Source organism: Bufo gargarizans, unplaced genomic scaffold (assembly GCF_014858855.1).
Source record: "Bufo gargarizans isolate SCDJY-AF-19 unplaced genomic scaffold, ASM1485885v1 original_scaffold_818_pilon, whole genome shotgun sequence".
In the NCBI taxonomy this organism is placed as follows: domain Eukaryota; kingdom Metazoa; phylum Chordata; class Amphibia; order Anura; family Bufonidae; genus Bufo; species Bufo gargarizans.
In genome coordinates, this window is record NW_025334708.1 from 31,867 (window position 1) to 103,955 (window position 72,089).

Here is a 72,089-nt window from a genome sequence, read left to right on the forward strand (position 1 = left end):
CCCTTTAGTGTCGTCCACAGATCCCCCCTTTAGTGTCGTCCACAGATCCCCCCCTTCAGTGTCGTCCACAGATCCCCCCCTTCAGTGTCCTCCACAGATCCCCCTCTTCAGTGTCCTCCACAGATCCCCCCTTCAGTGTCCTCCACAGATCCCCCCTTCAGTGTCCTCCACAGATCCCCCCTTCAGTGTCCTCCACAGATCCCCCCTTCAGTGTCCTCCACAGATCCCCCCTTCAGTGTCCTCCACAGATCCCCCCTTCAGTGTCCTCCACAGATCCCCCCTTCAGTGTCCTCCACAGATCCCCCCTTCAGTGTCCTCCACAGATCCCCCCTTCAGTGTCCTCCACAGATCCCCCCCTTCAGTGTCCTCCACAGATCCCCCTTCAGTGTCCTCCACAGATCCCCCCTTCAGTGTCCTCCACAGATCCCCCCTTCAGTGTCCTCCACAGATCCCCCCTTCAGTGTCCTCCACAGATCCCCCCCTTCAGTGTCCTCCACAGATCCCCCCCGTTCAGTGTCCTCCACAGATCCCCCCCTTCAGTGTCCTCCACAGATCCCCCCTTCAGTGTCCTCCACAGATCCCCTCTTCAGTGTCCTCCACAGATCCCCCCTTCAGTGTCCTCCACAGATCCCCCTTCAGTGTCCTCCACAGATCCCCCCTTTAGTGTCGTCCACAGATCCCCCCTTCAGTGTCCTCCACAGATCCCCCCTTCAGTGTCCTCCACAGATCCCCCCTTCAGTGTCCTCCACAGATCCCCCCTTCAGTGTCCTCCACAGATCCCCCCTTCAGTGTCCTCCACAGATCCCCCCTTCAGTGTCCTCCACAGATCCCCCCTTCAGTGTCCTCCACAGATCCCCCCTTCAGTGTCCTCCACAGATCCCCCCTTCAGTGTCCTCCACAGATCCCCCCTTCAGTGTCCTCCACAGATCCCCCCCTTCAGTGTCCTCGCACAGATCCCCCCTTCAGTGTCCTCCACAGATCCCCCCCTTCAGTGTCCTCCACAGATCCCCCCCCTTCAGTGTCCTCCACAGATCCCCCCCTTCAGTGTCCTCCACAGATCCCCCCCTTCAGTGTCCTCCACAGATCCACCCCCTTCAGTGTCCTCCACAGATCCCTCCTCAGTGTCCTCCACAGATATCCCCCCCACCTCGAGCCGCTTCCTAGCTAATTTATTCACTGCACTTGCCTCTGTGAAATTGAAGAGAAGCGCCGTAATCTCGCACAGGCGCACTGGCAGAGGCCAGGAAGACGGTGCATGCGCACTTCGAGGCCTCTGCCAGTGCTCCTGTGCGAGATTACGGCGCTTCTCTTCAATTTCACAGAGGCAAGTGCAGTGAATAAATTAGCTAGGAGGCGGCGCTGGGCGGGGAGATTGCAGGCACAGGCAGCATCGCTTTGCTGCCTGTGCCGTTCGCAGCGCGCCCTGCGCTGATAAAGTTCGGTCACTGCGTGGGCCGCATGAGACGGCTTCGCGGGCCGCATTTGGCCCACGGGCTGTAGGTTGGGCATCACTGTACTATACTGTATATGTGTGATGTAACTCTGTTGAGTTCTAATGTTGGCTGAAGGATCATTCAGCCAACAGTTATCTCTCCCTATCCTCCCATACATATGCATTGTTAGCTTGGCCAAGAACAGATATGGAAATGAGCAGATATGCATCGCATTGTAACATTTCACTCTTTGTAGGAACCATCAGAGCAGGGTACAAGGATGGAGTATTCTGTCAGTGGAATATATACAGAGGGAAATCCGCTTGCTGATTTTATGTACATTAGTGCAGTATATGACATTCTCTCATTGTGCAAATCTGATTGTTAGGATGACTTCCATGTTACCAGCGTATGGGAATCCACAGTCCCACTAATGCAGATCTGCTTCATGAACAATATTATAGGTATCGTTGACTGTTAATTTGGGCATAAAATAAGACATGGATACCAGCCAGGCTCTCATAGTAGTAAGTATTCTGACTATAAAGGGAACTCTAAAGGACACCATAGTGTAGTGACAATACATGCTGATCTCTGTGGTCTGTCCCTTATGGATTTGTATATTGGTTTTTAACTTACATGCACATGTTATACGCCCCAGTTCCGGCCCCCTCTCCACCGCCTACCTCATCTTCTGCGTTCTGCTCGTGCAGCAGTGCGCCTCGGGCCCGCCTACTCCAGTCCTGACCTGACTACTCCTTCCTTGGCTTCCCCCCCAGCCAGGCCCGAGTCGCGGACCGCCCAAGCCCCGCCCACTACAGCCACGGACCGCCCAAGCCCCGCCCACCTGGCTGCCTGGCTGTGTAAAAAATAAATAAAAAAATGAATGCAGTCCGGGATGGGCCCCCAGTGGCGTAGGGCCCCATAGCCACTGCTATGGTTGCTATGGCAATCCCTACGCCACTGGTTGGCTGTCTGTTCCTGCTCTCGAAGATAAGTGTCATTTCTAGTTTGGTTGTTTGTGTCATCTATCCCATCCAGGTTCTGTGCGAGCAGGCTGATCCTATTTCCCCACTTCACCATCTCAGGGAATTCAGGGTTTTGTCAGCCCAGGGCTGGAGGACACATCACACCTACCTTCAGAGGCGTAACTAGAACTGACTGGGCCCCATAGCAAATTTTTGTACGGGGCCCCCCACACACACTTCTTCACAAAGACTTTTTATTTACTGTATTTACTGTCATTTTTAGCACGACTTTGTTTTTTGACATTTCCAGTTGCTGACGGAGTTTATATTCAACTCAACCCCTTTAAAACCTGCGCTGCAATTGTAATAGACTAGTCTGATTTACCTTTACATATCCACAAGTATTTTAGCCTCTGTACCTTTCATACTACAGCCATGGACGCACTCTCCACATACATGGACGCACTCTCCACATACATGGACGCTGTCATACACGCACTCTCCACATACATGGACGCAGTCATACACGCACTCTCCACGTACATGGACGCAGTCATACACGCACTCTCCACATACATGGACGCTGTCATACACGCACTCTCCACATACATGGACACAGTCATACACGCACTCTCCACATACATGGACGCACTCATACACGCACTCTCCACATACATAGACGCAGTCATACACGCACTCTCACCATACATGGACACAGTCATACACGCACTCTCCACATACATGGACGCTGTCATACACGCACTCTCCACATACACGGACGCAGTCATACACACACTCTCCACATACATGGACACAGTCATACACGCACTCTCCACATACATGGACGCTGTCATACACGCACTCTCCACATACATGGACGCTGTCATACACGCACTCTCCACATACATGGACGCAGTCATACACGCACTCTGCACATACATGGACGCTGTCATACACGCACTCTCCACATACATGGACGCTGTCATACACGCACTCTCACCATACATGGACGCAGTCATACAAGCACTCTCCACATACATGGACGCACTCATACACGCACTCTCCACACACATGGACGCAGTCATACACGCACTCTCACCATACATGGACGCAGTCATACACGCACTCTCCACATACATAGACACACTCATACACGCACTCTCCACATACATGGACGCTGTCATACACGCACTCTCTGCATACATGGACGCAGTCATACACGCACTCTCCACATACATGGACGCAGTCATACACGCACTCTCCACATACATGGACGCACTCATACACGCACTCTCCACATACATGGACGCAGTGATAGAAACACTCTCCACGTACATGGACGCAGTCATACACGCACTCTCCACATACAGGGGCACACTTATACACACAGTCACCACATACATGGACGCACACATATACAATACACATATATAGACACCCAGCTTTCCTGCTGTGCCTCTCCCCCATACTCTAATGCCTCTGCACTTGTGCCATGCAGGATAGCAGGGAAGCTGGATGACATCTCATGATATAATTCACCCAGCTTTCCTACTGTACTGCAGGTCACATGTGTACAGTCTGGGAAAGCTGAATATAACCCCAGTTCCCCTGCCACTCACATCACTGGTGCAGTTGTGGCAATCCAACTGGTGTTCAGCATGCTGGGCAGGGAAGGTTCAACTTCAGGCAGCAGGAATCGCGGGCAGAAAAGGGGGCGGGGCTATTATAGCTCCGCCCACATCGGGCCGTCCTGTTGCTGGTCACTGTCATGCTGATGTCACTGATGTCAGGTCAGTGACAGAGCGACTCAGATAGAGATAGCGCTAATCTGACTGGCGCCAGTGCAGCAGCACTCCCTCTCCCTCTCTAGTCCCTCCACAACAGGTGGTCCGGACGGGCCCCCAGTGGCGTAGGGCCCCATAGCCACTGCTATGGTTGCTATGGCGATCCCTACGCCACTGCCTACCTTCAAGGTCTGCTGTGGGCTGAGCAGTGCAGGGAAAGAGGTCAGGGATTAGCTAGGAGGTGACCCTTCCCCTGTCTCTCGTCCAGAGCCTGGTTGGTGCGTTATCTGTTATACTGAGTGCACGTCCGCCGTGACACTTGTAATGAATTACGGCGCACTTACACTCAGTGGAGGTGAAGCCTCCATGGTATGAGGACGAGGGATTGCTATTGCGATCATTACAGCTGAATTGTTTCTGGGCAGCAGATCGCTGTTTAACCAGCACGATCTGCTGCCCAGAAGCGATTATTTAGGTGCCTGAAAGTCAGGATCACCCGATGAACGAGCATTTCGCAGAACCTGCACAGGCAGATTGTCAGGAATGAGCATTTGCAGGAACGTTCATTCCTGATAAACTACCCAAACATCTGCCCTTCTTAAATCCACATTTACTTGCTGGACATCAATCAAGCCAGAAGGGGAATAGGTGTGGCACTTCCATGAAGAAGTTCCTCCTCCATGACTCTTGAACACCACTAGAATACAGCAATCAAACTTCAAAGGATAGGGATGCTCAACCTGCGGCCCTCCAGCTGTTATAAAACTACAACTCCCACCATGCCCTTCTGTAGGCTGATAGCTGTAGGCTGTCCAGGAATGATGGGAGTTGTAGTTTTGCAACAGCTGGAGGGCCGCAGGTTGAGCATGCCTGGCTAAGGAGATAAGATGAAACGATCCTGGATTACATATTAGTGGTAGTTTTGAGGGGTGGGGGGTGGGGTAATCCTGATGACATGGTCCCTTTAAAACATAGCCCATAAATTAAATACTAAAATTTATATTGTAAATCATGAGGCACAATCTGCTGCACAGGTCAGATTTACCAAAAGATAGTCTGATAATTTAGGCTCATATGGTCCATATTACAGACCCAGGTTGTACACGGCCATGTGATTATACTGTTATATATACTATTATACCTCTTTGTGCCTCTGATGTTATAAATCATTCCATGCGCCATAGTTTTCCTATAGAGGAGAAAAGGTGCCTTTTAAAGGCATCGTATGCCAGCACGCAGAGGGGCAGGGTGTAAAACAGCATAAACCTACAGGCAGTCTAAAGATGGGCCAAATTAGGCACATGTTGGATGATAAATGCTTAACTTTACACCACCTATTATTTGCCTTACTTTGTGACACTTTTTGGTGCAATTTTAACCCTTTGGTACCACCCCTTTTTCAAGCGGCTCAGCGGGTACATGCCAATCCTGCACACATGACCACTGTGGCCAGTGATTGACTGCAGCGGTCACATGAGTGGAAACAGCACAACATGACTTCTAATCCTGTGGGGACTGGAAATGGCAGGGACAGGAGTAGTGCCAGTGGATCAACATGACCTCCCTCCTGCCTTCTTAATTCAAGCAGATTTAACATGTCGTTAGATGCTGAAGCCATTGTTGCGTGTGAACAGGAATCAGCTGTCAGCCTAAGAGTGATTGGCCTCCCAAGGTTAGATTCCGGTTCATGTTACAAAGAATGAATTTGCATCATTTCCAGTCATAATTCATAAAATATTATTAAACCATCCTAGAATTCTACATCAACCAACTTTGAACTGCAGTTTTTTCACAATTAGTATATCAGAAGAGAAGCAAATCCATTACACTGAACAATACATTCACCAAAAGTAACATTTTCTAGCTGAATAATGTAGAATGATTAGCCTTAGGAATGCTACATATAGAAAATGCACACAAAGAAATATTTCAACATCCCCCTTCCTTCATCTCCTTCTTTCTGTTGATCCAATTTTGTCTCATATTACAGCTGAAACTAATAAATATATAAAGAAATCTTCTCTATGTGACACTGGAATATAGCCATGTCCCCCTCCTCCTCACAATGTTATATCTGGCTGTAAGACAACTGGCTGGAGCATGAACCTCATGACTGTCCTGTCTGCAGTAGGCCACAAATACCTTTAAGATCCGCCTCTTAGATATCCACTTCCACCTTCAGTTGGTCTCCTGCAGGAGATTAAAGAAGTTTTCAGCATAGCTCATTAATATCTGATCAGCAGGAGTCCAACTGTCCCCGCTGATTATCTGTTGGAAGGGGACAAGGATCTCTGGCGAGTGCAGCATCCTCTTCCTTGGCCTGTGACGTCATGTTCTGGCCATTATGCAGCTCAGTCCCATTCAAGTGAATGCAATGCTGCAATACCTAACACAGCCACTATACAATTTATGGCACTGCGCTTGGTATACTATGAAGAGGTTGCATTGAGTGAGCACCAAGGCCTTTTGAAACAGCTGATCGACTGGGATGCTGAGAGTCAAGTATTCACCAATCTGATATTGATGATTTGTATCTGATTCAGGATTCGTGGGATTCTATATCTCCTTATACTGCACTTAGTATTAACCAATAGGCCTGACAGAACAACAGACCTGCAGGTTGGTGGACACCTGGGAAATAGTGACCATAAAGTAATAACCTTCCAATTATCATTCAAAAGAGCGTTTCTACAGGGAGGAACAAAAATACCAAACTTCAAAAAAGCTAAATTTAGCCAACTAAGAGGCCATAGGCCTAACTAACTGGGACAAAGTCCTCAAAAAAATAAAATACAGCCACAAAATGGGATATCTTTAAAAACATCCTAATCTCATTGTGAGAGGTACATACCATATGGGAATAAAAGGTTAAGGAACAAAAAGAAACCAATGTGGATAAATAGAACTGTAAAGAAAGCAATAAAAAAAACAAGGAAAAAAATAGAGCATGTAAAAAACAAATAAAAGCGGCCAAACTAGAGACTGAGAGATTAATTGCCAAAGAGAGTAAAACTAACCCTAAAATGTTCTTCAATTATATAAATGTTAAAAAGTATAAATCTAAAGGTGTCGGCAATTTAAAGAGTAATGAGTGGGGATTTGCAGAGAGCGACGAGGAGAAAACAAAGCTGTTAAATATTTTTTTTCTCCAATGTATTCACTGAGGAAAATAAACTGTCAGATGACATGCAGAATGTAAAAATAAATTCCCCATTAAAAGTGTCCTGTCTGACCCAGGAAGAAGTACAACAGTGACTTAAAAAGATTAAAATAGACAAATCGCCAGGACCGGAAGGCATACACCCCCGTAACCTAAGGGAATTAAGTAATGTCATAGACAGACCCTTATTTCTGATATTTGCGGACTCTATACTGACAGGGAATGTCCCACAGGATTGGCGCATGGCAAATGTGGTGCCAATATTCAAAAAGGGGCCAAAAACAGAGCCTGGAAACTATAGGCCGGTAAGTTTAACATCTGTTGTGGATAAACTCTTTGAAGGTTTTCTGAGAGATGCTATCTTAGAGCAACGCCATATCAGCATGGCTTCATGAGGGATCGGTCATGTCAAACTAATTTAATCAGTTTCTATGAGGAGGTAAGTTCTAGACTGACAGCGGCGAATCAATGGATGTCGTATATCTGGACTTCTCCAAAGCATTTGACACTGTACCACATAAAAGGTTAGTATATAAAATGAGAATGCTCGGACTGGGAGAAAACGTCTGTAAGTGGGTAAGTAACTGGCTCAATGATAGAAAACAGAGGGTGGTTATTAACGGTACACACTCAGATTAGGTCACTGTCACTAGTGGGGTACCTCAGGGATCAGTATTGGGCCCTATTCTCTTCAATATATGTATTAATGATCTTGTAGAAGGCTTGCATAGTAAAGTGTCAATTTTCGCAGATGACACTAAATTGTGTAAAGTAATTAACACTGAAGAGGACAGTATACTACTACAGAGGGATCTGGATAGATTGGAGGCTTGGGCAGATAAGTGGCAAATGGGGTTTAACACTGACAAATGTAAAGTTATGCACATGGGAAGGAATAATGCAAGTCACCCGTACATACTAAATGATAAAACACTCGGTAACACTGACATGGAAAAGGATCTAGGAATTTTAATAAACAGCAAACTAAGCTACAAAAACCAGTGTCAGGCAGCTGCTGCCAAGGCCAATAAGATAATGGGTTGCATCAGAAGGGGCATAGATGCCCGTGATAAGAATATAGTCCTACCACTTTACAAATCGCTAGTTAGACCATACATGGAGTACTGAGTACAGTTCTGGGCTCCTGCAAACAAGGCAGACATAGAGCTGGAGAAGGTCCAGAGGAGGGCAACTAAAGTAATAACTGGAATGGGGCAACTACAGTACCCTGAAAGATTATCAAAATTAGGGTTATTCACTTTAGAAAAAAGACGACTGAGGGGAGATCTAATTAATATGCATAAATATATCAGGGGTCAGTACAGAGATCTATCCCATCATCTATTTATCCCCAGGACTGTGACTGTGACGAGGGGACATCCTCTGCGCCTGGAGGAAAGAAGGTTTGTACACAAACATAGAAGAGGATTCTTTACGGTAAGAGCAGTGAGACTATGGAACTCTCTGCCTGAGGAGGTGGTGATGGTGAGTACAATAAAGGAATTCAAGGGGGGCCTGGATGTATTTCTGCAGTCTAATAATATTACAGGCTATAGTTACTAGAGGGGGGTCGTTGATCCAGGGAGTTATTCTGATTGCCTGATTGGAGTCGGGAAGGAAATTTTTATTCCCCTAAAGTGGGGAAAATTGGCTTCTACCTCACATATTTTTTGTTTTTGTTTGCCTTCCTCTGGATCAACTTGCAGGTTAACAAGCCGAACTGGATGGATAAATGTCTTTTTTCGGCCTTATGTACTATGTTACTTATGGAGAGTGCCTAATCGACATGAGGAGTCATAGACCAGGCAATGCTCTTCTGGAATTCTAGGAAGATGGTATGCAAATCAGCTCTTAGCAAGCCTGCCTCTATTGCTACCAGATGTAAGGTAGCTTTCCTAGAAATTAATGTTTAGGCCTTGAGACATTAATTAAGCCAGTACCTCATCTGCAGACAGCTGTTTCGGGAGCATCTAGAAAACCCTACAGAATGACAATGGCAAGAACATTATATCCTACTTATTTTTACAATTTATTATTAGGTTTAGGGTTCCATTAAAGTTCTAAGATGTATTAAATGCTCGTAAGCTGCAAATAAAAATTTAAAAAATGTTCAGTCCTAGATACTGTATGTGGAAAATTCAAATGTCATTTTGCTGTGTACCACCCTACAGGCAGCTTTAGACGGGCAGATATTTTACCACCATGACTAGCCAAGGAGATGTCTGCTGATACCTCTTTGTTAGTTCTTCCATACTTTACTATGCATAGTCCAGGTGGCAAATTGGTGAAAAAACACATAAAGCTATTTGTGGTCAATTTTTTTGTTTCTATATATATAAGGTTTACATTTTCTTATTACACATAAAAAAAGAAAACCACTGAATATCATAATTCACTGATCTGTCATGGTAGTAGGTATTACAAGGTGCTTTTGGGGTTTTGTCTAAGGTAGTGCCACTACCATTACCTCTTGCTATCTGTAGAAGGCTGTTGGGATCAGTAAGACACTGCAGATGGTATGAGTGGCTGTATGACGGATAATTGAGGAGAACATGTACAATTCTCTGTTTATGTCTTATACAGTAGCTGGTTTAATAAAGTGGTCCCCAACAAGAGACCTCTACTGACAAGCTATGCATGATTGTCTCTTCAAGCAGAGAAGAAATTCATGCTAGGTGCATCCTTATAGAAAGAAGAAACTGCAAAATCTCCTCTTAAGTTCCTCTACTGAAGAGACACCATATTACCAAATCAGGGTACAGACATTACTCTACTTAATAAGCTAAACTAAAGCTATAAGAACTCTTTAAAGGGGTTCTACAACTGCGATGCCACTATAGAAATAAAGTTTGTTGACTATAATATTGTATCTGGTCACATTTCCTAATATTTTTCATAAAAACTTGGACTTTGGGAGCAGAATACTAGGACTATGTCACGTTATTCAAATTGATGATATTTAGCATTGTTGGACATGTTGTAGATATCTTTCAATTGAATGATGTTCAGTAGTGAACTTTATTGGAAGTTGGAACATGGAGTGGGTTGGAGAAAATAATTCATTTTATGGCAAACTTAGAAGGTCTACTTGAGATCTTTTTTCCTATCCCTCCAAAATGGGTCCCCTATAAAAAAAAAACTAACAAACAAACAAAAAACTTTACTTCCTCTTCACCCTCTCAACCACTCTGTTGTGAAACATGATGTGACAACTAGTGGTGTTTCATCTATAGTGCTGCCATCCGGGATGGTTGCCATAGTCATGTAAAGAGCAAAGCAGAAGGACTTGAACCACCAATGGTCAGAATTGGGTGAAAATTGTAGTAGGAATATTGCACATTTTCATTCTTTCATGTATGAATGACTGCTTTTGGAGAGAGAAAAAAATAAGATCTCAGACAACTACCTTTAAGTCCAGTTCCAGTTCTGTAGTATACTGTTTCCCCCAGACAATAAAGAAAGTGGAACAGCTGAGAAACTGATCTTCAAAAGCAAAGTAATCATAGCACCTGTATTACTTGCATCACTGGTTCTTAAAGGGACAGCCCTTCCACTCTCAGCACGCCCGCCACTCCACACTGCATAACTAAACACAAGCTGTCAGTGATGTTGAAGACAGAGCTGCTGTGCCAAAGCCTGAGGGCAAAGCTACAGGGCTGCATGCCAGTTTCTTTCTGTCACAGTCCTTTGGAAAAATGGCTTCAAGGCTTATATGACTTAGGTTTTATTGTTGTTTTTCAGTTTTTACAATGTGTTAATATTCATTTGACGAGTGCTAAGCTGTGTACTTGTATGGAAGGAACGTATGGATTTGTGCACAGACAGGTGAATGTGCCCATTGTATTGATTTGTTGGCACTTTATAATAGATTCAATTTTTCATCTGTTTTTGGAAGGGTCTATTAGGGTAGAGCCAAACGTTCAGGGTTTTGGTGCGGTATTTGAAGCCAAAATGAGGAGTGGATGATAGGAGAGAAAAAGTTAGTACAGACCCTACTTCAGTTTTTTTCATCCACGGTAGGTATTGGCTTGAAGAACTGTATCACGTGTGGCCGTTCCCTTAGGCTAGTTTCACACCTGAGCTAATGCGATCTAGCAGGCTGTTACGGCAGGGGAACACCCTGTCGGAGTTAACCATACCTAGCCTAGCCGGATAAGGCCGAGCCTGTTGGCTGTAATGGGATCGGGTGGGGATCTGGCCGTTTTCTGGCATGATTGCCGCGTTTTGGCTGCACAGAAACTGGTGTACCCACGTGTTTTTTTTCTGTCCGAATCCCAACATTCAAGCAGGACACAGTCTGAAAATTCATGGGATCAAATTATAGGCAAGAGGCTCTGGTGGTGCACGGCCCTATCCAGCTTGGCCGTATATGGTGAACTCTGCTGGAACAGCCTGTCTGATAGCTTTAGGCCGCTTTCACAGGAGCGAGTTCAACGCATTGAACTCGCAGAGTGTGTCTGCGAAAGCTCCCACACTGACCTCCTTTGTACTGACGTGGAAGCATAGTATTATACTGACATAATGCTGTCTGTGTTATACAATACATTCCAGGACTCTAAGGGTTGCAAAGCATCATAAATGAATATAATGCAACCCCCGTCAGTGCTAGGGAGGTCAGCACGGCAGCTTCCGCAGACTCACGCTGCAAGTTCAATGCGTTGAACTCGCTCTTGTGAAAGCGGCCTTAGTGTATGTGTGAAAGTAGCCCTAGACTACCTGCACACGATGCATATTTGGATGCAGAAAACACAACAACCGCATATAAATCCACACTATTTATCAGTTTTGGTGCATTGTTTATGCATTTTCGTAGCGGATTTTGTTGTGGATTTTATTTTTATATTATCAACTCTATTGTAGCCTTTGGGGAAATACCACTGTACACACGGTGTGGAATTGCACAAACGATCGACATGCTGCGGAATCCGTTCGGCAGGTCAATTTCAGCATGGAGCTAAATACGCAAAGTGTACATGAGATTTGTCAGGTCTTGTTCACTTTGCTGGTACTGATTTAGGCTTCATTCACATTTCTGTTTTTCACTGATGTGTGATGTCTGCATTTTCCTTGGGCTGAACATTGTCCATTGATTTTAAAGAGGACCTTTCATTACAATAAAAAATCTAAACTAAGCAAACAGACATGGAGAGCGGCGCCCAGGGATCTCCCTGCACTTACTATTATCCCTGGGCGCCGCTTCGTTCTCCCGGTATAGGCTTGGGTATCTTCAGATTTTCGGCTCAACTGGGAGGAGCCTGCTGGCATCTCCTTCTCCCAGGCTGTAGCGCTGGCCAATCGCAAGCGCTCAGTTCATAGCCTGGGAGAAGGAGACGCCGGCAGGCTCCTCCCAGTTGAGCTGAAAATCTGAAGATACCCAAGCCTATACCGGGAGAACGGAGCGGCGCCCAGGGATAATAGGAAGTGCAGGGAGATCCCCGGGCGCCGCTCTCCATGTCTGTATACTTAGTTTAGATTTTTTATTGTAATGAAAGGTCCTCTTTAATGTGTCTGTTCACACAAAAGTATTGCACTACTTTGGTCTGTGATATGGACTAAATGGGCCCATTGTAGTCTACGGGTCTTTGAAAAAAAGATGAACACAACACGGATGGCTTTTCACTGACCACTGGTAGGAGATGATTTGGAAATGAATCCGTGTCCGTGGTATACGGATGATACACGGAGGGCAAAAAACAGACACATGCACCAAACGCAAACATCTTCACTGACTGATATTTTCACAAATGTCATACACACACGGAAATGTGAATGAGGCCTTATGCTGTCATTTTTTCCACACGAAAATCCACGTGGAAAAACCGCACATAATCCTTAACATGTATAGATCCCCTTAAGGTGCCTGTACACATTACATGGGGTCTTTGATGTTATTTGTAAAGCCAAAACCAGGTTTAAAGGAGAAAAAACATATTTTGGTAAATGCTTCTCCTCTTTTTAAATCTGGTCCTAATTTTATCTTAAAAAGCCTGACGGTAATGAGCCCCCTAAATGTCAGAGCTACAACCATCTAGTTCCACTGATGGCCAAATGTTTATTTGACAACATAGTCTTGCATTCATTCTCTGTGAGAAAAGGGAACGATATACAATGATGAATGATGATACATGGCTCTTATCGTCAGAAGCATTCATTACGTGGCACAATTATCAGCCTGATCTTTGAAGCAAGCAGAGATGTTGGACTGTGGGTGGCCGGCTTTATACATGGAATCAACCAACCCTCATGTAGGAGCTTGAGTCAAAATCCGGGGAAGTGATGCAAAATAGCGGAGCAGAAGTACCGTGCTGGATTATAAACATGCACGGGTAAATGGATGGATGAGGCATAGTTACTGTACAGCTCATCATGATGTCGCAATGTGTTAGCTCCATGTCTTTTGCACTTAAAAAGATTTTCCAGGAAACATATTAATGCATAGGTAAGAAATCCATGTATGAACCGTGGAGGATCCTGGGGGTCATCATATGTGGCTGTTCCCTTAGGCCAGTTTCACATCTGAGCTACAGCTATCTGGCAGGCTGTTCCGGCAGAGGAACATCCTGCCGGAGTTCACCATACCCAGCCTAGCCGGATAAGGCCAGTGCACTGCCAGAGCCTATTGACTATAATGGGATTGAGTGGGGATCTGTATGGTTTCTGGCATGAGTGCCCGACACAAAACTGGTGTACCCACAGGTTTATATAATGCGTAGGTAAGAAATCCATGTGTGAGCCGTGTTGGGTCAGACCAGAAGAATGGAGGACCATGGGCCTTAGCTGCACACTTATGGATATGTCCTATTACGTTATGCACTAAAGAAACCATCTCAGCAGTGGTGTAACTAGAAATGACTGCAAATTTTTGAACGGTGCCCCCCCCCCCAGCAACTTTTTTGCAACCCGTTCGCAACCCCATCCTTCCGTGCAACCACCACTCCTATGGCTAGTCAGGATCATTCTCTCAGACGAGGCCCGGCAGCCGATCAGTCCATTTCCTACGGTGTCTCTGTATATAATGTCATTGTATAATACTATTGAGGGGGTCCTGACAATAAAGTCTTTTATTCCTCCTCCCGGGTGGGCCCCTTCTGAGTTCTGGCCCCAATGCAGCCGATTCCCCTGCTTACCCTATAGCTATGTCTATGATGAACCCCAGCTCTGCTACATCTGTTCCTGCAATGTTTTATTCAAATGTTCAGACCCCAAGCACTGAAATAGTCTTTCCGTGAGGTCATGAGCAGACAAAAACCAAATAGCCATAAATATTGTGCAAAGATACAGGTACTTTTGTAAGTTAATGAATCATGATTATTAATTCACCTGACTCTCTATATACTTGCTTAGAGAACTGGATAGAGTAAGATGTCATGCTGTACATTTTGGCTGCAGGGTGATAGAAATCCTGTGGTGTTATTGGAAGAATTTCATCAGCGCTGATGTCATTTGCTGGAATGGTGATAATATGCAGGCTCCCCCTAGTGGTGTGCAGGTACATTACCTCCTAATTATTCCAAGATTTTACTATCCAAAATACTTTTATTACTTAGCCTGGCATAATACAAATGCTATACTAGTGCTACATGGACTCACTGGCACACTAATGAGATTTATCCCTGTACGACAACCTGATTTCAAACAGTATCAGTAGTTTCACTTTAAAGGGGTTGTCCAGTAATAAATAATTTTTTACCGATGCCTGCAGCCTGTCTCTGCTATGGAGAGAGTCATGCTTTTCGGTTATGTTCACATCTGCATTGGAGTCAAGAGTGGTCAGCACTTTCAACCTCGTGGGACGCCCATCAAGGGAAGGAAGAAATTACATAGGCTGACGAAGGCTGGACGGGCCGAAACCGTCCATTGTTACATTGTTACAGAGATGAAATAAAGGATACATGAATTAAAGATCAAGCGCCCGCTCGAATTTATTTGCCACATCTGCATTGGAGGCTTCGTTCTTGGCCTCCATCACAGAATTCGTTAAAAATAGTGGAGAGAAAAGACTTGCATGCATGACTTTATCTGCCTAAAAAGAGGTCTCCTGAACGAGTCCCATTATAGTCAATTGGGTCTGTTCAGCTCCATTTGCCTCAGTTATGTACAAAATCTGGCACTTCTGTTGCTCTGCTCCTATAATGGAGTAGAAAACCAGAAAAAAACTTACTCTGATATGGACAAGGCCTACCTACTCCTCCTTACTCTGGTCCTGTACGCTGTCTCCTGCATGCCCATCTTCTGGTTTACAGTTTACTAGCTTTCTCCCCGGCATTGGTCAGCCAATCACTGACTTTAGTGGTGTGGTCACTGCTGAAACCAGTCATTGGCTGCAGTGGAGCAGGTTACCATGCCCATGCTGGGAAGGAAGTAAACAAGCCAAGGCCTGGATGATGGACACTCTTTCCATAGTGGAATCAGGCTGTGGAAAAACTGGGCTTCACATATAAAAACACAAAGTATTATATTCATGCCCCTCCATACGTCAGGAAACTGGCATCAAAAAGTGACCAAGTTCCATACACACCATGAGTGCGCAAAATGTGACTTTTTGGGGGTTTAAAGACCATCTTGGGGTAGCTATAGTTGTCTCAGAACATTTATTATAATATCTGTGCCGGGAAACTGGTGTAGATTTTAACGGAAATCTACACCAACCTTGCTGGTGAAGATTTCCATTTTGACACATGGACCTGCACAGATTTCCAACAATTACATTTTTTTAATACTTCATCAACTTCTCACCCTCCCATCTTCCCCTGAGACATGTGCAATCCATTGCAATCCATCGCAAATCAGGACCTAAAATATCCCAGTAAGATGCAATAATTATTAAGAGGCTTGCTTTCCTTAATAATTGTGGGACATCTGATGCCAGAGGGGGATAACTTAGGTCATTTAATACAATAAATGTCCCCCAAAATACTTTATGTAAAACGCTAAAGATGGAAATATGCAATCTTAAGTGTAGTGTAAGTTTAGCCTAAACATCCTGTAAACACTGACTATTTCACAAGGAAAGGTTTTCATGACATAAAACTTTTTTTCTATTATTGATTGCATAGAAGCCGTGATGAGTGAATCGCTCAAAATCTACCCAAACAAAATGTGTACCAACTGGCAAAAAATTGTGTATGACACACCAAGGTCTGCTAGGACTCTAGATTTGTTTCTCTTTAGTCTCTCCCTTAAAAAAAAATAAAAAATCACCATTCAAATCACCAAAAATTTCTCTTCAAATGTAACTAAAATTTTTCAAAAATTTGCATCAAATTCGATTAGTTTAGAATTTATGCTCAACTCTTCGCAGAAGTGAATCTCCAAAGTTACATAGTTAATACGGCTGAAAGAAGACATATGTCCATCAAGTTCAACCAAGGGATAGATAGGGATGCGAATCCAAGAAAGGAAGAGAGACTGTTGGAAGATTTACCATCCATTTCTATTGTATGTGATCCACAGCCAGATAACGTTTCTGCCACACACAACTTGGCCCAACGTATTCCTATGGTATCAGAGGGCTATACCTCATTTACTGCATGACCTGCATAAACACTCTATAGGGGGTAACGAAAACCTATGACATCAGAGTCTGACAGTTTATATGGACACAGATAAGGCACTCACTTATACATGTATGTAAAGCACTTCCCAGTATTTGCTGCCTTGTTTTATTTCCGTATGACATCTCATGTGATTTACAGTATGACCACCAAGTATGGTAACATACATTTGGGAGCATAGTTTGGAAATATAATAACCTGCACCAACGCTAAGTGAATAATCCTTAATTAATTCTCACAAATATTCCAGTTTGGAGAAACTGGACACTTAAGTTGCCCAGAAGGCAGAAATAAATATATTGAAAAAAACTACAGTGCCCCCTCCCTCCTTAAAGTCAGACTCCTCCTGAGACAATTTACTGTTTGCAAGGAAACAAAAACAAATGCTAAGGAGGTGAATCACTGTGGGAGGAGAAGAATGGAGACCCACAAAGTCTGAGCAGAAACCATCACTCCTCTGAGCAGCAGGGTGGCTTTGTTTTACAAAGAGGCTCACCAACATTCCTCTTTGGCAATGATGGGGCACAGTTTAGACTACTGACGAAATATATTCTTCCCCTGAGAGCTTGAAGGTAGAGAACTTCCTTCCACCATGTAATTAATTACCAACCTAGAATAACCAACAAGTGATTGCAATGTCTAACCTTGACAGCTTGTTGTATTAGATAAGTAAGACATCAAGACTTGTTTAAAAAGGCAAAAATTACACCAGTGGGCATGGTTGCCAAGGCCATGTGGAATAAACCTGACACATGTAGAAAATGTATGGGCACAATTATTTTTCATTTTTCTTTTCAAATTATATTTGTCCTCCAAAATAGAAAAATGAGAAATAATTGCAAAATTAAATTATTGATATATCTGAAAAATAATATGCACAATGGAAGCTTTTGATGTTCCATTGACTGATGTTCTGAACATACAGCAGATAACCAGCTAATTGAGATTATGACAGTATGTTGGATGAGACTAATGGCATGTGCTGTTCATTTCAATTATGATGGCAGTAATTAGAAACTCTACTTGGGTGTTATTCATCACTGCCTATTATTGCAAATGGTTTTCAGTCTGCCTGGTAACCATATTATGTTGTAAGTTCCGGGCATGCATAGCCAGCAGAAGGGTGTAAATGCCATAGATGCAGCTCATCTGATAGCTGTGGGGGCCCTGCACCTGGCTGGTCACATCACTTGGATGGGGAATCAAAGATTATGGAAAGAAGATTGGGGGAAACCTGTCCATGGTGGTTAGGTGTGTGGGGGAGTCGAGTGTGGAGGCTCCATGTGCCCCCTGGGGTAGCCTTAGGCCATTTATTGACATAAAATAATTCTCATAGGTTAACAGATATTTCCACCAACTACATCATTGATGTCTGTCTAGTTGTCTGGCTATGCTAAACTGCTGCAAGCAATAGGTATGGGCTGAGTAAAAACTTGAAAAAAACGCGGAGTTTTTATTATCAACTATAACGTGAATATGAAGATTTATTCTGCCAAATTCTGCTCTTGAAAGTTCCGAGGGTGGGGCTTGAGTGTGAAGTGTTCCCTGCATTGAGCTGCTTCACAACCCAACCTGGAGACTCCTACAGTTGTCACTCAGAGCGGAGGGAAGGGGCTGTGAAGCAGCTCAACACAAAGAGCAGAGAACATTTCACAGTGATGCTCTGCTTTTAGTGCACTAGAGCAGAATCTGGCAGATTAAAACTTCATATTCACACTAATCCTGATGATAAAGCTCCACAAATCGTTGTCCTGCTCTCCCCAGCTCCTACCAAGAACTGTCAATAGTTTATCATTATCAAAATTGCTGACAAGCTCCCTTTGAAGTGATAGAAGGATAACTGGCTCCCAGACACCTCCATTGCTAAACGTTTGCTTGTTCATTGGGTAATCAGTGGCAGTATTCCACTGCCTGATCATCACTAACGAGTGTTCATAAAAATGCTTGTTAGCGATGATCTTAGCTCAGACCATTAACTCAGACCATTACCTGACTTTTTCACTTTAAAACTTAAAAAAAAATATATATTTGTTGGCGGAAATAGAATTTTATTTTAATAGAACAAGGGGGAGTCTGTTCAGTGCTTGGACTGGTCAAATCCATTTTTTAGGATCCAAGCTTTTCACAACATTAGATGTTGAGGGCAACATCTGGTAGCAAGTCAATGAGTTCCTTTAGATTCGTCAGTATCCTATAAAATTGAACCAACTGGTTCAAGCTGGCCAAACACATCCGATACGGTAACTGTCAGCCGAACAACTGCCCCACGCATATGCACCTCTGGTGATGACTTATTTCCTCTGAGAAAAAAACTTTGAGCAGATGAAATTCAACATTTTTAATGACATCTGGTGTCAGATGAAAGTTGGGAGGCCTCCTATACAAAAGATGGTCAGCCTGTCCCACCCAAATCAGGGGATTCAGGCGACATTAATTTAAAGGGTTGTTACAGGATTAAAGGGACTATTCTTGGCCAGATAATCGCTAACAAGCATTCATCTGGCGGGGTGTAACAGTGCCGCCGTTTACCCGATAAACGGTCGAAGCGCTCATTTATTGGGTAATAGCATCATTCATGCAGTCACAAAAACGGTTGTTTGCCGGCAGCTGATCATGCTGTTTAGAGACAAAGTTTTAGAGTGAAGTTTTAGAAAATTCGATTTGGCTGCTTCGCCGAATTTTACCCAAAAATTTGCTTTGTGACAATTTTTTTTTGTAAGTAAGATTAATAATGTAATAATGCCGCCCCCCATAATCTGAGAGTAAAAACAGTGTAAAGTTAACATAAATTTTTTTTAAATCAAACTTACCTCCTCCATTTGCTCCCGATCGGCCGGCCGCCGCCATCTTGCTTGAAGATCTGGGGCAAAGTCTCGCACAGCCCAAGATCATATGTCACGTCGCACAGAATTTCAGCCAAGATCTTCAATCAAGATGGCAACGGCTGTCCCGTTGCGAGCAAATGGAGGAGGTAAGTATGTTTTTTTTTGTTTTTTTACACTATTTCAGGCTGAATTGATTCGCTACCACAAAGCACGAGGAAATTCGGCTTCGCTGCAAATAAAAATTATCCTAAAATTCAATTCGCTCATGCTGTTTCTGTGTATGGGGACAAGTTATGGCATTAGTGATTGTCCCTCCTTATACTGTGGAGGAGATTGTTTCATGTAAATACAGCGGTCTCCTTCACTGACGAGCAATCGCCTGCAAAATTGGCCTGTGTAAATGGGCCTTCAGGGCTGTATTACACCAACAGATTATCTGACCGATATCTGACTATTATCTGTCCAATTAGACCAATAGTTAGTGTGTATAACAAAAGACCTGTGTATGTAATAGGCCATCTGACCAATGATTGGTCATAAAATCTGTCAGATAATCTGTTGGTGTAATAGAGCCCTTAGATATTGATGACCTACCATCAGTATAGGTCATTAATATCAGCACCAGAGACTATACAGTGTGTGGAGGTGGAAGCAAACAGCTCAGTACACTGTGTAACAGCCATGGCTGGGTACGGTGGTCATCGAAATCTGTAGCCCAGACAACTCTTATAATGTGTATGGCTTTGAGTCTCATTTGACACGCTGAAAGAGCAGACAGATTTGGACACGTGACCTCACTGACTATATATCTGTACCACATTGTGCAGACAGGTCCATTTACAACTATGGTTATCTACAGCAAAAGATAAGAAAAACATAAACCAAAGATAAAGAGAACAGAAAGGCATCATTAACTGGGGTGAATATAAACAGTAGCGTGATGAAATTCTGCTATATTGTCCATGAACATATCATGAATATCGGCTGGACTTCAAATATTTAAGCACAGGAAAGCGAAGGAGAGCCTGTGGACAAGCAATTGGTAGACAAGGTTACTAGCGGTTCTTTTTGTGAATTACTGTTCACTGGCATCAGGCATATTGGAATCTAGATAGCTCATAGTCCAAACCTTCTACTCATGACAGGAGAGGAATATTAGTCTACTTTTACCAAACAGGCCAAAGTAGATATCGTTAGGCCGCTTTAGTAGTAGGTAAATATGATAGAGGTACAGATGTTAGCAGAGCTAATTTGGTGTAACTATTTTGTGCACCATAGAAACTTGAAGGGAAACATAAAATTGCATAAAATAGTTTTATTATATATTAACTGCCTGTATGTGAATATTTTATGTATTTATTTTTTATTTTTAAAGAACGGGTGAATGGTTTTCTGGATACAGCTTTTTGAAGTCACTCCATGTGTTCTACTTCCTGTTTCAGCTCTTTAACATCATTGCTTGTTTGGACTTTTAGCACAGCAAACAGCCTTGCTTAACTGTCTCAGTCAGACCATCACGGCGGTCAGAGAGAGAAGGGGGGCATGTGACTCAATTAGAGAATCACACAATACATTAATTAAAGCAATGCTCTTCTGTGGGCACCTTTATCTAGGAATTTCAGGAGAACAACAGCGCTGTCATACTGTCATCCCAATTCTATACTAACTATTATCATGAGGATAATAGATTATATCATCGCCTCACAGTAGCAGTAAACTGACAATGGAGAAACTATCAATATAAAACGTCCTATCATTTGTGTTGACTGTTACAGAAGGACCAAGTTTTTTTTAAAATAAAAACTGCCAGATATTCTAAAAAATGTATTTATGAATATTGAGTTTATTTTTTATTTTTAAATAGAAAGGTCCCTTTAGTTACAGTTAAGATGACTTAGTAGGTTTAATAATATTTAGATTTTTTTTATTATTATTTGTGACATATAAGGTGATGACATATCTAATATATAAAGCTGAGTGTATGTACAGTCGTGGCCAAAAGTTTTGAGAATTACATAAATATTGGAAATTGGAAAAGTTGCTGCTTAAGTTTTTATAATAGCAATTTGCATATACTCCAGAATGTTATGAAGAGTGATCAGATGAATTGCATAGTCCTTCTTTGCCATGAAAATTAACTTAATCCCAATAAAACCTTTCCACTACATTTCATTGCTGTCATTAAAGGACCTGCTGAGATCATTTCAGTAATTGTCTTGTTAACTCAGGTGAGAATGTTGACGAGCACAAGGCTGGAGATCATTATGTCAGGCTGATTGGGTTAAAATGGCAGACTTGACCTGTTAAAAGGAGGGTGATGCTTAAAATCATTGTTCTTCCATTGTTAACCATGGTGACCTGCAAAGAAACGCGTGCAGCCATCATTGCGTTGCATAAAAATGGCTTCACAGGCAAGGATATTGTGGCTACTAAGATTGCACCTCAATCAACAATTTATAGGATCATCAAGAAATTCAAGGAAAGAGGTTCAATTCTTGTTAAAAAGGCTTCAGGGCGTCCAAGAAAGTCCAGCAAGCGCCAGGATCGTCTCCTAAAGAGGATTCAGCTGCGGGATCGGAGTGCCACCAGTGCAGAGCTTGCTCAGGAATGGCAGCAGGCAGGTGTGAGCGCATCTGCACGCACAGTGAGGCGAATACTTTTGGAAGATGGCCTGGTGTCAAGAAGGGCAGCAAAGAAGCCACTTCTCTCCAAAAAAAACATCAGGGAAAGATTGATCTTCTGCAGAAAATATGGCGAATGGACTGCTGAGGACTGGGGCAAAGTCACATTCTCCGATGAGGCCTCTTTCCGATTGTTTGGGGCATCAGGAAAAAGGCTTGTCCGGAGAAGAAAAGGTGAGTGCTACCATCAGTCCTGTGTCATGCCAACAGTAAAGCAGCCTGAGACCATTTATTTGTGGGGTTGCTTCTCATCCAAGGGAGTGGGCTCACTCACAATTTTGTCCAAAAACACAGCCATGAATAAAGAATGGTACCAAAACACCCTCCAACAGCAACTTCTTCCAACAATCTAACAACAGTTTGGTGAAGAACAATGCATTGACTTAAAGGATGGAAGGTACTCAGGCACATAAACCTCCCATCTACCTTACTGCCCCCTCCTGTCCCCAATTAACACACCGAGACATCTTCTTGGGAAAAGAGCCTTCTCGGCCAATTTATTCAACAACATTAATTATCACTTAACATAAATACGTAATAACACGCATAACATATCAATTACCATAACAATTACCATAACATCTGAACCATTGAATAGGATCCTAGAAGGCAACAGGTAAGCTGTGTTCTCCACCATTCACCTCCACTTGTCATATCGCCTTACCCTCGGCCGCGGTCACCGACCCGAGAGCACCGAATACTCCAAACTGTAATTAGTCTCCCCTGTAGGCCCATCTGCCCAACAGGAGCCCCATGCACAAGCTTACCGAACCTCCTGAGATGCACACTCCACCTTGGCATGCACCTCTTAAACTTATCATTGCCTTCCAGGACCCTCCATTACCACCCCACGAACGACCATAGGAGACACCTCACCTATGGGAGTCCCACCACACCCGGAGAGCCGTCTCCAGACCCTCCTGAATCCCTAAGGCCCACATGTCAATACCCACCTCATTCAGGTGAACACCATCAGACCTAAGGAACTGAGGCGATGCCGCCTCCAGCTCCCGGTGCCGCACCACAATTCCGCCATGACGCCTCACAAAACGTCCAACCTCCCTATTAAGTTTAGCCCGGGCCTTGTTGAGACGCTCAACCGACCTCGCAAAACGCCAGACTCTCCGAGCCACCACCTCGGACCAAACCACCAACACACCCGGAAATCCGACCACAAACGCAGGAGATCCAGCTTCATATCACGAATTACCTCCCTAGTACTGCGAACACCCAGATCATTCCCCCCAACGTGCAACACAACAATATCAGGTGACCTATCCAACGAGACTGAAGCATGAAATTCAGGAAGCACCCTACCCCACAAAAGGCCCCGTATGCCAATCCAGCGCACTTGCATGTCAGCCGGGTCAAACCCCAATTGCCGTCCGTTCCTCCGCACGTCCACCCGCAATGCTCCCCAGTACACGTAGGAGTGTCCGAAGATCCAAGCCATACAAGCCGACCCTGTAAACACAGAAAAATTAAAACCTAACTCACTGGTCAGCGAAACACTGAACATCGTTCCCCTTGGCACTCACAACATGTGGGTACGAACATACAACTGATAACACCTAGATTCCCATCGGCCAATACGTTTAATGGCCTCCTCCCCCAGGCCCCATCTGGCCGCCTCCGTTGCCGCCCCAATCCTAAAGGAATGGGACGCAAAGTCCTGAGCCGGGTAGCCCGCTGCAACCAAACACTTCCGAAAAACCGCAACAAACTGATACCTCGACAATGCCGACCCATCTACATGCATCAACAACGAACCCACCACCTCCGGCCTAACCACCAACAACTCCTCCACACACCTGACCGGACACAAAACCGACCCAAGCAACGGGCGCAGTATAATAACCACCCCTTTGCCCTCCTGATCCGTCTTAGACCTACGCAACACGCAACGCAAACCCCCCCCAGAAAAACACACATCCTGCCGCAACAAACCTCCCCCACACGACCGATTTCCCGACACCAATTCGGACACCCTGAATGCCCCAAAAAAGGCCAAGGAAAAAGCAGCCCTAAACAAACAAACCTCATAAGGCGTCAAACACACCACACTGTCTGGCCGCGCGGCACTACGCCTATAACCCTTCAAAGCTTGCCTAACCAGAAAGCAGTTAGACACATCCATAAGACCCCGCAACCGCAACCAAAAATTGACGGCCGCCACTCGCTTGGAAACCACCGAAACAGACACCCCCGAACTATAAGACAAACCGATAAAATATACCAACAGCATCTGAAAATCCTCCACTACCTCACAACCCCCCACCTGATCCAGCAACTGCTCCCACTGAGACCACACCGAAGAATACGCCAACCACGTACTCCTACTCACGGACCGGCGAATCAACTCAGAGGCCACGTTCCAGAGCCACTGAGGACATGATAGACCCGTCTCGTCCGCATCCGGCACCAGCCCGCGAAAACGATCCCACTGAAAGCGAGAAAGTGAATCAGCAATGTCGTTCTCAACACCCGGAACATGCACAGCCACAAACAAGCATTCAACCGCAAGCCCCTAAGCACTAAATGGCGAAGCAAGCGCAACACCGGGGGCGAATTAGCCGACTGACTGTTAATCGCCTGAACCACCCCCATGTTGTCACAGCAAAATCTCACTCTTTTATTCCAGAGCACGTCCCCCCTCAACTCAACAGACAAAACGATCGGAAACAATTCCAACAAAACCAGATTCCTCAAAAAACCTGCCTCCACCCAAACATCCGGCCAGGCACCTGCGCTCCACTGCCCCGCGCAAAAAGCCCCGTAACCACAAGACCCCAATGCATCCGTACACAACTCCAAATCAACACTGGACACAGGCGCCCCCATCCACACCGAACGCCCATTAAATTCCTCCAGAAAACGCTCCCACACCAGCAAGTCATCCCGAACCTCGTACGATAATCTCAAAAAATGGAAAGGCCTCTGCACACCTGCCGTCGCCATGGCCAAGCGCCTGCAGAACACCCGGCCCATAGGCAGAATTCTACATGCAAAATTCAACTTCCCTAGAACTGACTGCACACGCCGCAACTGCACCTTTTTTGCCCTCCTCAAGAAAGCAATATCATCGCGCAAATCCGCCACCTTCTCATCCGGCAACCGGCACTCCATGGCCACACTATCAATCACTATACCCAAAAATTTCACAGACGTCGCCGGACCCTCCGTCTTTTCCGGCGCCAAGCGGGACACCCAAACGACCAGCTATGCTCTCCATCGTGTGCAATAACACCGAACAAACTACGCGACCCAGCAGGTCCCAGAAACAAAAAATCGTCAAGATAATGTAAAACGGAAGTCCAACCCGCCTCCTGCTTCACCACCCACTCCAAGAAGGAAGCAAACTTCTCAAAGAACATGAAATTGCACAACCCATCGGCAGACAACAATCAACATAAAAACTGCCCTCCCACTTAAATCCCAACAAATGAAAACTATCCGGATGAATGGGTAACAAACGAAAAGCGGCCTCTATATCCGTCTTCGCCAATAAAGCCCCCTTTCCAAAACGACGCACCCACCGAACCGCCTCATCAAATGAAGTATACGAAACCGAACAAAGCTCCTCAGCAATACCATCATTAACAGAACTACCCTCAGGAAACGACAGGTGGTGTATGAGCCTAAACTTGCCCGCCTCCTTTTTTGGGACCAACCCCAAAGGCGACACCCACAAACCTGACAACGGGGATTCCGCAAATGGGCCAGTGACCCTCCCCGCCGAGACCTCCTTACCAATCTTCTCCGCCACCACTTCCGGCCTACGCAAAGCCGATGCCAAGTTACGAGGAGCCACCACCTGACTAACCGAAAAACACGGGATCCGAAAACCATCCCTGAAACCAACGAACAACAAAGCCGCTGCAGCCCTATCTGGGTACCTCTCTAACCACGGCACCATCTCTTCCACCTTCACCGGCGTCACCCCTCTTCTGCCCCCCATCAACTCCTTTACCTCGCCCCCGCTTGAAACATCGTGACAGACTGTGCGCCCCACCGCAGCCGGAACACTCGTGCTTGAACTGACAGTCAGCGAGGTATCTGCAATAACCCTCATTGAACTGCCAGCAGCAACCCTTCTTATGCCCGCTACCAGGCTCGGACGCCTAGGGACCCCCGGCTGCCCCACGAAAGGACTGATGACCCACCTTCGGAGCCGCCATAAGCCGCATCCAAAGACCGATATCTTTGTGATCCCAGCGAATACTCGCCCGGACCGCCTTACGCTGACGAAATTGCTCGTCGTACCTCAACCATGCCACACCCCCATACGTCCTATAGGCCTCACCGATGGCATCCATGTAACAGAAAAGAGCGGAACAGTGTTCCGGCGCCTTTTCCCCCACCACACTTGCCAAGATGGCAAAAGCCTGCAGCCAATTTAAATACGTCCGCGGTATCAACCGATACCGACGCTTCTCCTCCTCCTCCTTTTTGGACTCATCAGGCTTAACCCTATCCAAACTAAACTTCTCCAACTGGAGCAAAGAGAATATCTCCACGTACTCGTCCCTCCAGATCTTCTCTTTAACCTCCGCCCTCAAATGAGCCCCCAGCGGCCCCTCAAAACAGACGTACACCTCGCCCTTAGCTGCGTCCGCCAACCGCACCTCGTCCCCGACTTTTCCTTTTTCTCCAACACCGACCGACACATCCCCAGTCCCCGGAACCGCCAAATCCGCCCCAACGCTACTCGAGCCAGCCCCGCCAGACTGACACCCCACACCACCGGCCGCCACCGGAGCCCATACCGCCGCAGGTGACTCCCGCGCACCTGACCCCAACCTAGACAAAAGCGACACCATCCCCTCTAGCAACTCCCGCGCCAACCCCTGGCCCTGCAAAACACCCCCCCCCCAATTTGCTCAACAGGAGCCCGTTGCTGACCCGAAGGCCCCTCACCTGACCGGCCCTGAGGTATCCGCCCAGCAGCCACGGTCCGCCCAGACGCTCCCGCCATCGATGGTCCGCTCAGCCGCAACGCTGCCGGACCGGCTCCATCCTCGTCCATCCGGCCGTCGTCAGCTTCCCAGTCGTCCTGGCTCACCTTGCCGTCCTCCACGTCCGCCAGCCGTCCAGGCCCACCAGCAGGCGGCCGCTGCCTCTCATCGCCCCCGGCAACTGACGTAAACTGGCTCCGTCCAGGCTCACCAGCAGGGGAACCGGCAGCCGCATCAGAAATAGCTCCATCATTGCTGTCGTCCTGTACTGCAGCTCCACCTAATCCAGCTCCCACAGCAACATCAGTCTCCTGAACAGACCCGGCTGCAGTACCTGGAACAGCCACCGGTGTCGCTGCCGCACTCCGCCCGCTCCTCTGCAATCTCACAGAAGAACGCCGCCGGCCCTGCGACAAGGGCCGCGGCGCAACCCGCACCACTGCTGACCGCACTCCAGGATCCAGGCCCCCACCGACAGGCCGTGGGGCCGCACGCTCCTCTCCCCGCCGTGGCCGACTCGCCGCCCGCTCCTCAGGTAAGGGACGACGTCCGGCTCGCTCCCCATCCGACAAGGCCTCAAGGGGAGACACCGCACCACCATAGCTCCTCCCACGCCGTGAATAGGACGAGGTACCGGGAGCAGCCCGGTCCTCTCCCTCTGGTGCCCGACGCCGACCAGGATTCCTCCCGCTGCGGCGGCGAGGCGCCGGGCTCACTGCCCTCACCGCCCGCAACGAAGGGTCCCTGCTGGGGCCGCTGCACCCGTGGGGCAATCTCAGGGCTCAGCCTCTCTGGGGGCACAGACCTCCTAGCCCTGGGCCTCGCAGCAGGGGCGGCCGGTGTGGGGACCGGACCCGCCAAGACAGCCTGCAAACTCTGCTGCAACCAATCGGCCCCATGTCTCTCCGCCGCCGCCTTCACTGCACCCAATAAATCGTCCAAAGCCTCCATAACTCACAGCGAAAAACCGTCCCAAAAACCTTCCTGCTTCTTCCACAAGCACCGTCTGATCAAACTCCGCCCCCACTCCCCTCATATACTGCCCGGGAAAATACATGACCAAGGCCCCTCCCCACGACTTAACCTTAACCCTTAACTGCCTGGACTTCCCTCCAAGTCAAAGAGCACTATGCCAAGGCTGCGCCTAGCTCCGTTGCTCCCATTTCCAGCACGATGGAGCACCGTGCCATAAGGCAAAAGTGATAACTAAGTGGCTCGGGGACCAAAACGTTGACATTTTGGGTCCATGGCCTGGAAACTCCCCAGATCTTAATCCCATTGAGAACTTGTGGTCAATCCTCAAGAGGCGGGTCTACAAACAAAAACCCACTAATTCTGACAAACTCCAAGAAGTGATTATGAAAGAATGGGTTGCTATTAGGGATGAGCGAACTCGAACTGTATAGTTCGGGTTCGTACCGAATTTTGGGGTGTCCGTGACACGGACCCGAACCCGGACATTTTCGTAAAAGTCCGGGTTCGGGTTCGGTGTTCGTCGCTTTCTTCGCGCTTTTGTGACGCTTTCTTGGCGCTTTTTGAAAGGCTGCAAAGCAGCCAATCAACAAGCGTCATACTACTTGCCCCAAGAGGCCATCACAGCCATGCCTACTATTGGCATGGCTGTGATTGGCCAGAGCACCATGTGACCCAGCCTCTATTTAAGCTGGAGTCACATAGCGCCGCCCGTCACTCTGCTCTGATTAGCGTAGGGAGAGGTTGCGGCTGCGACAGTAGGGCGAGATTAGGCAGATTAACTCCTCCAAAGGACTTGATTAACTGATCGATCTGCAGCTGTGGATCATTGAGCTGCTGATCCTCAATTGCTCACTGTTTTTAGGCTGCACAGACCGTTTGTCAGTCTCATTTTTCTGGGGTGATCGGCGGCCATTTTGTGTCTTGTGGTGCGCCAGCACAAGCTGCGACCAAGTGCATTTAACCCTCAATGGTGTGGTTGTTTTTTGGCTAAAGCCTACATCAGGGTGAAGCTGTCACACCAAGTGCATTTAACCAGCAATAGTCTGTTCATTTTTTGGCCATATACAAAATCAGGGGCAAGCTGCGCCTGTCACCAAGTGCATTTAACCCTCAATGGTGTGGTTGTTTTTTGGCTAAAGCCTACATCAGGGTGAAGCTGTCACACCAAGTGCATTTAACCAGCAATAGTCTGTTCATTTTTTGGCCATATACAAAATCAGGGGCAAGCTGCGCCTGTCACCAAGTGCATTTAACCCTCAATGGTGTGGTTGTTTTTTGGCTAAAGCCTACATCAGGGTGAAGCTGTCACACCAAGTGCATTTAACCAGCAATAGTCTGTTCATTTTTTGGCCATATACAAAATCAGGGGCAAGCTGCGCCTGTCACCAAGTGCATTTAACCCTCAATGGTGTGGTTGTTTTTTGGCTAAAGCCTACATCAGGGTGAAGCTGTCACACCAAGTGCATTTAACCAGCAATAGTCTGTTCATTTTTTGGCCATATCCCAGTCTAATTCTGTCACTAAATCCATACCGGTCACCCAGCGCCTAAATACTAGGCCTCAAATTTATATCCAGCTAAATCTGTCCCTAGTGCTGTAGCTGGGCGAGTTATTTAGTGTCCGTTCAAGCACATTTCTTGTTCTGGGTTGAAATACAATTCTCAATTTAGCAATTTCATAATTTAGTGGTTCCTGCTATATCAGAGCTCTTTGAAATCTATCCCAAAAAGGGTATATAATATTGAAGGTGCACATAGGGTCATTCAGAGTAACTTCACACACACCCGCTACTGTGTATTTCCAAGTCTAATTCTGTCACTAAATCCATACCGGTGACCCAGCGCCTAAATACTAGGCCTCAAATTTAATTCCCTCTAAATCTCTCGTTACCCACCGCTGTACTGTTGTTGCTGGGCAAGATATTTAGTGTCCGTCAAAGCACATTTTTTGTTCTGGGTTGAAGTACAATTCCCAATTTAGCAATTTCATAATTTAGTGGTTTCTGCTATATCAGAGCTATTTGAAATCTATCCCTAAAAGGGTATATAATATTGAAGGTGCACATAGGGTCATTCAGAATAACTTCACACACACGCTTCTGTGCATTTCCAAGTCTAATTCTGTCACTAAATCCATACCGGTGACCCAGCGCCTAAATACTAGGCCTCAAATTTAAATCCCTCTAAATCTCTCGTTACCCACCGGTGTACTGTTGTTGCTGGGCAAGATATTTAGTGTCCGTCAAAGCACATTTTTTGTTCTGGGTTGAAGTACAATTCCCAATTTAGCAATTTCATAATTTAGTGGTTTCTGCTATATCAGAGCTATTTGAAATCTATCCCTAAAAGGGTATATAATATTGAAGGTGCACATAGGGTCATTCAGAATAACTTCACACACACGCTTCTGTGCATTTCCAAGTCTAATTCTGTCACTAAATCCATACCGGTGACCCAGCGCCTAAATACTAGGCCTCAAATTTAAATCCCTCTAAATCTCTCGTTACCCACCACTGTACTGTTGTTGCTGGGCAAGATATTTAGTGTCCGTCAAAGCACATTTTTTGTTCTGGGTTGAAGTACAATTCCCAATTTAGCAATTTCATAATTTAGTGGTTTCTGCTATATCAGAGCTATTTGAAATCTATCCCTAAAAGGGTATATAATATTGAAGGTGCACATAGGGTCATTCAGAATAACTTCACACACACCCGCTACTGTGTATTTCCAAGTCTAATTCTGTCACTAAATCCATACCGGTGACCCAGCGCCTAAATACTAGGCCTCAAATTTAATTCCCTCTAAATCTCTCGTTACCCACCGGTGTACTGTTGTTGCTGGGCAAGATATTTAGTGTCCGTCAAAGCACATTTTTTGTTCTGGGTTGAAGTACAATTCCCAATTTAGCAATTTCATAATTTAGTGGTTTCTGCTATATCAGAGCTATTTGAAATCTATCCCTAAAAGGGTATATAATATTGAAGGTGCACATAGGGTCATTCAGAATAACTTCACACACACGCTTCTGTGCATTTCCAAGTCTAATTCTGTCACTAAATCCATACCGGTGACCCAGCGCCTAAATACTAGGCCTCAAATTTAAATCCCTCTAAATCTCTCGTTACCCACCACTGTACTGTTGTTGCTGGGCAAGATATTTAGTGTCCGTCAAAGCACATTTTTTGTTCTGGGTTGAAGTACAATTCCCAATTTAGCAATTTCATAATTTAGTGGTTTCTGCTATATCAGAGCTATTTGAAATCTATCCCTAAAAGGGTATATAATATTGAAGGTGCACATAGGGTCATTCAGAATAACTTCACACACACGCTTCTGTGCATTTCCAAGTCTAATTCTGTCACTAAATCCATACCGGTGACCCAGCGCCTAAATACTAGGCCTCAAATTTAAATCCCTCTAAATCTCTCGTTACCCCCCACTGTACTGTTGTTGCTGGGCAAGATATTTAGTGTCCGTCAAGCACATTTTTGTTCTGGGTTGAAGTACAATTCCCAATTTAGCAATTTCATAATTTAGTGGTTTCTGCTATATCAGAGCTATTTGAAATCTATCCCTAAAAGGGTATATAATATTGAAGGTGCACATAGGGTCATTCAGAATAACTTCACACACACCCGCTACTGTGTATTTCCAAGTCTAATTCTGTCACTAAATCCATACCTGGTGACCCAGCGCCTAAATACTAGGCCTCAAATTTATATCCCTCTAAATCTCTCGTACCCCCGTGTACTGTTGTTAGCTGGGCAAGATATTTAGTGTCCGTCAAAGCACATTTTTGTTCTGGGTTGAAGTACAATTCCCAATTTAGCAATTTCATAATTTAGTGGTTTCTGCTATATCAGAGCTATTTGAAATCTATCCCTAAAAGGGTATATAATATTGAAGGTGCACATAGGGTCATTCAGAATAACTTCACACACACCGCTTCTGTGCATTTCCAAGTCTAATTCTGTCACTAAATCCATACCGGTGACCCAGCGCCTAAATACTAGGCCTCAAATTTAAATCCCTCTAAATCTCTCGTTACCCACCACTGTACTGTTGTGCTGGGCAAGATATTTAGTGTCCGTCAAAGCACATTTTTGTTCTGGGTTGAAGTACAATTCCCAATTTAGCAATTTCATAATTTAGTGGTTTCTGCTATATCAGAGCTATTTGAAATCTATCCCTAAAAGGGTATATAATATTGAAGGTGCACATAGGGTCATTCAGAATAACTTCACACACACCGCTTACTGTGCATTTCCAAGTCTAATTCTGTCACTAAATCCATACCGGTGACCCAGCGCCTAAATACTAGGCCTCAAATTTAATCCCTCTAAATCTCTCGTTACCCACCGCTGTACTGTTGTTGCTGGGCAAGATATTTAGTGTCCGTCAAAGCACATTTTTTGTTCTGGGTTGAAGTACAATTCCCAATTTAGCAATTTCATAATTTAGTGGTTTCTGCTATATCAGAGCTATTTGAAATCTATCCCTAAAAGGGTATATAATATTGAAGGTGCACATAGGGTCATTCAGAATAACTTCACACACACCGCTTCTGTGCATTTCCAAGTCTAATTCTGTCACTAAATCCATACCGGTGACCCAGCGCCTAAATACTAGGCCTCAAATTTAAATCCCTCTAAATCTCTCGTTACCACCACTGTACTGTTGTTGCTGGGCAAGATATTTAGTGTCCGTCAAAGCACATTTTTTGTTCTGGGTTGAAGTACAATTCCCAATTTAGCAATTTCATAATTTAGTGGTTTCTGCTATATCAGAGCTATTTGAAATCTATCCCTAAAAGGGTATATAATATTGAAGGTGCACATAGGGTCATTCAGAATAACTTCACACACACGCTTCTGTGCATTTCCAAGTCTAATTCTGTCACTAAATCCATACCGGTGACCCAGCGCCTAAATACTAGGCCTCAAATTTAAATCCCTCTAAATCTCTCGTTACCCACCGCTGTACTGTTGTTGCTGGGCAAGATATTTAGTGTCCGTCAAAGCACATTTTTTGTTCTGGGTTGAAGTACAATTCCCAATTTAGCAATTTCATAATTTAGTGGTTTCTGCTATATCAGAGCTATTTGAAATCTATCCCTAAAAGGGTATATAATATTGAAGGTGCACATAGGGTCATTCAGAATAACTTCACACACACGCTTCTGTGCATTTCCAAGTCTAATTCTGTCACTAAATCCATACCGGTCACCCAGCGCCTAAATACTAGGCCTCAAATTTAAATCCCTCTAAATCTCTCGTTACCCACCGCTGTACTGTTGTTGCTGGGCAAGATATTTAGTGTCCGTCAAAGCACATTTTTTGTTCTGGGTTGAAGTACAATTCCCAATTTAGCAATTTCATAATTTAGTGGTTTCTGCTATATCAGAGCTATTTGAAATCTATCCCTAAAAGGGTATATAATATTGAAGGTGCACATAGGGTCATTCAGAATAACTTCACACACACGCTTCTGTGCATTTCCAAGTCTAATTCTGTCACTAAATCCATACCGGTCACCCAGCGCCTAAATACTAGGCCTCAAATTTATATCCCGCTGAATTTGAATACAATACATTGGGCCAAATAATATATTTGTTGTTGTGGTGAACCATAACAATGAGAAAAACATCTAGTAAGGGACGCGGACGTGGACATGGTCGTGGTGGTGTTAGTGGACCCTCTGGTGCTGGGAGAGGACGTGGCCGTTCTGCCACATCCACACGTCCTAGTGTACCAACTACCTCAGGTCCCAGTAGCCGCCAGAATTTACAGCGATATATGGTGGGGCCCAATGCCGTTCTAAGGATGGTAAGGCCTGAGCAGGTACAGGCATTAGTCAATTGGGTGGCCGACAGTGGATCCAGCACGTTCACATTATCTCCCACCCAGTCTTCTGCAGAAAGCGCACAGATGGCGCCTGAAAACCAACCCCATCAGTCTGTCACATCACCCCCATGCATACCAGGGAAACTGTCTCAGCCTCAAGTTATGCAGCAGTCTCTTATGCTGTTTGAAGACTCCGCTGGCAGGGTTTCCCAAGGGCATCCACCTAGCCCTTCCCCAGCGGTGAAAGACATAGAATGCACTGACGCACAACCACTTATGTTTCCTGATGATGAGGACATGGGAATACCACCTCAGCATGTCTCTGATGATGACGAAACACAGGTGCCAACTGCTGCGTCTTTCTGCAGTGTGCAGACTGAACAGGAGGTCAGGGATCAAGACTGGGTGGAAGACGATGCAGGGGACGATGAGGTCCTAGACCCCACATGGAATGAAGGTCGTGCCACTGACTTTCACAGTTCGGAGGAAGAGGCAGTGGTGAGACCGAGCCAACAGCGTAGCAAAAGAGGGAGCAGTGGGCAAAAGCAGAACACCCGCCGCCAAGAGACTCCGCCTGCTACTGACCGCCGCCATCTGGGACCGAGCACCCCAAAGGCAGCTTCAAGGAGTTCCCTGGCATGGCACTTCTTCAAACAATGTGCTGACGACAAGACCCGAGTGGTTTGCACGCTGTGCCATCAGAGCCTGAAGCGAGGCATTAACGTTCTGAACCTGAGCACAACCTGCATGACCAGGCACCTGCATGCAAAGCATGAACTGCAGTGGAGTAAACACCTTAAAACCAAGGAAGTCACTCAGGCTCCCCCTGCTACCTCTTCTGCTGCTGCCGCCTCGGCCTATTCTGCTGCTGCCGCCTCGGCCTCTTCCTCCGCCTCTGGAGGAACGTTGGCACCTGCCGCCCAGCAAACAGGGGATGTACCACCAACACCACCACCACCACCTCCGTCACCAAGCGTCTCAACCATGTCACACGCCAGCGTTCAGCTCTCCATCTCACAAACATTTGATAGAAAGCGTAAATTCCCACCTAGCCACCCTCGATCCCTGGCCCTGAATGCCAGCATTTCTAAACTACTGGCCTATGAAATGCTGTCATTTAGGCTGGTGGACACAGACAGCTTCAAACAGCTCATGTCGCTTGCTGTCCCACAGTATGTTGTTCCCAGCCGGCACTACTTCTCCAAGAGAGCCGTGCCTTCCCTGCACAACCAAGTATCCCATAAAATCAAGTGTGCACTGCGCAACGCCATCTGTAGCAAGGTCCACCTAACCACAGATACGTGGACCAGTAAGCACGGCCAGGGACGCTATATCTCCCTAACTGCACACTGGGTAAATGTAGTGGCAGCTGGGCCCCAGGCGGAGAGCTGTTTGGCGCACGTCCTGCCGCCGCCAAGGATCGCAGGGCAACATTCTTTGCCTCCTGTTGCCACCTCCTCCTTCTCGGCTTCCTCCTCCTCTTCTTCCACCTGCTCATCCAGTCAGCCACACACCTTCACCACCAACTTCAGCACAGCCCGGGGTAAACGTCAGCAGGCCATTCTGAAACTCATATGTTTGGGGGACAGGCCCCACACCGCACAGGAGTTGTGGCGGGGTATTGAACAACAGACCGACGAGTGGTTGCTGCCGGTGAGCCTCAAGCCCGGCCTGGTGGTGTGTGATAATGGGCGAAATCTCGTTGCAGCTCTGGGACTAGCCAATTTGACGCACATCCCTTGCTTGGCGCATGTGCTGAATTTGGTGGTGCAGAAGTTCATTCACAACTACCCCGACATGTCAGAGCTGCTGCATAAAGTGCGGGCCGTCTGTTCGCGCTTCCGGCGTTCACATCCTGCCGCTGCTCGCCTGTCTGCGCTACAGCGTAACTTCGGCCTTCCCGCTCACCGCCTCATATGCGACGTGCCCACCAGGTGGAACTCCACCTTGCACATGCTGGACAGACTGTGCGAGCAGCAGCAGGCCATAGTGGAGTTTCAGCTGCAGCACGCACGGGTCAGTCGCACTACAGAACAGCACCACTTCACCACCAATGACTGGGCCTCCATGCGAGACCTGTGTGCCCTGTTGCGCTGTTTCGAGTACTCCACCAACATGGCCAGTGGCGATGACACCGTTATCAGCGTTACAATACCACTTCTATGTCTCCTTGAGAAAACACTTAGGGCGATGATGGAACAGGAGGTGGCCCAGGAGGAGGAGGAGGAGGATGAGGAAGAGGGGTCATTTTTAGCACTTTCAGGCCAGTCTCTTCGAAGTGACTCAGAGGGAGGTTTTTTGCAACAGCAGAGGCCAGGTACAAATGTGGCCAGCCAGGGCCCACTACTGGAGGACGAGGAGGACGAGGATGAGGAGGAGGTGGAGGAGGATGAGGATGAAGCATGGTCACAGCGGGGTGGCACCCAACGCAGCTCGGGTCCATCACTGGTGCGTGGCTGGGGGGAAAGGCAGGACGATGACGATACGCCTCCCACAGAGGACAGCTTGTCCTTACCCCTGGGCAGCCTGGCACACATGAGCGACTACATGCTGCAGTGCCTGCGCAACGACAGCAGAGTTGCCCACATTTTAACCTGTGCGGACTACTGGGTTGCCACCCTGCTGGATCCACGCTACAAAGACAATGTGCCCACCTTACTTCCTGCACTGGAGCGTGATAGGAAGATGCGCGAGTACAAGCGCACGTTGGTAGACGCGCTACTGAGAGCATTCCCAAATGTCACAGGGGAACAAGTGGAAGCCCAAGGCCAAGGCAGAGGAGGAGCAAGAGGTCGCCAAGGCAGCTGTGTCACGGCCAGCTCCTCTGAGGGCAGGGTTAGCATGGCAGAGATGTGGAAAACTTTTGTCAACACGCCACAGCTAACTGCACCACCACCTGATACGCAACGTGTTAGCAGGAGGCAACATTTCACTAACATGGTGGAACAGTACGTGTGCACACCCCTCCACGTACTGACTGATGGTTCGGCCCCATTCAACTTCTGGGTCTCTAAATTGTCCACGTGGCCAGAGCTAGCCTTTTATGCCTTGGAGGTGCTGGCCTGCCCGGCAGCCAGCGTTTTGTCTGAACGTGTATTCAGCACGGCAGGGGGCGTCATTACAGACAAACGCAGCCGCCTGTCTACAGCCAATGTTGACAAGCTGACGTTCATAAAAATGAACCAGGCATGGATCCCACAGGACCTGTCCGTCCCTTGTCCAGATTAGACATTAACTACCTCCCCATAACCATATATTATTGCACTCCAGGGCACTTCCTCATTCAATCCTATTTTTATTTTCATTTTACCATTATATTGCGATGCTACCCAAAGTTGAATGAACCTCTCCTCTGCCTGTGTGCTAGGCCTAAATATATGCCAATGGACTGTTGCAGTGGTGGCTGACATGAAGCCTGATTCTCTGCTATGACATGCAGACTAATTCTCTGCTGACATGAAGCCAGATTGTCTGTTACGGGACCTCTCTCCTCTGCCTGGGTGCTGGGCCTAAATTTATGACCATGGACTGTTGCAGTGGTGGCTGACGTGAAGCCTGATTCTCTGCTATGACATGCAGACTGATTCTCTGCTGACATGAAGCCAGATCGTCTGTTACGGGACCTCTCTGCTCTGCCTGTGTGCTAGGCCTAAATATATGCCAATGGACTGTTGCAGTGGTGGGTGACGTGAAGCCTCATTCTCTGCTATGACATGCAGACTGATTCTCTGCTGACATGAAGCCAGATTGTCTGTTACGGGACCTCTCTGCTCTGCCTGTGTGCTAGGCCTAAATATATGCCAATGGACTGTTGCAGTGGTGGGTGACGTGAAGCCTCATTCTCTGCTATGACATGCAGACTGATTCTCTGCTGACATGAAGCCAGATCCTCTGTTACGGGAGCTCTCTCCTCTGCCTGGGTGCTGGGCCTAAATATATGCCAATGGACTGTTGCAGTGGTGGCTGACGTGAAGCCTGATTCTCTGCTATGATATGAAGACTGATTCTCTGCTGACATGAAGCCAGATTGTCTGTTACGGGACCTTTCTCCTCTGCCTGGGTTCTGGGCCTAAATTTATGAAAATTGACTCTTACAGTGGTGGGTGACGTGAAGCCTGATTCTAGGCTATGATATGAAGACTGATTCTCTGCTGACATGAAGCCAGATTGTCTGTTACGGGACCTTTCTCCTCTGCCTGGGTTCTGGGCCTAAATTTATGAAAATTGACTCTTACAGTGGTGGGTGACGTGAAGCCTGATTCTCTGCTATGATATGAAGACTGATTCTCTGCTGACATGAAGCCAGATTCTCTGTTACGGGACCTCTCTCCTCTGCCTGGGTGCTGGGCCTAAATTTATGACAATGGACTGTTGCAGTGGTGGCTGACGTGAAGCCTGATTCTCTGCTATGACATGCAGACTGATTCTCTGCTGTCATGAAGCCAGATTGTCTGTTACGGGACCTCTCTGCTCTGCCTGTGTGCTAGGCCTAAATATATGCCAATGGACTGTTGCAGTGGTGGCTGACGTGAAGCCTCATTCTCTGCTATGACATGCAGACTAATTCTCTGCTGACATGAAGCCAGATTGTCTGTTACGGGACCTCTCTCCTCTGCCTGGGTGCTGGGCCTAAATTTATGACAATGGACTGTTGCAGTGGTGGCTGACGTGAAGCCTGATTCTCTGCTATGACATGCAGACTAATTCTCTGCTGACATGAAGCCAGATTGTCTGTTACGGGACCTCTCTCCTCTGCCTGGGTGCTGGGCCTAAATATATGCCAATGGACTGTTGCAGTGGTGGCTGACGTGAAGCCTCATTCTCTGCTATGACATGCAGACTAATTCTCTGCTGTCATGAAGCCAGATTGTCTGTTACGGGACCTCTCTGCTCTGCCTGTGTGCTAGGCCTAAATATATGCCAATGGACTGTTGCAGTGGTGGGTGACGTGAAGCCTCATTCTCTGCTATGACATGCAGACTGATTCTCTGCTGACATGAAGCCAGATTGTCTGTTACGGGACCTCTCTGCTCTGCCTGTGTGCTAGGCCTAAATATATGCCAATGGACTGTTGCAGTGGTGGGTGACGTGAAGCCTCATTCTCTGCTATGACATGCAGACTGATTCTCTGCTGACATGAAGCCAGATTCTCTGTTACGGGACCTCTCTCCTCTGCCTGTGTGTGTGCTGGGCCTAAATATATGCCAATGGACTGTTGCAGTGGTGGCTGACGTGAAGCCTCATTCTCTGCTATGACATGCAGACTAATTCTCTGCTGACATGAAGACAGATTCTCTGTTACGGGACCTCCCTCCTCTGCCTGGGTGCTGGGCCTAAATATATGCCAATGGACTGTTGCAGTGGTGGCTGACGTGAAGCCTCATTCTCTGCTATGACATGCAGACTGATTCTCTGCTGACATGAAGCCAGATTGTCTGTTACGGGACCTCTCTCCTCTGCCTGGGTGCTGGGTAGTGTTGAGCGCGAATATTCGAAAAGCAAATTTTTTTCGCGAATATCGCAACTTCGCGATTTCGCGAATATTTCGAATATAGTGCTATATATTCGTAAAAACGAATATTCGTTTTTTGTTTTTTTCCCCCCCCCCCACAAAATTACAGTACACATATAATTGATTGTTTCCCAAAGGTCCAACAGCTCAGATCTTACTCACATTGCCTAGAAAGTGATTGAGGCGCGAATCTTCGTAAGGCGATTTTATTAGCGCACATGCGAATATCGGCACGTCCCAGAACAGAGGCAAAGGGCTTTGCATTCATACATTAGTGAATTGAGTTGCGAATCTTCGTAAGGCGATTTTATTAGCGCACATGCGAATATCTACACTTGTCCCAGAACAGAGGCAAAGGGCTTTGCATTCATACATTAGTGATTGAATTGAGCTGCGAATCTTCGTAAGGCGATTTTATTAACGCAAATGCAAATATCTACACTTGTCCCCAGAACAGAGAGGCAAAGGCCTGTGCATTCATATAGTATAGCACCATATTCGCGAATACGTAGAACTTCGTAAAATTCGATTAACGAAAATTCGTATTTTTTATTTTACTTTCCACCTTACAGATTACATTGATCTGTACTCTGTCAACTACTGTCATCACCCCCCACTGTATCTCGATTGATTCCCAAAAGTCTCACATTCCCTAGAAAGTGATTGAGGTGCGAATCTTCGTAAGGCGATTTTATTAGCGCACATGCGAATATCTACACTTGTCCCAGAACAGAGGCAAAGGGCATTGCATTCATACATTAGTGATTGAATTGAGTTGCGAATCTTCGTAAGGCGATTTCATTAGCGCACATGTGAATTTTGCATAAAATATATGTATTATGCGATGCGAAAATTCGAATTATCGCATATGCGAAATAATAACGAATTTGAATAATCGCGAATATTTTACGAATATTCTTTCGAATATTCACAAAATTTCGCGAATTCGAATATGGGACATGCCGCTCAACACTAGTGCTGGGCCTAAATTTATGACAATGGACTGTTGCAGTGGTGGGTGACGTGAAGCCTGATTCTCTGCTATGACATGCAGACTGATTCTCTGCTGACATGAAGCCAGATTGTCTGTTACGGGACCTCTCTCCTCTGCCTGGGTGCTGGGCCTAAATATATGCCAATGGACTGTTGCAGTGGTGGCTGACGTGAAGCCTCATTCTCTGCTATGACATGCAGACTAATTCTCTGCTGACATGAAGACAGATTCTCTGTTACGGGACCTCTCTCCTCTGCCTGGGTGCCGGGGCCTAAATATCTGAGAATGGACTGTTCCAGTGGTGGGTGACGGGAAGCCAGATTCTCTGCTATGGAACCTCTCTCCAATTGATTTTGGTTAATTTTTATTTATTTAATTTTTATTTTAATTCATTTCCCTATCCACATTTGTTTGCAGGGGATTTACCTACATGTTGCTGCCTTTTGCAGCCCTCTAGCTCTTTCCTGGGCTGTTTTACAGCCTTTTTAGTGCCGAAAAGTTCGGGTCCCCATTGACTTCAATGGGGTTCGGGTTCGGGACGAAGTTCGGATCGGGTTCGGATCCCGAACCCGAACATTTCCGGGATGTTCGGCCGAACTTCTCGAACCCGAACATCCAGGTGTTCGCTCAACTCTAGTTGCTATCAGTCAGGAATTGGCCCAGAAGTTGATTGAGAGCATGCCCAGTTGAATTGCAGAGGTCCTGAAAAAGAAGGGCCAACATTGCAAATACTGACTCTTTGCATAAATGTCATGTAATTGTCGATAAAAGCCTTTAAAACGTATGAAGTGCGTGTAATTATATTTCACTACATCACAGAAACAACTGAAACAAAGATCTAAAAGCAGTTTAGCCGCAAACTTTGTGAAAACTAATATTTGTGTCATTCTCAAAACTTTTAGCCACGAGTGTATGTGTGTGTATATGTATGTATGTCTGCTAAAGGAATCATCACCATCGCATTTACAATCACGAAATTTGGCACACAGGTACATCAGGTGTCCGGGTCTCAGCTCTCTAGCACGTACCGTTCCTGAGAGATTCCCAAAAAAGGCATTAGCCAATAGAAGCTTAGTCACAAGACCCTTATCAGCCAATATAAGTTTGCAGGCCCTTAGTCTTCACATACACACAGTTTTAAACAAGGTTTCCATAACAACCCAGCCATTTTTCTTCATAGAAACATACAATGTGTCGGCAGATAAGAACCATTTGGGCCATCTAGTCTGCCCAATATACTGAATACAATTCACTGCTGTAGGCCAGCTTTAAAGGGGCAGGGCGCTGTGGATGACACTGCTAAGGGAGTGGAGTGCCGTGGAGGTCACAGTTCAGCGGCAGGTAGGGTGACCATTCAGGCCCCCCTCAAATAATAGACTTAAAAACTCCACCCCTGGTCTCTCTAAGCCACAGCCCAGCATGGTTAGACCACGCCCTTTTCCACTCCGCAGCCGACAGGGATTGAAGAAATGAAGGTAAAAATCAACTTCTGTCAGCTGCAGGGTGGGAGGGAGGGTGACTTTTTCCCTGCAGCTCATGCTCAGACAGAACTGTGCTACTGTCTGAGAGTAAGTTGTTCAAAACGACATCCCTGTGTCCGTCCAGGCCCTGCACCAAATGGAGGACAGGGAGTCTGAAAGTCGGACTGTCTGGTCTAAAACTGGACCTATGGCCACCCTAAAGGCAGACTACTGTGGAGGTCACAGTTAAGGGGATGGTCTGCTATGGAGGTCAGTGTTAAGGGGCAGATTGCTGTAATGGTCACTGTTAAGGGGGCGGGGTGTTGTGGCAATCACTGTTAAGGAGACGGGGTCCTGTGGAGCTCACTAATAAAGGGGCGTCTGCTGTGGAGGTCACTGTTAAAGGGGCGGGCTGCTGTGGAGGTCACTGTTAAGGGGGCAGGATGCTGTGAAGATCACTGTTAAAGGGGCGGGCCGCTGTGGAGGTCTCTGTTAAGGGGGCAGGATGCTGTGAAGATCACTGTTAAAGGGCCGGGTGCTGTGGAGGTCTCTGTTAAGGGGGCCGGGAATAGTAGAGGTCAGAGTTAAGAGAACTATAACCTATGGTCAGTGTTTAGGGGCGGGGTCTGTAGATGTCACTGTTAATGGGGAGATCCCCTGTGGAGGTCACTGTCAAGAGGGTGGGGTGCTGTTAAAGGGGCAGGCTGCTGTGAAGGTCAAAGTTAAGGGGGTGGGCTGCTGTGGAGGTCCCATTTTAAGGAGACTGGGCACTGTGTGGGGGGGGTCAGTGTTAAGGGGTGGGGGGCTGTGGAGGTCACTGTTATGGGGCAGGTACTGTAGATATCACTGTTATAGTGGATAGTGTTGATATCTTTTAATGACACACACACAAACATTAAAGGAAATAGATGAAATATACCTGTTCAAAGCCGGGTCCGTCTGCTAGTAAGGTAATTAAGTTACTATTTATGACATATATTTTTTGGGGTGTGTGTGTGCAAATGAACTCTTTTTATCTATGCAACTCAGTTACAAGTACAAAGCTCTCTTGTCTAAAGCTGATTTTGAATATGAACACAAGAGCTCCATAGGGAGCATTGCTCATGGGGTAAGTTGCAATTTTCAAAGTTATGAAACAGGTCAAGTGAACAAGCCCTCAGGCAAGCTGATTTAATTGAATTAGTCCCCTTTCCACAAATTTTTAGATATTTAGGTTGTCATTATGTCTTATTTTGAAATTCGTTCACACTCAGTTTGGTGGTGAAAGCAGAATTGCATTATGGATTCCGTTACCACGGACCATAACGCAATTCTATGAGGGAATGCCTTTAGAGGCATTCCGTTATTTATTTCATCATAATAGAAGTCTATGCGCCGCAAAACAGATCCGTCCCGTTTCCATTATGCAGGGAGTCCTGTTATAGGTTTTATGAACATAGGCTGGTTGAGGAGCTGTACATTAAATATATGTATGTAGTGCATTAAGTCTACTGTGTTATGTGCCACTTGTGCAGGGGGTGGCAGACTAGGGGCCCACCTTGCTCAGGGGCTCACCGGGGGATTCACCTGTACCCCTGTGGGCCAATCCGAGCCTGCCCACAGCTTAAAAGCTTGTTGATTGGCTATGCTGCAGCAAGCTTTATTTATCATCCGAACCCCGAACACGTACTTTCACGGCAAAGCCCGTGTTCGGGTACCCGGACACCGTAATGTTCGATACGAATCCGAACATTACAGTCCGGGTACGCTCATCCCTACTCACTTCTTATAGAGGACAACCCTATATCTTAGGTATCATTTTATACAGTATATGCTATGTATTTTGGCTCTCTAGTAGACAACTGCAGTTGTCAGAGGCTGTACTTTATTTCTTGTAACAACAGTCACAGAAATCTGCAGAGCTTGCACTGTCTAGCAAAGGCATTTGAAGGGGATACAGGCTGCCCTTAAGTAGACCAACTGTGTATGGAGACTTAGTGGCAACTTCCAAAAGGTGGCACTTGTGAGATGGTTCTCTTTCCCTGGGTGATACCTATTTTCATTTTATTTTCCCATGGAGCATCGCCTCTAAGTCTCCATACATAACTGGTCTCCTCAAGGACAGCCAGCATCCCATGGATTCATCCAAGGCATCAACTCAGTCAGCCAGAATCCTATTCTGTACTGATGAGGGCCAAGCTCCCGGAAACAGCTGTCTGTGGATGAATATTTAACTTGGCTATTTTCATTTGGCACGACTTGTTAAAAAGTAGGACTTTGACTTATAGGGAGCCACTTACAAAAGGTGGTGATAGTGAGATGGTTCTCTTTAGCTGGGAGATACCTCTTTGCATGAGAAAGGCATTCAAATCCTTAAACACAAAGGGGGAATTTATCACACCCTTTACTCCAGAATTCTAGCTTCAAAAAGTCACAAAATAGGGCAGGTGACTTTTTTGAATTATCTGTAGAAGAAAAAAATGATGAGACATTTGGCATTCTTCTACCACTCTACCACTCCCTCCAGTTTTGTAAAGTGTGTGTGTGTGTGTGTGTGTGTATGTGGGGGGGGGGGGGGGGGGCGGGGGGGGGGTAGGTTACCTATGTTATTTAGGTTTCTCTCCAGATTTACTTTACCAATCACACTTTTTTTTAAAAAGTTACATAAATTGTCAGTAATCTTATTACTGTAAATGGATGGGGTAGAAAGAGGAGTAAAATGCCAAGATAGAAGTGTTAGTCTCAACCCCTAAAGGACACGGTGATTTTCTATTGCGTTTTAGTTTTTTACTCCCTGCCTTTCCAAAACCATAACTTTTTTTATTTTTCTGTTCACAGCTGTATGACAGCTTGTTTTTTTGGGACAAGTTGTACTTTTTAATGGCCCCATTTTATATTGTATACAATGTAGTGGGAAGGTGGAAAAAAATTCCAAATGGGGTGGAACTGGAAAAAACACAATTTCACCATAGTTTTATGGCTTTCGTTTTTATGGAATTTCCTTAATTTTGCGGGTCAGTACTAGGGATGAGCGAATCAACTTCGGATGAAACATCCGAAGTTAATTAGCATAAAACGTCATTCTAATACTGTACAGGCAACCTTGTCGCGGTAAGTGGGCCTATGCTCTTTGATCAAACTGTATACTAATGCCTCTTAATAGTGCACAGCAAATGATTGATACTAGTGCTGTATAGCCATGTTTTATCAAAACAAATGCTGCAAATTGCAAACAGTTGTCATATCAGAAGTATAGGAATGAGGATGTGCGATTTAGATTTTCTCTACATTAATACAGTATTAGAATGTATTGGCTCAGATGAGCCGAAGTTATTGCTTCGCGAAGTCTCGCGAAACTTTGTGCAATAACTTCATAAATTAATTTGTACTGTAAAAAACCAAGGTACCACTTGTAACCGAACCCGAGTTCGGGAAATGGTTTTTTAAAGTTCCAAATAATTTATGAAGTTATTGTGAGAAGTCTAACGAGACTTCGCGATGCAATAACTTCGGCTCATCGGATGTTTCATTCGAAGTTGATTCGCTCATCCCTAGTCAGTACAATTACAGCAGTACCACATTAGGACTTTTTGATCACGAAAGTGGGCAATACCAGGTATGTATTAGAACTATTGGTTTGCTTATTTTTCTTTTATATATCTTCATATAATTATTTAGTCAATATGTTAAGCTGGCCATAAAGATCAGATGAATATTGGCTAAACCCATGTGTATAGGGGTCTCATGACTATCCTCTGATGCAGGAAGTTAGATGCATCCAAGCAGAAAGTTGGATGCACTACAACTCCTAAAAATAAAAGTTCAAGATGTACACCATTCACTCATACTAGAGAATTCATGAAATAAAAAAACAACATTTTGTTTTGTGTCCAAATTGAATCTACGCAAATCAAATATACTCCAAGTGGCTGAAAAATTGGTATATGACACTCTGAGGTCTCTTAGGACATTTTTTTTATATCCTTTTATTATCTCAGATATCGGGGGGAGATCAGGCTGTTAGATTTCAATACACACGATCATTTTGTTCTCTGGAGGATAAGCCACTATACTCTCTTGGCATGAGCATGTAGGTATCTAGGTTGGTCAAGTGAAATAACTGCCAGCTGATGGGTATCTCAGGTATGGCCAGTCTTAGGGTAGGTTCACACTGAGTTTTCTGGAGCAGGTCTTGAGGCAGATTTTCCTGTAGGTTTTTCAGGAAGTCAAATATGGATCCAGTGGTATCCAGACAGAAGTAGATCCTTTATATTACTGGCTTTGGCTGAAAAACTCTGAGACAAATCTGCCTCAAAACTTCCTCCAAAAACCTTAGTGTGAACCTACTCTTAGGCTGGCCATACATGAGATACCCATTGGTTGGCAGCTATCTTGCACCACCAAAAACTCAGTGTATACCTACCCTAGTGTTTTTTGTTCAATTCATCATCTTTATATCAATCTGGAATTTTTATCTTGAATGAAGATCAAATATTAAGGTCCACGTATGTCCGCATAGGTTCCTACTTTTTCCATGACTGTAACACACATGCTCTATATTTTGTGTGCATATGCCATTGTGGGCCACCCTTTTGGGTTACGCGTTTTTTCCAGTGCTTAGTTCTTCGATGTATTAGAAGAGTAGCTATATCACTAATGCTACTGGTGTCATGTTTGTTGGAGAAGTTTATGTGTAAATAGAAAATAAATGAGCGGTGAGTATTACACAGCAATCTGTCATTGATAGACTAAAAGTCTATGTAATTGTTGCTTCATTTTTCATTCTCAACAGTTTTTCATTACGCATCCCTGCCTCGGGGGACAATTGTCATTACAAGGAAGGGATGATTGGACCTGACAAGCTTCTTCTACTGGGACTATAACTAACAAGAGAAACCCTTCAATTACTCAATGACATAATGTTAGCTTTTTAAATCCTAGTCTTAGTAATTTTTCACGGCCACATACACTAAAATGAAGTGTTGAAAACCGGGCAGTGTTATTTTTGCAAAGAATCTAACTTGGCTAATATGTGTTTACCAGCTGATATGATTTTATCATTCTTCTGGTGGAGGATACGTGAGTTCTGTTCAAGGGAACATAAGTTTACACTGCAGTAATCTCAGTTAGATGTAAAAAAAATGCCAAGTGAATATTTTACATAGCTGAGAAATAGGAGGATTCCTCCACTGCATTCTTCATCTAGATGTTATTTTCTTACTCACGTACTTGGGCTGTGAATCAGAGCCAGGGATAACGCAAGAGATGACAGTACATGTAGCTCCAGGCCCCAATGTCAAATACAGTAGGCACGCCTGGTATTAGATTTAGATCATAGACCAATTTATAGTTTAACACTATAGCCAGGAATTTTTGGATGTTTTTCACACTTTGGACATGTACAAATAAAATGTAAATTCAAAATAAAATAAAAAATTATAGTAAACTCCTATGATCATACATTTTCAGAGGTACTTTATCCCCTTCGTGACCATCAATACGCCTTTTTACAGCAGGCATTAAGGGTCCTATTATAGTCTCCTTGTGGGATTATTAAATGGTTAAGAAAAAAGTTTCAAAAAATTAAATAAAAAAAATCCAAGAAAAATAAATGCTTTTCAATAGAAAAATAAATTGGAAAAATAAAATCTCCACATATTTGGTATTGCCGCAATTGTATCAACCTTCACTGCGCAGTTATCATGGAATTTATCCTGTTCGGAAAAGACCGTAAAAGAAACAAAAACACCACCAAAAAATGGAATAAAAAGTGATGAAAAAGTTTTATGTACTCCAAATGATACCAATGAAAACTACAAGCCGTCCCACAAAAATCAAGCCCTCCCACAAGTCCATAGAAATTAAAATAAAAAAAGTAATGTGGTGATGCAAAAAAATTTTTTTAAGAAATTGTTGAAAAGTAGTAAAGCGTAAAAAATATGCATTTGGTATCACTATAATTGCACCAGAGAGTAAAGTTCTCATTTTATTTATGCCAGAAAATGAATGCTACCAAATTTATCATGTAAAAACTCAGTGTTAGTATTGCTGTTTTTTCCCATCTCCTTCCCAGAAAGAGTAAAAAAAAAGTAATCAATAAGTTATGTGTACCCCAAAAATGGCACCATTAAAACTATAAGGGTACTTTCACACTTGCGTTGTTTAATTCCGGCAGACAGTTCAGTTGCCTGAACTTCCTGCCTGATCAGGAAAACTGTATGCAAACGCAGGATCCTGATCAGTTTGACAAATGCATTGCAATACCAAATCCATTTTTCCGGAAAAACGAATCTGGTATTTATTATTTTTCACATTTTTAAAGGTCTGCGCATGCGGTACACTTGATACCAGATCTGGCATTAATACATTTCAATGGAAATTAATATCGGATCCGGCATTCAGTCAAGTGTTCTGGAATTTTGGCCAGAGAAAATACTGCAGCATGCTGCAGTATTTTCTCCGTCCAAAAAACGTACAGTGACTGAACTGAAGACATCCTGATGCATACTAAACGGATTGTTCTCCATTCAGAATGCATTAGGATAAAACTGATCAGTTTTTTTCCGGTATTGAGCCCCTGTGACGGAACTCAATACCGGAAAAGTTTGCCGCAAGTGTGAAATTACCCTACCCTGTCCCGCAAAAACAAGCACTCATATAGCAAGTCCTCTTTAAGGCTAAAAGTAGGCTGGTCACAAAGGGGTTATACACACAGGCACCATCATGCAATTTTGCTTTACAGTTTAATTTGTCTTAGAAAATGCTTACAGCGTCATATTTGTGGCTGCCAATTTGACCCAGGGAGAAAGTTTGATGCAGCATTCATTCATACTAGAGATGAGCACATTTCTGTAATTCATGCCACTTATGCCTAATATGTTTCATGCACAATAGGATGATCAGATGTCCTCTTTGCCCTGGACATGTCCTCTTTTTGCGACCTTAAAAAAATGTCCATCAGGGATGTCCTGGAATGTCCGGGATTCTCAAGAGGAGCGCACTTTGTTTTAAGGTGCCTGTGTTTTTTTTTTAACTGTCAGCGACTGTACAGGAGGCCAGGGAGTAGTGACTGTACAGGAGGCCAGGGAGTGGTGACTGTACAGGAGGCCAGGGAGTGGTGACTGTACAGGAGGCCAGGGAGTGGTGACTGTACAGGAGGCCAGGGAGTGGTGACTGTACAGGAGGCCAGGGAGTGGTGACTGTAGCGCTGCTAGTGCTGTTATTACTCACCGTTCCCTGGTCTTATGCTCTGGGTGCTGCGCTGTGCTGGACTGAGTCCTGACTAGTGTTGATCGCGAATATTCTAATCTTGAATTTTTATTGCGAATATCGGCACTTCGCGAAGATGTAGAATATAGTGCTATATATTCGTAATCGCAAATATTCTAGATATTTTTTTCATCAGTAACCTCCCTTCTTGCTTGTGGGCCAAGGAGAAGGCTGTGATGTCTTTGTCTGAGCTTAGCAACATCCCTAGCAACCGATAGCAAAGTTCCCTACCCCTTACTATATAAGAACCTCCCCAGCAGCCATTTTCTGCAGAGAGAGCAGTGACATTGCTGTGCTCTGTGCTTTCCTCTGGATCCTATTCCTTATCCAATTACATTAGATAGTTAGTTAGCTCATATATGTAGTTTGAGATAGTCAGTGTAGGTTATATCCTGATATAGTGTAGCTGATAGGTTCTGCTGTCCATACATACATGCTACAGACATAGTGCTGTGATGTCACAACAATACTTAGTGCGCCAATCAGTAATATCTACTCAGACCTGATAAAATGTCAAATTGCAAATGGCAAAAAATATGCGCATCATTAGTGCCGATTTGCGAAATGGCAAAAATAATGACAAGGTCACAAATTCTAAAATTCGTGAATTTATTGCGAATATTATGTGAAAAATTTGCGAAATATCATGAAAACGAATATTGCTTATGCCGCTCAACTAGTCCTGACAGCATTCAGCATGGGGAAGTAGTGTGCACAGGCGTGCAGCGTGCTCTCACGCTGAGCAACATCAGGTCAGTACAGAGCAACCAGAAGACCATGCTGGATCTCCAGAGCTATGTTTTATTTATTTATTTTTGTTTAATCTGAGGTCTAACTGCTGGAGTGGCGGTGTTATAGGGGCTATTACCTTGGGGTCTGATTGATGGAGTGGGGTGTTACAGGGGCCATTACTTTGGGATCTGATTGATGGAGGGGGTGTTACAGGGGCCATTACTTTGAGGTCTGACTGATGGGGTTGTGATATAGGGGCCATTACTTTGGAGTCTGATCTGAGGTCTAATTGATGGAGGTGAGTTTGGTATAGTGGCCACTACTTTGGGGTCTGATTGATAGATGGGGGAGTTTTACAGAGGCCATTACTTTGGGGTCTGATCTGCGATCTGACTGATGGGGGGGGGGATTGTGTTATAGAAGCCATTACTTTGTAGTCTGATAGGTTTGATGGGGGTTGTGATATAGAAGCCATTACTTTGGGGTCTGATCTCAGGTCTAATTGATGTAGGAGGGGTGTTATAGTGGTCATTACTTTGGGCTCTGATTGATGGAGGGGAGAGTGTTATAGGGGGCATGACTTTAGGGTCTGATCTGAGGTATAATATATGGAGGGGCTGTTATTTAGGGACATGACTTTGGGGTCTGATTTAAAGGATGGAGGGATAGGGATTATAGGGGCTATGAATTTGGATCTGATCTGAGGTTGATTTAAGGGATGGAGAGATGGGGTTTATAGGTAGCCATATTAATTAGGTAGATAGGTGGGGGGGTTCAACACCCTGAACCCCCACAGATCAGCTGTTTGGTGTTTCTCCATCACCAGAAGTCAGTACAAGAGATACTACAATGTTGTAGTGGAGGGAGCTCACTACCACAGTGCTGCTCTCAACCCTTTGGGCTAGCTGCAGTTTTTGTTCTTTTTGGGATGCATACAAATTTTTAATTTTTTTTTAAACCTTACATTTCTGCCAAAGTTTATTTGGTTTTGCATTTATGGCATTCATTGTGCATTAAAAATACCATGATAAGGGTGGGATTTTTGGGCTTTTTACAGTTACAGTGCCACTATCAGAGCCCAGTCTTATAACAAGTCGTGCACCTGTGTGTCCATCACATGATTGGCACATATTTTATCCATTGGAAGTACACATTGGAGGTTCCAGTTGAATGGCAGCAAGCATAGATCCTGAAGATAGTTAAGAATTGATACAGACAGCATATTGGGACATTGTATAACTTTTCACTATACAATAATTAGTAATACTAAACAATATTTAGTATTTAGGATAAGTGAATCAATTCTAAGAAAAGCAGATTTCTTAGGATTTCACCAAACATTGTCTGCCAAAAGAATTTTAAGTTTTTTCATTTCACTTTGGACAAACCACGTAAAAATGGCACTTTGATGAAGTACTCCATTTTCTTTCTCCCTCTTGGTTTTCCACACCAATGTAAAAGTTAAATGACACTGAGCGCCATCTTCCTTCTTCCTCCTGGTTTTCTGCACCAATGTAACAGTTAAATGGGACTAGTCGAAAGTGGGCAGAGGACTTTCTCTGATTGGCACAGAGTTTGAAAAACAGCCTGATCAGCAATTCCTACTGAGAAAAAGGAATAATCTGTGTTCAGCTTGTTACCTGTCAGGATGTTTTGAGGCAGTGTCTGATAAAAAGCTATTGCAGACACAAGCCACTAATGTAATGTGATAGGAGCACTATAAGAGGAAATATAATTGTGTATATTTTAGGGACTTTGATCAGGAGAAGCATATTCCTGCCTTAAAAAAAAACTACAAAAAAATAAACCATTTTTTTCTGTATATGAACAGTTAACCAGCTTTTCTGATTAAAAAAAATCTTTACATTTCTACAGTTTATAAGCTTATTGCCAGCACCCCAAAAGAATACATTCTGCTCCAAACACAGAATGTGTTGTTGAAAACCTTTTATGTTTACCGCAAAAAAATGCCATATACCGTGTAGCTCAAACACTTTTTACTGCAAAAATTGCATTTTTATACCTATGTTATTGAATGCACTACTACATCATACTATATAGTTCAAAGACATTTACTGCAAAAATTGAATAATTATACCCGTGTTTGTGAACACTTTCTATTACTGAACTATACCATGTAGTTCAGACATTTAATGCAAATATTGCATTGCTACCATTGTATTTAGTCAATGGCAGTGTGCAGTGTGTTTGTAGAAGAGAAAGGACATTTTATTACACCTCTATCTTTAAATTACAGAACAAACACTTGTTAGTACCAAAACAATTTTGTTAGTACCATTTAATATTCTGTGCTTCAAACTCGGCTATTATTTTTCATTTATCGGCCTCAAAATAAAACATGTGCCTCATCATCCAAGAGTCAGAATGTGGGTAGTAGCAACAGTAGCAACACCAGCCATGCCGCCATAAGTAGTAGTAGTAGGCCACAGTCCTCCCTGGTATCAAATTGGTGCCACATTTTTATTGAGAACAAAAAGGATGATATTGTGGACTGAACACTATTATTTCTCCAAAAAGCCAACCCCTGTCTTCTACTGTAATGTGGTGAAGAATATGCTCCTTGCAATTCTCACTGTGCAGCAAGGTGCACACCACCATGGACACCTGGTACAGCCAGGCTCAGACTGGCCCATCGGGGAGGTAGGGGATTCCTCGGTAGGCCCCCAGTCTCCTGTGCCCGGAGATAAGACAGAGGAGTAATTATTTATCTTGTTTCTCAGGAGATAATTATTGTAGCCACTAGGTGGCAGTATCGCACAGTGATGCAGCCTCCTACTGGTGTAAATTGTACAGGAGGCCCCGCAGTATCTTCTAAACTTCGTGGGCTGCTGGCAGTGAAGGAGGGGAGAACATGTCTGGCCACCCTCCTGCCCTCCCTGCTGTCAGAAAACTGGTTGCTGGAGAGAAGGACTCCTCTGCGGTGCTGGGCTGATTTCTCAGGTGTGTGACAGTGGTGAGCTGTAGTAGACTGTAAGGGGGAAATAGGGGATTTGTTTATAGTAGACTCAGATCTATGTATGTGTGCTGCTCTCTGCAGAGTTCAGAGTGGCAATGAGGACTCCTGAAAGGGCCTGAGCAAACGGCAGGTGTCACGCATGAGCTGCCACTGGCAGACATCAAAGTTACACAGGGGAGTACTCCTGTCCGCCTGGATCATCAGGAAATCATTTATGGCCTTTCTCTGTTCGAACAGTTCGTCCAACATATAGAGGGTAGAATTCCAATGGGTGAAAACGTTGCATATACGCCTATGTTGGGGGATGCCGTTCTGCCGCTGCAACTCGTGTGCTTTGCGGTGTACGAGTGGTTAAAGTGCATGCAAAGTTTCCTGGCCATTTTTAGGATGTCTTGCAGATGGTTGGAAGACTTCTTGACAACCATATTGAACACGTGAGCCATGCCAGGCGCCAGGCTCAGCCCTCCTTGACGCAGTGCGGACACAATGTTCTTCCCGTTGTCGGTCACCATGGTTCCGATTTTCAGTTGTCATGGAGAAAGGCAGGATTTTATTTCTTGCTGAAGGGCTTGGAGCAGTTTCTCCCATGTGACTCAGTTTGCCCAGGCACCATGCCCTGCACATGTGGTATGCTGGAGGGGCACTGTAAATTGTCCCTGCAGTGTAGGCTGAGGACACGGTGGAGGATGAGGTGGCAAAGGCGGACATTGTCGCTGGAGCAACAGCGTGGAAATGTGGAGGTGGAAGCGGCGTCAACTGGCCAAGTTGCTGGTGTGGCTGTGCAGGAACCACATTGACACAGTGGGCTCTAAAGGACATGTATTGTCACTGACCGTAGTTACAGCTTGACACATTGGCGCTGCCGTGCACTTTGGCAGACAACGACAGGCTCAAGGACTGGCCCACCTTCTGTTCTACATGTGTGAGCAGGGCTGGTACTGCCTTTTTGGCAAAGAAATGATGGCTTGGGACCCTCCACCTCGGTTTGGCACAAGCCATCAGTTCTCTAAAAGGTGCAGAGTCCACCATTTGGAAAGGGAGGGACTGCAGCACCAGCAACTTGGACAGGAGCACGTTCAGCTTCTGCACCGTTGGATAAGTGCACGCATACTGTTGTCTCTTGGCAATCACTTCTTGGCAATCACTTTGATGATTGATTGCTGACTTGGGTTGAGAGAACCCGAGCCCAGACTTTTTCACTGAAGTTCGGGTTCGGTGTTCGGGTGATTTTATTATTTTCCGTTATAACATGGTTATAACGGAAAATAACAGCATACTATTCTTAAGATTTTTAAGATAGAATTTTAAATAAAATGGCCATTGAGGGGTTAAAAATAATAAAAAAAAACTCACTTCATCCACTTGTTTGCGCAGCCGGTATCCTCTTCTTTCCTCAGGACCTGCAAAAGGACCTGAGATGACATCACCGCGCTTTAACGTGGTGAGCATGGTGACGTCATCGCAGGTCCTGCTGAGTGAAGATGCATGACACCTGTCGTTTGCTCAGGCCCTTTGAGGATGCCATGTTATTTTCAGTCGCCAGGACTACGGGATGAACAATGTCATTCCACTGCTTCATGTCCTGGAACAGATGCTGGTAAATCTGGCTGGTCAGGGGACTGGAGAGGTGACACCTAGCTCTCACGGCCACATGAGCTCTGTGGGAGCTTAACTGGAGGAGGAGGACATTGAAGCACAAGCAATATGTAGCAAAATGGGTGTTTTTTCTACACAGGTGACAGGAGAGACTGGTTTCTTCTGGCTACCTGCCTCAGCTCCTATTTTTATGCTACCACCCGCCTGATGCCACACATCTGATGCCAAGTGCTCCTTCTTTTACCCACCATCTTTAGCGGGTACTGGTATTGCCACCTACCTCCACACTAATGTCAACTCCTCATGCTGCTGCAACCTCCACACTCTGTCACTGTGCCACTCTGTGGTCTCCTCAAGCTGCTTCCACCTCCACACTATGTCAACTTGCCACTCTGTGGTCTCCTCATGCTGCTTCCACCTTACCACTATGTCATAGGGCCTCTCTGAGGACTTATAATGCTGTTCCCACCCTCCCCACTTCATGACTGGGCCACTATTTAGCCTTTTTTGCTTGGCTGACGTCATCATTTATTTGAACCTTCTTCTGAACTGTCAGAAGGAAGGAAAAATGAGATGCACAACGGATCCTCTCTGTGTAGCAGATTCCTGGCTAAGAGCGGTGCGCTCTGATTGGATGCGCTCACAGCCAGGGAGAAGAGAACCGCCCCCAGTGAAACTGCGAGTTTCCGCCTAGTATAACCGAGTCGGATCATTATAATATAAGGCGCCATAATCAATGGGGTCAACAGCGGACGAACGGGGAAGGGGGGAAAGTCTTTGGAAAAAATAAAGTGCTATGGCATCAGTGGGGGCTGCTATAAGGTAAGACCATAATTAGACTAGGGCTAAACTAATGAAAGGTCCTCTAAAAGGGTTTGTCTCACTTCAGTAAATGGCATTCATCATGCAGTTAATACAGGGCACTTACTAATGTATTGTGATTGTCCATATTGCCTCCTTTCCATCACATTGTACACAGCTCGTATCCGTGGTTATTACCACCGTGTAATCCAGCAGAGGTGGCCGTGCTTACACACTATAGGGAAAGGCTGGAAGTGTGCATAGGCCAACACTTTTACCTATAGTGTGCAAGCACGGCCACCGCTGCTGGATTGCAGAGTGGTCAAAACCATGGATACGTGCTGTGTATAATGTGATGGAAAAGAGTCAATATGGAGAATCACAATACATTAGTAAGTGCCTTGTATTAACCTTCTCTACATGATAAATGCCAATTGCTGAAGTGAGAGAAGCCCTTTAAGTGTGCTACACTTAATAGGGTTAGGCATAAATGTACTGGTGTGTGCATTGCGTGTTTCCTATGTGTGATTGGTGTTTGCTATATATGATCTATGCATCAGTGGTGTATGTGCAGTATGTGACATTTGAATCAGTGGCATGTGAGCCATGTATAAGTGTCTTGTGTGCCACATGTGCACAGTAAGTGATTGGTGTGCACTGCATGTGTCTGGTTTCTGACTGACTTAGGCCTCATGCACACGACCGTTGTGTGCATCCGTGGCCGTTGTGCCGTTTTCCGTTTTTTTTCGCGGACCCATTGACTTTCAATGGGTCCGTGGAAAAATCGGAAAATGCACCGTTTTGCAGCCGAGGCCGTGATCCGTGTATCCTGTCCGTCAAAAAAATATGACCTGTCCTATTTTTTTGACGGACAACGGTTCACGGACCCATTCAAGTCAATGGGTCCGTGAAAGAACACGGATGCACACAAGATTGGCATCCGTGTCCGTGATCCGTGGCCGTAGGTTGCTTTCATACAGACGGATCCGAAGATCCGTCTGCATAAAAGCTTTTTCTGATCTAAGTTTTCACTTCGTGAAAACTCATTTCCGGCAGTATATTCTAACACAGAAGCGTTCCCATGGTGATGGGAACGCTTCTAGTTAGAATACACTGCAAACTTTGTACAAGACTGCCCCTGCTGCACCTAAAGGGGTTAATTGTACTATCATATTCCCCTGTAAGAGATCAGGGCTGCCAGGCAGCAGGGGGCAGACCCCACCCCCTCCCCAGTTTGAATATCGTTGGTGGCACAGTGTGCGCCCACCATCGCCCCCCCTCCCTCCCTCTATTGTAATAAATCGTTGGTGGCACAGTGTGCCCCCACCATCGCCCCCCCCCCCTCCCTCTATTGTATTAAATCGTTAGTGGCACAGTGTGCCAACCACCATCGTCCCCCCCCTCCCTCTATAGAAGTAACAACATTGGTGGCAGTGTGCGGTCTCCCATTCCCCCCCCCCCCCCCATCATTGGTGGCAGCGGAGTTCCGATCGGAGTCCCAGTTTAATCGCTGGGGCTCCGATCGGTAACCATGGCAACCAGGAAGCTACTGCAGCCCTGGTTGCCATGGTTACTTAGCAATAGTACAACAGTAGAAGATTCATACTTACCTGCTTGCTGCTGCGATGTCTGTGAACGGCCGGGAGCTCCTCCTACTGGTAAGTGACAGTTCTTTAGCAATGCGCCGCACAGACCTGTCACTTACCAGTAGGAGGAGCTCCTGGCCGGACACAGACATCGCAGCAGCAAGCAGGTAAGTATGAATCTTCTACAATTGTACTATTGCTAAGTAACCATGGCAACCAGGGCTGCACGTAGCGTCCTGGTTGCCATGGTTACCGATCGGAGCCCCAGCGATTAAACTGGGACTCCGATCGGAACTCCGCTGCCACCAATGATGGGGGGGGGGGGAATGGGAGACCGCACACTGCCACCAATGTTGTTACTGCTATAGAGGGAGGGGGGGGGGGCGATGGTGGTTGGCACACTGTGCCACCAACGATTTAATACAATAGAGGGAGGGAGGGGGGGCGATGGTGGGCGCACACTGTGCCACCAACGATTTATTACAATAGAGGGAGGGAAGGGGGGGCAATGGTGGGCGCACACTGTGCCACCAATGATTTCTAACATTAGAGGGAGGAAGGGGGTGCCCGATGGGGGGCGCACACTGTGCCACCAACGATATTCAAACTGGGGAGGGGGGGTCTGCCCCCTGCTGCCTGGCAGCCCTGATCTCTTACAGGGGAATATGATAGTACAATTAACCCCTTTAGGTGCCGCACCTGAAGGGGTTAATTGTGCTATCATATCCCCCTGTAAGAGATCAGGGGGGGGCGATGGTGGGCGCACACTGTGCCACCAACGATTTATTACAATAGAGGGAGGGAGGGGGGGGGGGGGGCAATGGTGGGCGCACACTGTGCCACCAACGATTTCTAACATTAGAGGGAGGAAGGGGGGGCCCGATGGGGGGCGCACACTGTGCCACCAACGATATTCAAACTGGGGAGGGGGGGGGGTCTGCCCCCTGCTGCCTGGCAGCCCTGATCTCTTACAGGGGAATATGATAGTACAATTAACCCCTTTGGGTGCCGCACCTGAAGGGGTTAATTGTGCTATCATATCCCCCTGTAAGAGATCGGGTGCTGCCAGGCAGCAGGGGGCAGTCTTGTACAAAGTTTGTAGTGTATTCTAACCTGAAGCGTCCCCATCACCATGGGAACGCCTCTGTGTTAGAATATACTGTCGGATCTGAGGTTCACGAAGTAGCTCATATCCGACAGTATATTCTAACATAGAGGCGTTCCCATGGTGATGGGGACGCTTTAAGTTAAAATATACCATCGGATTGGAGAAAACTCCAATCCGATGGTATAAAAGAACTCCAGACTTTACATTGAAAGTCAATGGGGACGGATCCGTTTGAAATGGCACCATATTGTGTCAACATCAAACGGATCCGTCCCCATTGACTTGCATTGTAATTCAGGACGGATCCGTTTGGCTCCGCACGGCCAGGCGGACACCAAAACGACTTTTTTTTCATGTCCGTGGATCCTCCAAAAAACAAGGAAGACCCACGGACGAAAAAACGGTCACGGATCACGGACCTACGGACCCCGTTTTTGCGGACCTTAAAAAAAAACGGTCGTGTGCATGAGGCCTTAAGTGCAGGATATCCATATATGTGTAACTTCTGCTACATGTATGTTCGTGCATTTTGCTGTGAGTGTCGGCCATCATACTTCATCTTTAATTTTTCTGGTATCACTGTAAGTGCTCATGAACACGACCGTTGGATGTTTTGCAGTCTGCAAATTGCGGATCCGCAAAACATGGATACCGGGTGTGTGCATTCCACATTATGCGGAACAGAACAGCCGGCCTCTAATAGAACAGTCCTACCCTTGTCTGTAATGCCGACAATAATAGGACGTGCTCTATTATTTTGCAGAACGGCCATGCGGACATACAGACACGGAATGCACACAGAGTCATTTTTATTTTATTTTTTTGCGGCCCCATTGAAGTGAAGTGAACAGTACAGACATGGAAATAAAATAAGTTAGTGTACAGGAGCCCTAAGGTGGGCCCCCAGAATCAGTTACACTGGTGGGCCCTAAGTACCCCAGTCCGACACTGGGTACAGCTGTTACGGGCAGGGACAGTACACGTGTTTCATGGCTCAATATGTCCATGTTTTTCACAGCACACTGCAAGGCAGCATTGCAGCAACAAGGCCAGGTCCTATTGACACCTTCACATTCGAGTCATCCTGGTTCCCACACCAGGTGCTTATCGTCCTCCTCCATGTCCTTCTCCATGGATATCCTTCTGTCCCCAACAGAAGAAAGAGCAGAGCATCTCTCCCACTCCTACTTCTTCCTATGATATGTGTAAAGTGAAGCGTTGATGAGCTGATCAGCCTTGGTGAGAATAGCCACACAGCTGAGCAGCAAACATTCTGTCTCCATTCCAACTCCAACCAAGCAAGGTTGTCAGCAACAATGGCACAAGCATTATGTCCATGCTGCATTTGGAGGAAATAGCAGAGTTCTTTGGAAAATGAAAGCTGGAATCTGACTGATGGCTATGGGCAACTATACCAGTTTTGATAAATCCCTCCCCATGTCTTTTTTTCTACAATTGTGGCCAACTGACAATTCTATTGCACTGTACTAATCATTGACAGGTCACAGTCACCAGTGGATCCATTCACTGCCAGGGTTTTCTGGAGTCATGATGAGGGAGCTTTATTAGTAGCACCCATTCTCAACAAAAAAAGGTCCATATTATGTTCTTGTCCTTTTGCTGTCTCTGTATCTTTTATATGCATATTATGCCTCTATAAGTAATGTTATATGTTTTGTGTGGTCTTATTTTGTATTATGTTTCCATAACTACACATCTAGTCTCTACAAGAAAGGTAGGACTATGGCATTCAGTGATACATCGCTAATCATGTCTCCTGTTATGTGACTGGAACACCCATAGAGCAGTATTTTTTTTTCTATATCCTGCTTTGTTGACCAACCACTGGTTCATGCCATTCATTATAGTGTAGATGATGACACCTTGTGGTGGACATGGTGCTGCAATCACACATAAAGCATCCTCTTTATGATAAACAGGAAAAGGTTAAGGTCCATTCATACATGAAGCATTTGTAAAAATGAATGAATGAATGTCAATATAGTGAGTTTTAACATTCAAAACCCATGCTTTTATGTATAATAATTAGTGTTGATCGAGCACCATAGTGCTCGGGTGCTCGAGTAGAACACCTCGGGATGCTCGGGTGATCTACCGAGGACCCGAGCACAATGAAAGTCAATGGGAGAACCCGAGCATTAAACCAGGCATCCCCTGCTCTGAAGAGGGGATGGTGTCTGGTTCATAGGAAAAGGTCATAAATTAATGGAAACACCACTGAAATGGTTTGGGAACAGCATGGGGAGGATGTCTGGATGCATCTTGGACACCTAGGTCGCTGCTGGGAACGATGTTGTCTGAGTAGTACGCCACTTTAACAGACTGACAATAATACACACAAAACAGAAGATAAAATCGATTTTAGAGGAAAAAAATTTAGGAAACATTCTTTCCTGTATATTTACTTGTATATAAAGTGCAAGTGCTTCCAAAAATTACAAGGAAGAGGCACTCCGATACAACCTGTATATCACATAATGGAGGGCCGCATTCACATTCTGGTACAATTGTTCAGGTAGTGAGACTCCTACACTCATAAAGCCTATGCACTAAGTGAAAGGGCTGCCACAAATTACAAGGAACCGGCACTTTACACATAAAGGAGGGCATCATACACACCCTTGAAAAATTATGATTGATGGCCTGCTGGTGACCCTCTAAAACATTAGGAGCTAGGGCCTGTTGAGCTGACTCTCTAAAACATTAGGAGCTAGGGCCTGCTGCTGATCTGACCCTCTAAAACATTAGGGGTGATGGTCTGCTGAAGAGCTCACCCTCTAAAACATTAAAAGCGAGGGCAGACTAATAAGCATGTTGATATGATGGAAGAGGAGGGGGAGAAAAGGAAGATTGAACCATATACCCTTTTTGTGGTAGAAGGGGTGCATGGGAATACAGTGTATTCAATACACCATAAAAGCAACATTTAAAGTGCCTTTATGTTTATCCGCTTTCCTCTGGAGTAGAGAAGTCAGGGGCAATCCAGGCCTTGTTCATTTTTATAAGAGTCAACCTGTCAGCATTTTCAGTTGACAGGCAGATGTGCTTATCTGTTATAATGCCACCAGCAGTACTAAATACACGCTCATACAAAATGCTGGCGGCAGGGCAGGCCAGCACCTCCAAGGTGTAGAGCGCCAGTTCGTGCCACGTGTCCAGCTTGGACACTCAGTAGTTGTAAGGCACTGAGGGATCATTGAGGACGCTGACACGGTCTGCTACGTACTCCTTCACCATCTTCCCAATCTTTTCTCTCCTTGTGACACTAGGCCGAGCATCAGGGTGAGGTTGCTGGCGGGGTGTCATAAAACTGTCCCAGGCCTTGGAGAGTTTTGCCCTACCTCTGTTGGAACTGCTGTGTGTTCCCCTCGTCTCCCCTCCTCGGTTGCCCAAGGAACTACGTACTCTGCCGCCAGTGTTGTCAGCTAGAAATCTTTGGAGCAATTTTTCCACAAGGATCTTCTGGTATTGCACCATTTTGCTCATCCTCTCCACCACAGGAATGAGAGATGAGAAGTTCTCTTTGTAGCGGGGGTCGAGAAGGGTGAACAACCAGTAATCGGTGTTGGCCAAAACATATAACACGAGGGTCACAGGAAAGGCAGCATAACATAAAGTCAGCCATGTGTGCCAGAGTCCCAACAGACAAGAGTTCGCTGTCCACATCAGAAGGATGACTCTCAATCTCCTCATCCTTCTCATCGGCCCATCCACGCTGAACAGATGGAATAAACCTGCTATGAATACTACCCTCTGTAGCGGAAGCAACCGTCTCATCCTCCTCATCATCCAATTCGCGCTGAGAAGACGAATTGAGGGTGGTCTGGCTATCACCCTGTGTACTGTCTTCCCCCATTTCCATCTCTTCCACATGCAAAGTGTCAGCCTTCATTGTGAGCAGCGAGCTTTTCAGTAGACACAGAAGTGGGATGGTTATGCTGATAACAATGGTTTTGCTACTGAGAGAAAAACATGTTATCTATACTAAAATGAGTGCGCTGATTCCAGATATTAACTCGGAATTTGCCTGACACGTCTAGATTTTAACCCCTTAAGGGCCCAGGGATTTTCCATTTTTGCGTTTTTGTTTTTCACTCCCCTCCATCCCTTCAGTCCTAACTTTTTAAATTTTCCATTCACATAGACTTATGAGGGCTTATTTTTTGCAAGACAAGTTGTACTTTCTAATGGCACTATTTACGGTTGCACACCATGTAGTAGGAAGCGGGAAAAAATTCCAAATGGGGTAGAATTGTAAAAAACGCAAATCTGATAAAAGTTTTTTTTTTGTTTTGTTTTTCACACTGTACACTATGCGGTAAAATTGACCTGTTATCTTCTTTCTCCAGGTCAGTACGGTTACAACGATACCACACTTGTATAATTTTACTTGCGTTTTAATACTGAAAAAAAAAAAACCTTTGAGGAAAAAAAATATATTTTATAACCATATTCTGACCCCCTATAACTTTTTTGTAGTTATGTGTACGAGGCTGTGTGAGGGCTCATTTTTTGCGGGACAATCCTTTTTTTTCAGTGATAATAATTTGAAGTGTGTGTGATTTTTTGATCACTTTTTATAAAAAATGTATTGGGTAGTTGAAGTGACAAAAAATGACAGTTTTTATTTTTTATCCCGTTACGCGATTTGCCGTATATCATTAATATTGTTATATTTTAATAGTATGGGCATTTTCGCACGAGGCGATGCCCATGAGGTTTATTTGTTTATTAAGTATTTTTATTTTAAAGAAAGGTGATTTGAACTTTAATTTTATTTTATTTTATTTTTTATACTTGTTATTTTTTCCACTTTTTTTAAGTCACCTTGGGTGACAATAACTGGCAATCATTAGATCACCTATAGTGTTGATTGATGTCTATATAGACACCATTGAACACTTCATTTGCACTATACCAATACAATGCTGCGACCTAGTGGCCAGTATTGGTATAGTCATCTAATAGGCACCGAAGCCTGTTAGATCAATGTAACAGGTTCCCCGATCTCAGCCGGGGAACGCTGCTACCGGAGCGGAAGTGCGCAACTTCCCCTCTCGGCTGCGCAGATGCCGTGGTCACATTTGGCCACGGCATCTGAAAGGGAAAATGTATGCGATCAGAAACCCGGCAGCTATGATGCCCTTTGCATGTGCGAGAGCAGTCGCCATGTTTGGCGGAGGTCCTTAAAGTGTTAAGTACATGCAAAGCCTATTCAGTTATAATATTAATGCATTATATTGGAGATATTCCAATGGACATGTCCAGACTAGGGATGAGCGAACTCGAACTGTATAGTTCGGGTTCGTACCGAATTTTGGGGTGTCCGTGACACGGACCCGAACCCGGACATTTTCGTAAAAGTCCAGGTTCGGGTTCGGTGTTCGTCGCTTTCTTGGCGCTTTTTGAAAGGCTGCAAAGCAGCCAATCAACAAGCATCATACTACTTGCCCCAAGAGGCCATCACAGCCATGCCTACTATTGGCATGGCTGTGATTGGCCAGAGCACCATGTGACCCAGCCTCTATTTAAGCTGAAGTCACATAGCGCCGCCCGTCACTCTGCTCTGATTAGCGTAGGGAGAGGTTGCTGCTGCGACAGTAGGGCGAGATTAGGCTGATTAACTCCTCCAAAAGACTTGATTAATTGATCGATCTGCAGCTGTGGATCATTGAGCTGCTGATACTCAATTGCTCACTGTTTTTAGGCTGCCCAGACCGTTTGTCAGTCACTTTTTTCTGGGGTGATCGGCGGCCATTTTGTGTCTTGTGGTGCGCCAGCACAAGCTGCGACCAAGTGCATTTAACCCTCAATGGTGTGGTTGTTTTTTGGCTAAAGCCTACATCAGGGAGAAGCTGTCACACCAAGTGCATTTAACCAGCAATAGTCTGTTTATTTTTTGGCCATATACTACATCAGGGGCAAGCTGCGCCTGTCACCAAGTGCATTTAACCCTCAATGGTGTGGTTGTTTTTTGGCTAAAGCCTACATCAGGGTGAAGCTGTCACACCAAGTGCATTTAACCAGCAATAGTCTGTTTATTTTTTGGCCATATACTACATCAGGGGCAAGCTGCGCCTGTCACCAAGTGCATTGAACCCTCAATGGTGTGGTTGTTTTTGGGCTAAATCCTACATCAGGGTGAAGCTGTCACACCAAGTGCATTTAACCAGCAATAGTCTGTTTATTATTTGGCCATATACTACATCAGGGGCAAGCTGCGCCTGTCACCAAGTGCATTTAACCCTCAATGAAGTGGTTGTTTTTTGGCTAAAGCCTACATCAGGGTGAAGCTGTCACACCAAGTGCATTTAACCAGCAATAGTCTGTTTATTTTTTGGCCATATACTACATCAGGGGCAAGCTGCGCCTGTCACCAAGTGCATTGAACCCTCAATGGTGTGGTTGTTTTTGGGTTAAATCCTACATCAGGGTGAAGCTGTCACACCAAGTGCATTTAACCAGCAATAGTCTGTTTCTTTTTTGGCCATATACTACATCAGGGGCAAGCTGCGCCTGTCACCAAGTGCATTTAACCCTCAGTAGTGTGGTTGGTCAAGCTCTCACACCAAGTGCATTTAACCATCAATAGTGTGGTTATTTTTTGGCCATATCCCAGACTAATTCTGTCAGTAAACGTATACCTGTCACCCAGCGCCTAAATACTAGGCCTCAAGTTTATATCCAGCTAAATCTGTCATTACTGGTGTGGCTGGTCAAGTTATTTAGTGTCCGTCAAAGCACATTTTTTGTTCTGGGTTGAAATACAATTCCCAATTTAGCAATTTCCTAATTTAGTGGTTTCTGCTGTATCAGAGCTATTTGAAATCTATCCCTAAAAGGGTATATAATATTCAAGGTGCACATAGGGTCATTCTGAATAACTTCACACACACGCTACTGTGCATTTCCAAGTCTAATTCTGTCAGTAAATCTATACCTGTCACCCAGCGCCTGAATACTAGGCCTCAAATTTATATCCTGCTAAATCTGTCGTTACTGCTGTACTGTTGTGGCTGGTCAAGTTATTTAGTGTCCGTCAAAGCACATTTTTTGTTCTGGGTTGAAATACAATTCCCAATTTAGCAATTTCCTAATTGAGTGGTTTCTGCTGTATCAGAGCTATTTGAAATCTATCCCTAAAAGGGTATATAATATTCAAGGTGCACATAGGGTCATTCTGAATAACTTCACACACACGCTACTGTGCATTTCCAAGTCTAATTCTGTCAGTAAATCTATACCTGTCACCCAGCGCCTAAATACTAGGCCTCAAATTTATATCCTGCTAAATCTGTCGTTACTGCTGTACTGTTGTGGCTGGGCTAGTTATTTAATGTCCATCAAAGCACAGTTTTTGTTCTGGGTTGAAATACAATTCCCAATTTAGCAATTTCCTAATTTAGTGGTTTCTGCTGTATCAGAGCTATTTGAAATCTATCCCTCAAAGGGTATATAATATTCAAGGTGCACATAGGGTCATTCTGAATAACTTCACACTCACGCTACTGTGCATTTCCAAGTCTAATTCTGTCAGTAAATCTATACCTGTCACCCAGCGCCTAAATACTAGGCCTCAAATTTATATCCTGCTAAATCTGTCGTTACTGCTGTACTGTTGTGGCTGGGCAAGTTATTTAGTGTCCGTCAAAGCACATTTTTTGTTCTGGGTTGAAATACTATTCCCAATTTAGCAATTTCCTAATTTAGTGGTTTCTGCTGTATCAGAGCTATTTGAAATCTATCCCTAAAAGGGTATATAATATTCAAGGTGCACATAGGGTCATTCTGAATAACTTCACACACACGCTACTGTGCATTTCCAAGTCTAATTCTGTCAGTAAATCTATACCTGTCACCCAGCGCCTAAATACTAGGCCTCAAATTTATATCCTGCTAAATCTGTCGTTACTGCTGTACTGTTGTGGCTGGGCTAGTTATTTAATGTCCGTCAAAGCACATTTTTTGTTCTGGGTTGAAATACAATTCCCAATTTAGCAATTTCCTAATTTAGTGGTTTCTGCTGTATCAGAGCTATTTGAAATCTATCCCTAAAAGGGTATATAATATTCAAGGTGAACATAGGGTCATTCTGAATAACCTCACACACACGCTACTGTGCATTTCCAAGTCTAATTCTGTCAGTAAATCTATACCTGTCACCCAGCGCCTAAATACTAGGCCTCAAATTTATATCCAGCTAAATCTGTCGTTACTGCTGTACTGTTGTGGCTGGTCAAGTTAATTAGTGTCCATCAAAGCACATTTTTTGTTCTGGGTTGAAATACAATTCCCAATTTAGCAATTTCCTAATTTAGTGGTTTCTGCTGTATCAGAGCTATTTGAAATCTATCCCTAAAAGGGTATATAACATTCAAGGTGCACATAGGGTCATTCTGAATAACGTCACACACACGCTACTGTGCATTTCCAAGTCTAATTCTGTCAGTAAACCTAAACCTGTCACTCAGCGCCTAAATAATAGGCCTCAAATTTATAGTCAGCTAAATCAGTGGTTACTGCTATGCCTGTATTAGTGTAATACGGTACCTAAATAGATAGCCAGATAGTGTTAGTTGTCTTTAAAAAAAGGCCTAAATTTGAATTCAATACATTGGGTCAAATAATATTTTTGTTGTTGTGGTGAATGATAACAATGAGGAAAACATCTAGTAAAGGACGCGGACGCGGACATGGTCGTGGTGGTGTTAGTGGACCCTCTGGTGCTGGGAGAGGACGTGGCCGTTCTGCCACAGCCACACATCCTAGTGTACCAACTACCTCAGGTCCCAGTAGCCGCCATAATTTACAGCGATATTTGGTGGGGCCCAATGCCGTTCTAAGGATGGTAAGGCCTGAGCAGGTACAGGCATTAGTCAATTGGGTGGCCAACAGTGGATCCAGCACGTTCACATTATCTCCCACCCAGTCTTCTGCAGAAAGCGCACAGATGGCGCCTGAAAACCAAGCCCATCAGTCTGTCACATCACCCCCATGCATACCAGGGAAACTGTCTGAGCCTCAAGTTATGCTGCAGTCTCTTATGCTGTTTGAAGACTCCGCTGGCAGGGTTTCCCAAGGGCATCCACGCAGCCCTATCCACAGCGGTGGAAGACATAGAATGCACTGACGCACAACCACTTATGTTTCCTGATGATGAGGACATGGAAATACCACCTCAGCATGTCTCTGATGATGAAACACAGGTGCCAACTGCTGCGTCTTTCTGCAGTGTGCAGACTGAACAGGAGGTCAGGGATCAAGAGTGGGTGGAAGACGATGCAGGGGACGATGAGGTCCTAGACCCCACATGGAATGAAGGTCGTGCCACTGACTTTCACAGTTCGGAGGAAGAGGCAGTGGTGAGACCGAGCCAACAGCGTAGCAAAAGAGGGAGCAGTGGGCAAAAGCAGAACACCCGCTGCCAAGAGACTCCGCCTGCTACTGACCGCCGCCATCTGGGACCGAGCACCCCAAAGGCAGCTTCAAGGAGTTCCCTGGCATGGCACTTCTTCAAACAATGTGCTGACGACAAGACCAGAGTGGTTTGCACGATGTGCCATCAGAGCCTGAAGCGAGGCATTAACGTTCTGAACCTTAGCACAACCTGCATGACCAGGCACCTGCATGCAAAGCATGAACTGCAGTGGAGTAAACACCTTAAAAACAAGGAAGTCACTCAGGCTCCCCCTGCTAGCTCTTCTGCTGCTGCCGCCTCGGCCTCTTCTGCTGCTGCCGCCGCCTCGGCCTCTTCCTCCGCCTCTGGAGGAACGTTGGCACCTGCCGCCCAGCAAACAGGAGATGTACCACCAACACCACCACCACCTCCGTCACCAAGCATCTCAACCATGTCACACGGCAGCGTTCAGGTCTCCATCTCACAAACATTTGAGAGAAAGCGTAAATTCCCACCTAGCCACCCTCGATCCCTGGCCCTGAATGCCAGCATTTCTAAACTACTGGCCTATAAAATGCTGTCATTTAGGCTGGTGGACACAGACAGCTTCAAACAGCTCATGTCGCTTGCTGTCCCACAGTATGTTGTTCCTAGCCGGCACTACTTCTCCAAGAGAGCCGTGCCTTCCCTGCACAACCAAGTATCCGATAAAATCAAGTGTGCACTGCGCAACGCCATCTGTGGCAAGGTCCACCTAACCACAGATACGTGGACCAGTAAGCACGGCCAGGGACGCTATATCTCCCTAACTGCACACTGGGTAAATGTAGTGGCAGCTGGGCCCCAGGCGGAGAGCTGTTTGGCGCACGTCCTTCCGCCGCCAAGGATCGCAGGGCAACATTCTTTGCCTCCTGTTGCCACCTCCTCCTTCTCGGCTTCCTCCTCCTCTTCTTCCACCTGCTCATCCAGTCAGCCACACACCTTCACCACCAACTTCAGCACAGCCCGGGGTAAACGTCAGCAGGCCATTCTGAAACTCATATGTTTGGGGGACTGGCCCCACACCGCACAGGAGTTGTGGCGGGGTATAGAACAACAGACCGACGAGTGGTTGCTGCCGGTGAGCCTCAAGCCCGGCCTGGTGGTGTGTGATAATGGGCGAAATCTCGTTGCAGCTCTGGGACTAGCCAATTTGACGCACATCCCTTGCTTGGCGCATGTGCTGAATTTGGTGGTGCAGAAGTTCATTCACAACTACCCCGACATGTCAGAGCTGCTGCATAAAGTGCGGGCCGTCTGTTCGCGCTTCCGGCGTTCACATCCTGCCGCTGCTCGCCTGTCTGCACTACAGCGTAACTTCGGCCTTCCCGCTCACCGCCTCATATGCGACGTGCCCACCAGGTGGAACTCCACCTTGCACATGCTGGACAGACTGTGCGAGCAGCAGCAGGCCATAGTGGAGTTTCAGCTGCAGCACGCACGGGACAGTCGCACTACGGAACAGCACCACTTCACCACCAATGACTGGGCCTCCATGCGAGACCTGTGTGCCCTGTTGCGCTGTTTCGAGTACTCCACCAACATGGCCAGTGGCGATGACGCCGTTATCAGCGTTACAATACCACTTCTGTGTCTACAATACCACTTCTATGGAGGTGGCCCAGGAGGAGGAGGAGGAGGAGGAGGAGGAAAAGGGGTCATTTTTAGCACTTTCAGGCCAGTCTCTTCGAAGTGACTCAGAGGGAGGTTTTTAGCAACAGCAGAGGCCAGGTACAAATGTGGCCAGCCAGGGCCCACTACTGGAGGACGAGGAGGACGAGGATGAGGAGGAGGTGGAGGAGGATGAGGATGAAGCATGGTCACAGCGGGGTGGCACCCAAAGCAGCTCGGGCCCTTCACTGGTGCGTGGCTGGGGGGAAAGGCAGGACGATGACGATACGCCTACCACAGAGGACAGCTTGTCCTTACCCCTGGGCAGCCTGGCACACATGAGCGACTACATGCTGCAGTGCCTGCGCAACGACAGCAGAGTTGCCCACATTTTAACGTGTGCGGACTACTGGGTTGCCACCCTGCTGGATCCACGGTACAAAGACAATGTGCCCACCTTACTTCCTGCACTGGAGCGTGATAGGAAGATGCGCGAGTACAAGCGCACGTTGGTAGACGCGCTACTGAGAGCATTCCCAAATGTCACAGGGGAACAAGTGGAAGCCCAAGGCCAAGGCAGAGGAGGAGCAAGAGGTCGCCAAGGCAGCTGTGTCACGGCCAGCTCCTCTGAGGGCAGGGTTAGCATGGCAGAGATGTGGAAAAGTTTTGTCAACACGCCACAGCTAACTGCACCACCACCTGATACGCAACGTGTTAGCAGGAGGCAACATTTCACTAACATGGTGGAACAGTACGTGTGCACACCCCTCCACGTACTGACTGATGGTTCGGCCCCATTCAACTTCTGGATCTCTAAATTGTCCACGTGGCCAGAGCTAGCCTTTTATGCCTTGGAGGTGCTGGCCTGCCCGGCGGCCAGCGTTTTGTCTGAACGTGTATTCAGCACGGCAGGGGGCATCATTACAGACAAACGCAGCCGCCTGTCTACAGCCAATGTGGACAAGCTGAGGTTCATAAAAATGAACCAGGCATGGATCCCACAGGACCTGTCCATCCCTTGTACAGATTAGACATTAACTACCTCCCCTTAACCATATATTATTGTACTCCAGGGCACTTCCTCATTCAATCCTATTTTTATTTTCATTTTACCATTATATTGCGAGGCTACCCAAAGTTGAATGAACCTCTCCTCTGTCTGGGTGCCGGGGCCTAAATATATGCCAATGGACTGTTCCAATGTTGGGTGACGTGAAGCCTGATTCTCTGCTATGACATGCAGACTGATTCTCTGCTGACATGAAGACAGATTCTCTGTTACGGGACCTCTCTCCTCTGCCTGTGTGCTGGGCCTAAATATCTGATAATGGACTGTTGCAGTGGTGGCTGACGTGAAGCCTGATTCTCTGCTATGACATGCAGACTGATTCTCTGCTGACATGAAGACAGATTCTTTGTTACGGGACCTCTCTCCTCTGCCTGTGTGCTGGGCCTAAATATATGCCAATGGACTGTTGCAGTGGTGGCTGACGTGAAGCCTAATTCTCTGCTATAACATGCAGACTAATTCTCTGCTGACATGAAGACAGATTCTCTGTTACGGGACCTCTCTCCTCTGCCTGGGTGCCTGGGCCTAAATATATGACAATGGACTGTTACAGTGGAGGGTGACGTGAAGCCTGATTCTCTGCTATGACATGCAGACTGATTCTCTGCTGACATGAAGCCAGATCCTCTGTTACAGGACCTCTCTCCTCTGCCTGGGTACTGGGCCTAAATATATGCCAATGGACTGTTGCAGTGTTGGGTGACGTGAAGCCTGATTCTCTGCTATGACATGAAGACTGATTCTCTGCTGACATGAAGACAGATTCTCTGTTACGGGACCTCTCTCCTCTGCCTGTGTGCTGGGCCTAAATATATGCCAATGGACTGTTGCAGTGTTGGGTGACGTGAAGCCTGATTCTCTGCTATGACATGAAGACTGATTCTCTGCTGACATGAAGCCAGATTCTCTGTTAAGGGACCTCTCTTTTCTGCCTGGGTGCCTGGGACTAAATATCTGACAATGGACTGTTGCAGTGGTGGCTGACGTGAAGCCTGATTCTCTGCTATGACATGCAGACTGATTCTCTGCTGACATGAAGACAGATTCTCTGTTAAGGGACCTCTCTCCTCTGCCTGTGTGCTGGGCCTAAATATATGCCAATAGACTGTTGCAGTGGTGGCTGACGTGAAGCCTGATTCTCTGCTATGACATGCAGACTGATTCTCTGCTGACATGAAGCCAGAGTCTCTGTTACGGGACCTCTCTCCTCTGCCTGGGTGCTGGGCCTAAATATATGCCAATGGACTGTTGCAGTGGTGGCTGACGTGAAGCCTGATTCTCTGCTATGACATGCAGACTGATTCTCTGCTGACGTGAAGACAGATTCTCTGTTACGGGACCTCTCTCCTCTGCCTGTGTGCTGGGCCTAAATATATGCCAATGGACTGTTGCAGTGGTGGCTGACGTGAAGCCTGATTCTCTGCTATGACATGCAGACTGATTCTCTGCTGACATGAAGACAGATTCTCTGTTACGGGACCTCTCTCCTTTGCCTGTGTGCTGGGCCTAAATATCTGACAATGGACTGTTGCAGTGGTGGCTGACGTGAAGCCTGATTCTCTGCTATGACATGCAGACTGATTCTCTGCTGACATGAAGACAGATTCTCTGTTACGGGACCTCTCTCCTCTGCCTGTGTGCTGGGCCTAAATATATGCCAATGGACTGTTGCAGTGTTGGGTGACGTGAAGCATGATTCTCTGCTATGACATGAAGACTGATTCTCTGCTGACATGAAGCCAGATTCTCTGTTAAGGGACC